Source organism: Pinus tabuliformis, chromosome 5_2 (genome assembly GCF_031772625.1).
Source record: "Pinus tabuliformis cultivar Carrire ecotype Pingquan chromosome 5_2, CPIR1, whole genome shotgun sequence".
Classification (NCBI taxonomy): Eukaryota; Viridiplantae; Streptophyta; class Pinopsida; order Pinales; family Pinaceae; genus Pinus; species Pinus tabuliformis.
In genome coordinates, this window is record NC_142306.1 from 724,237,400 (window position 1) to 724,298,347 (window position 60,948).

The 60,948-nt window shown below is 42.6% G+C and overlaps 1 protein-coding gene and 4 pseudogenes across 1 annotated transcript in view; all 5 read right to left on the reverse strand.

The window, feature by feature from the left end:
* Window positions 1-1,809, reverse strand: part of LOC149161238 (L-type lectin-domain containing receptor kinase IV.4-like) — a 1,889-nt gene extending 80 nt beyond the window's left edge. Inside the window, exons 1-2 of the mRNA XM_089434814.1 lie at window positions 1,536-1,809; window positions 1-85 (exon numbers count right to left, since the gene is read on the reverse strand). The exon at window positions 1-85 is cut by the window's left edge and continues 80 nt beyond it. Of these exons, the coding sequence (XP_089290940.1) occupies window positions 1-85; window positions 1,536-1,781 (331 nt within the window). The 5' untranslated portion in view covers window positions 1,782-1,809. The remainder of the gene's footprint in view (window positions 86-1,535) is intronic.
* Window positions 1,810-8,044: 6,235 nt separating this feature from the next.
* On the reverse strand, window positions 8,045-9,157 carry LOC149161239 (L-type lectin-domain containing receptor kinase IV.2 pseudogene; annotated as a pseudogene).
* A 23,218-nt stretch (window positions 9,158-32,375) lies between these two features.
* On the reverse strand, window positions 32,376-35,450 carry LOC149161240 (disease resistance protein RPS2-like; annotated as a pseudogene).
* A 5,051-nt stretch (window positions 35,451-40,501) lies between these two features.
* Window positions 40,502-41,329, reverse strand: LOC149161241 (L-type lectin-domain containing receptor kinase S.4 pseudogene; annotated as a pseudogene).
* A 24-nt stretch (window positions 41,330-41,353) lies between these two features.
* Window positions 41,354-42,196, reverse strand: LOC149161242 (L-type lectin-domain containing receptor kinase S.4 pseudogene; annotated as a pseudogene).
* Window positions 42,197-60,948: the final 18,752 nt, after the last annotated feature.

Sequence of the window (60,948 nt, forward strand, 5' to 3'; positions counted from 1 at the left end):
CAGGAGTGCCAGCACAGCTATTAATGCTAAACGAATCCATATGGACGTCAGGGACAGGAGCTTCACCTTCCAGTATTTGACACACCTGTTGTATACTCAACCTCCTGTCCTCCTCAGAAAACGTATAATGGTTAGGCAACGTCCCAGCAGAACGGCCATTAATCCTAAACGAATCCATATGGACATCAGGGAGAGGAGCAATGGTTAGGCAACGTCCCAGCAGAACGGCCATTAATCCTAAACGAATCCATATGGACGTCAGGGAGAGGAGCTTGGCAAGGGCTAACCAGCGATATATTGTGTATTAAATGCTGGGCCAGCTATGTATGTCAAACACGTCATGGAGGCGCATACATATCCATGGAACGGGACTCCGGCGACCACCTTCTGTTTCCGGTGACGAGCGCGGGACCCACCAACCGCGTTCCCCCGTCTCGAACTTGTTGTTGTCGACCTCCCCTCGCGCCAAAACGCGTTCGAAATCGGTCTATAGCGGCCTCTGCAACCCGGATTGACGCTGCACATTCCTGTTACATTCTATCGATTGAAATCTGGAACATGTTGCAGAAATTCAGCAGAAGTTGCAGCTCGAGAACATGTTGCAGGACCGGACTGAGGCTTCAAAGAGACATTCCGAAAAGATGTACCAACCAGAAATAATTTCTTTGAAATTTGAAATCTCATCTTGAAAAGGCATCTCAGAAAAGGGGCATCCTTGGAAGTACTAGAGATACGAGAACAGGAGACTGAAACTTTAATGAGTTAGCAGCTGAACATGCAGTTTTGGATGCCCAATTTTTTATTCCCCAAAGTTCAAATCTCTCTCCTGAAATTCATACTGGTCTATGTACTGCAGAAGGGAAGATTCAATATCTGTCTGCTATTATTGCAATAATAGCAGACAGATATTGAATCTTCCCTTCTGCAGTACATAGACCAGTATGAATTTCAGGAGAGAGATTTGAACTTTGGGGAATAAAAAATTGGGCATCCAAAACTGCATGTTCAGCTGCTAACTCATTAAAGTTTCAGTCTCCTGTTCTCGTATCTCTAGTACTTCCAAGGATGCCCCTTTTCTGAGATGCCTTTTCAAGATGAGATTTCAAATTTCAAAGAAATTATTTCTGGTTGGTACATCTTTTCGGAATGTCTCTTTGAAGCCTCAGTCCGGTCCTGCAACATGTTCTCGAGCTGCAACTTCTGCTGAATTTCTGCAACATGTTCCAGATTTCAATCGATAGAATGTAACAGGAATGTGCAGCGTCAATCCGGGTTGCAGAGGCCGCTATAGACCGATTCCGAACGCGTTTTGGCACGAGGGGAGGTTGACAACAGCAAGTTCGAGACGGGGGGCCGCGGTTGGTGGGTCCCGCGCTCGTCACCGGAAACAGAAGGTGGTCGCCGGAGTCCCGTTCCATGGATATGTATGCACCCCCATGACGTGTTTGACATACATAGCTGGTCCAGCGTTTAATACACAATATATGGCTGGTTAGCCCTTGCCGAGGAGCTTCACCTTCAAGTATTTGACACACCTGTCGTATCCCCGGCCTTAACGTCGGTTCTGTATTGGAGCACCATAATCCCACTTTCAACACCTTATCCATTTCGCTCTCCTCGTATTCATTTCCCAGCTTCGGATCTGCCGCTTCGATAAGACTCGCATGGCCGTACATCTCCCACACCCAGTCCACCAAAAACAGCCGTTCAACGCCCAAGCTTAGGTCCACGGCTTTCCTCCCGCACGCCACTTCCAACAAAAAAACACCAAAGCTGAACATATCCGAGCTCGGAGTGGCCTTTACCGTCTTTATGAGCTCCGACGCTATGTGTGACGCCTTGGCAACTTGGGCCGGGCGCGCACGACGATTGACACGGAGGTGGAATGGCTCGCGGGTGAACCAGGCGGGTAACCGTGCACGGTGACCGGGTGGATGGACAAACATAACATGATCGGGTGGCGAGCCGGGCAAGGGCGCGCCCACCCACCGGGGGGACGCACACGGAAGTCGGGTGGCAGGCGAGCTGGGCAGGAGCGCGCCCACCCGCCGGGCGAACGCACACGGACAGAAAGGTGAGCTGGGCAGAAGCGCGCCATGACAGTTGGGCGGCAAGCCGGGCAAAGGTGTGCCCACCGGGTGAACCAAACGCGTGAAGGTCGGGCGGCGAGCCGGGCAAAGGCGCGCCCGCCCGCCGGGCAGGCACACACAGAAGTAAGACGACGAGTTGGGCGAGGGAGCGCCCACCCGCCGGGCGAACTGACACGGGCACGAGCTGGGCGCGACGTGCGAAGGTAAACGACGAGCCGGTTGGAGAATCGGCGGGTCGACCCGAGGGCGACCCGCACCAAACGGGCGGGCGACCCAAGGGCGAACCCTGCCCAAGGCGCAAGTGACGAGATAAACGCGGGCGAGCAGATACGAGTTGGCAGGTGGACGCGGGTGAACGGACACGAGCTGACGAAGTAGAAACGGGCGAGCTGGGCGGAGGTCGGCACAAGGGCGCGGGCAGCAAGACAAAGGCACGAAAGTTAAGAAGTAAATGGACCGAAGTTTATAAGGTGTGGTCGGCCTTGCCTTAAAGCAAGGGCCGACCCACCCATCAAGAGAAATTCGGGGTTTCGTAGAATTAAAGCAAGGGCGTCGGCCAAAGTCATGGAAGCCCCTAGAGGATCGAGGGGAGACTATAAGAGGCGAGCTCATTGTGACGAAGAGGACACGAAGAAGTCTGAGCGTTCTCACTACACGCAAAGGACAGAGATAGGGATGCGCACTCTCTTGTAGTGCGAAGTCTTAAGGCGGAACGCAGGTTGGGTTGTCAAGGGAGGCCGAGCAGATTTGAACCGTGAGGACTGTTTAAGCCATCAGAGCAAACGTTCGAGCGTAGTAAACAGGGAGGCGGATCTTGGTGACAGCATCTTAGTTCGGGTGGCACGTTGATGTGCGCAGGTCGGGTGAGAGGTAGGACTCGGGCGAGTTACCTCGGGTGAAATCGGCGTGCAGAAGCGGACACCATAATACATAGCCGGGCGGCGAGTTGTGAGCTCGGGTGAGCCAACTCGGCCGCAGGTCAAACGCAACAGGCGGGCGGCCTGTTATATATTCAGAATAGCGAAGTGGAGGTTCGGGTGAAGTCTGCTGTGAGCAGAACTGTCGTAACCGGGTGGAGCTATTATGCAGAGGCCGAACTAGCGACGAGTTGGGCTCGGGTGAAGCCAACTCGGTTGTGGTTGCGGGCGCATCATCACATAGTGGTTAAGGGTTGAACGGACCGGCGAGTTAGTGGTTGGGTGAACCAACTCGGCCGCGTCGTGCAGCAGTAACCAGTCGTGCAGCAGTGAACGGTCGTGCAGCGGCGAACGGTCGTGCAGCGGTGAACGGTCGTGCAGCGGCAAACGGTCGTGCAGCGGCAAACGGTAGTGCAGCAGTAAACGGGCGTTTGCCCGAGTTACAGTTTGGAGAAACGACGGTCGGGGGTCTGCCCGACGTCCATTGTAATTTTGTCAAAGGGTGCGGCCAAGACTTTAGACCAGCGCACGGATTGTAATCTTTGTAAATTGGTTATAATACAAGTTTGGTTTGGCGAACTCTTGGGGAGTTGCCCCTCCCATAATTTGGTTGTGCGGATTTTTACTATTGTGGCATTGAGTTATGTTGAATGTTTATGTTCATGTTTAGCGAGGTTTAAATGCACGTGGTAATAATAATAAGTTAAGTTTATGTGTGAGGCGTAGTCCATGAACGTGCGGTCGGGAGATTGGGCGTTCGGTGGTGCCGCGCACCGCCCAATTAGAAAAAAAAAGATTGGGGGCGTGACAGGTGGTATCAGAGCTCGGTCAGCGAGCTGGTTCGAGATTTTAACTTAGACAGGGTTGTCTTGGTTAAAAGAAAAATTGAAGGTGAATCTGCATACAGGTGACTTGGAGAACGGTGGATGGTCGGGACAATGTCACGAAAGAAGATGGCTTCTGATTCTCACGCCGGGTCTAGTCACACAATGAAGGAACCTGCTAAGGATCCTCAGCAGGGGTTCATGGATAAGGTATTTTAAAGGATGGAGTCCTTAGAATCTGCCTGGAGCCAAGATGTAAGCTCGCTTGTTAAAGAGCGAGAGGCCATTCTGAAACTCAGGGAGGAATTGGTGGAACTCCGCGCACAGAATGAAGAACTCAAAAGGCAGTATGAGTTCACGGAGTTTATGTGCACTCAGCTGGAAGGAAGAGTTAAGGAAGTTGAAGAATCTAGAGACCAGGGTCTTGCAGAAATCACTAACTTGAAGGGAACTCTTGACAAGGTATGTAAGAGCCTCGAACAAGCTAATGATGAAATTGCCATTATTAAAAGAGCCATGAAGCATAACTCGGGTGGAGGAGTGCCTCATGTAAAGGCCAAGGAACCAGAATCCTATGACGGGACAAGGAGTGCAAAGACACTCGGGAACTTTTTATGGGACATGGAGCAGTACCTAGAACGGTTGGGTCTACCCGAGGGTGAGACTCAAGTCAAAGTAGCCGCTCAGTTTCTAACAAACGATGCCAAGATGTGGTGGCGCAGGAGGGTGGACCAAATCATCAATGGCAGTGCTGAAGAGGTCACTTCTTGGAATGACATGAAGAAGGCCTTGCAGACCCACTTCAGTCCACAAGACGAAACATGGGAAGCAAGGACAAAGATCAAGTTTATCAAACAAACCGGGAGTTTGCAGACATATCAACGGGAGTTCTCAAGTGCAGCTCTAGAACTTCCCGACATGGCCGAGAAGGACAAGGTGTTCAACTTTATTATTGGATTGAAGCCTTGGGCCCGCAATGAAGTAAAAAGGCAGAAGATCAGGACGCTTGAAGAAGCCTTTGCAGCAGTTGACAAACTGGTGGACCATTTTGATGAAACTTCTAATGAGAAAAAGAAGTTTGAAAAACCAAGAGAGAAGAAGAAAGAAGAATCTCCAAAGTTAGAAGATGGCGCAAAATTCAAAAAGCCTTTGAAGTGTTGGCTATGTGAAGGGCCGCACACGGTAAAGAATTGCCCATCTAAACCGAAGGTAGCCGCGGTGGCGCAACCTGTCGAGGAGGATGAACATGCTTCAGTAGGAATGATGCAGATCCTTGGAGCAGCAGCTACTACGGAAGTAGCCTCTAGAAGGGATCCTGAAAGAAATCAGCTGGAATATGTTCAGATGAAGATAGGTGGGACCGATGTTCTCACGATGGTCGATAGTGGAGCTTCACACAACTTCATGAGTGAAGACACGGCAAGGAGACTTGGGCTGAAGTTTGTACCTACCAAGGCACAAATGAAGACAGTAAACTCTCCCCCGACAGCAATCCTTGGGACGGCCGAAAAGATAGATGTCACACTTGGTGAATGGACCGGGAAGGTGGACTTCACCGTGGTGAGGATCGATGACTATGAAGCGGTCTTAGGGATGGAGTTTATGAAACAGTTTGAAGCCATGGTTGTGCCTCACTTGAGGAAGCTTTTCATTTACGACGGAAGGGAGGATGTCCCCATTGGTGTTCCAACCATTGGGGTGGACAAGACTAGTCGGAAATTGGGAGGCATGCAGGTGGAGGACCAGACAAAGGTGGATAAGAGGTTGACTACATTAGAAGCAAAATTTGAGGAACAAACAGTGGTCATACGCACACTTTCAGATAGCATCTCAGAGCTTTCGAGAAGACTAGAGATAGTGGAAGATGAAGATGATGATGATGAACTGTATGTAAGGACGGGTAACCAGAGGGAAGACCGGGAAGCATACCTCCAGAGAATGGAAATTGAGGACCCTGACAGATGGATCGAGTTGATCAACCAAGGAGAGCCTTCAAGCTCTCCCCGAACATCTTCTTGAAGAACGAAAGGGAGGTGGGCTCATTGTTGGCTGTTCAAGGCAATGAGCCCTCACTTGAAGATTGAGCAGGAGTAAGATCGTGCAGCAGGAAATGGGGAGGGTTCCCATAGATCTGGGCATGAGACAGAATGACATAGTGGAAGCGGACTCTGTGCAGGTTGATGAGCACCTTACAGGAGGAAGCCTACACCGTGGTGAACAAAACTTGGCAGCGGATGAGTTGTCGGGTCGACAACGTCTTCGGGTGGAGGAGAGTGTGACGCCCTGGCAACTTGGGCCGGGCGCGCACGACGGTTGACACGGAGGTGGAATGGCTCGCGGGTGAACCGGGCGGGTAACCGTGCACGGTGACCGGGCGGATAGGCAAACATAACATGATCGGGTGGCGAGCCGGGCGAGGGCGCGCCCACCCATCGGGCGGACGCACACGGGAGTCGGGTGGCAGGCGAGCTGGGCAGGAGCGCGCCCACCCGCCGGGCGAACGCACACGGACAGAAAGGCGAGCTGGGCAGAAGCGCGCCATGACAGTTGGGCGGCAAGCCGGGCGAAGGCGCGCCCACCGGGTGAACAAACGCGTGAAGGTCGGGCGGCGAGCCGGGCAAAGGCGCGCCAGCCCGCCGGGGAGGCACACACAGAAGTAAGACGACGAGTTGGGCGAGGGAGCGCCCACCCGCCGAGCGAACTGACACGGGCACGAGCTGGGCGCGACGTGCAAAGGTAAACGACGGGCCGGTTGGAGAATTGGCGGGTCGACCCGAGGGCGACCCGCACCAAATGGGCGGGCGACCCAAGGGTGAACCCTGCCCAAGGCGCAAGTGACGAGATAAACGCGGGCGAGCAAATGCGAGTTGGCAGGTGGACGCGGGTGAACGGACATGAGCTAACGAAGTAGAAACGGGCGAGCTGGGCGGAGGTCGGCACAAGGGCGCGGGCAGCAAGACAAAAGGCACGAAAGTTAAGAAGTAAATGGACCGAAGTTTATAAGGCGTGGTCGGCCTTGCCTTAAAGCAAGGGCCGACCCGCCCATCAAGAGAATTCGGGGTTTCGTAAAATTAAAGCAAGGGCGTCGGCCAAAGTTATGGAAGCCCCTAGAGGAGCAAGGGGAGACTATAAGAGGCGAGCTCATTGTGACGAAGAGGACAAGAAGAAGTCTGAGCGTTCTCACTACACGCAAAAGACAGAGATAGATATGCGCACTCTCTTGTAGTGCGAAGTCTTAAGGCGGAACGCAGGTTGGGTTGTCAAGGGAGGCCGAGCAGATTTGAACCGTGAGGACTGTTTAAGCCATCAGAGAAAACGTTCGAGCGTAGTAAACAGGGAGGCGGATCTTGGTGACAGCATCTTGGTTCGGGTGGCACGTTGATGTGCGCAGGTCGGGTGAGAGGTAGGACTCGGGCGAGTTACCTCAGGTGAAATCGGCGTGCAGAGGCGGACACCATAATACATAGCCGGGCGGCGAGTTGTGAGCTCGGGTGAGCCAACTCGGCCGCAGGTCAAACGCAACAGGCGGGCGGCCTGTCATATATTCAGGATAGCGAAACGGAGGTTCGGGTGAAGTCTGCCGTGAGCAGAACTGTCGTAACCGGGTGGAGCTATCGTGCAGAGGCCGAACCAGCGACGAGTTGGGCTCGGGTGAAGCCAACTCGGTTGTGGTTGCGGGCGCATCATTACATAGTGGTTAAGGGTTGAACGGACCGGCGAGTTAGTGGTTGGGCGAACCAACTCGGCCGCGTCGTGCAGCAGTAACCAGTCGTGCAGCAGTGAATGGTCGTGCAGCGGTGAACGGTCGTGCAGCGGCAAACGGTAGTGCAGCGGCAAACGGCAGTGCAGCAGTAAACGGGCGTTTGCCCGAGTTACAGTTTGGAGAAACGACGGTCGGGGGTCTGCCCGACGTCCATTGTAATTTTGTCAAAGGGTGCGGCCGAGACTTTAGACCGGCGCACGGATTGTAATCTTTGTAAATTGGTTATAATACAAGTTTGGTTGGGCGAACTCTTGGGGAGTTGCCCCTCCCATAATTTGGTTGTGCGGATTTTTACTATTGTGGCATTGAGTTATGTTGAATGTTTATGTTCATGTTTAACGAGGTTTAAATGCACGTGGTAATAATAATAAGTTAAGTTTATGTGTGAGGCGTAGTCCATGAACGTGCGGTCGGGAGATTGGGCGTTCGGTGGTGCCGTGCACCGCCCAATTAAAAAAAAAAAGATTGGGGGCGTGACACTATGTACCCCACCGTTCCCACCAATTGAGTTGTTCCAGGGTTCTCGCTGTGTTCATACAGCCGGGCGAGCCCGAAGTCCCCCAGCCTCCCGTTCAGCTCCGAATCCAGCAGCACGTTACTCGACTTGATGTCTCTGTGGATGACCTTCTTTTGCCAACCTTCGTGTAGATATGCCAGGCCCGCCGCAACGCCCTTCAAGATAGCGTATCGCCGCGGCCATGACAAGATGGTCATCGAGTTGCCGAATAGGAGTTTATCGAGGCTGCGGTTTGGCATGTAGTCATAAACGATGAATAGCTGCTTCTGCTTCCTGCACCACCCGAGGAGAGGAACCAGGTTCCTATGCTGCAGGCGCCCCATCGTCGAGATCTCTGCGACGAAACCCTTCATTCCCTCGTTTAACTCCTTCGTTATACATTTCACCGCCACTTCCAGGCCGCTTCCCGGGAGAACGCCCCTGTAAACTCTGCTGAAACCCCCCGCGCCCAAAATGTTTTCATCCCAGAATCCGTTTGTGGCGGTGTCGAGCTCCTTGTAACTGAATCTATGTGGCCAGAACTCATGCTCCCATTCTTCTATTATTTCTCTGTTCTTGTATTTTATGAAAAACACAGCCGCAACTATCAGCAAGAAGAGAACCAGAGCGGCCACTGTAACGCCGGTTATCCATCCCCGACTGGGACGCTTGGAATACATTTTAGCAAACGAAGGGAGACGCAAGATATCTAGGGGGTGCGCCATGCCTTCCGTGTTAAAGCTCCACGCGAGAATAAAATGGTCCTCGGCCAAAGTCCCAGTAGCCGCTGAAAAGCCAACGAACATCTTCTCTTGCAGAACGCTCTGCAGATCGATTTTCTGAGATATAAGCGGCGTCTGCGGTCTGGGCAAGCCGGCCAACGTTATGGTAACGTTGATCTGGCTTTGCAAATGGTTGTAATCGATCCAGGCCTGTATGTTGCGTCCGCTCTCGAGGCTGATTCTATGGAACTTCTGCGCGCCATTCCAATAGCCGGCAGTTTCGGTCTGCACTGAGATGAGGCTGTTAATGTTCACCCCCACGTGGTTGTCGTTGCGGTCATCCATATCCACACTTTGGACCGTATCGAACTCCACTGCGAGTAAGTGATTGTATTGTTGCCCGTTGCTAGTAATGTTGAGCAACCCCAGATACTCGGATGACAGACCGCTGCTAACAGTTGCGCGGGGCGTGATGACAAAGGTCAATCTGTTGAAATCTAATTTCAACGCTACCGTACGCTATCAACCAAAACCGCCTGCAAAACCACAAAACTGCCCAGAAACATATCGCACCGCTTTTCCGGAAAAGCAGTTTCTGTATTCGTTGCTCCGATGCGTTTTGGTGCAGGCACGTGGCTCTCGCCTCACGTAGGCAACTTTGACCCATCGGGAGGTAAAGCTCAGCAACAAGCTGCCTTCCGATATCAACCTTCGCCGTCCGATCTGGTTGCGTGTTCTCCACCGTCGATCTCCGAAGTTGCAGCCCGTCCACGTCAAGTCAGAATTTTTGCGTGGAGTGAGGACAAAGCTTGGTTGACTGCCGTCCTGTCTGCGATGGAAGAATTAATGGTCTTTAATGGTTGGTCGTAAGTTTTGGTGAGGCCCGTTTTAAATGGTTATGGGCACGTTAATGATTTTTATATATGCACGGTGGTATGGGCACACATATCATATGTGTTATGTTTTTAAAAGAAACGTTGACCATATGTGTTAAAGAAAACCCACGGTAGTTGAAGGTATTGAATTAAGTTTTTAATATGATGAGCCAAATACATATATGCTCATGGGTTGTAATATGCGTATCATTATTAATTTTTGTAATATGAGAGATTGTGGCAGCGTTAGAGTAGTTGCTGTGTGAGTTGTTTTTTTTTGTGATGCTCATTGAGGCTGTGTATGCGCAAGAGAGAGAAAGGGAAAAGAATGTAATGGAGTAGTGGCTGCGCAGAGCTCCAACAAGTTTTGTGTGGTATTGTATTGAATGCACAGCAGTGCATAAATGAAAAATGAGGGGAGCAGATTTTATTAATGAATTGGATTTGCATTGAGATGCAAAAAGAAAAGAACGCATAAGTTTTTATGTAATGTGAAAATCCAGGAATGTAAAAAAGGATTTCACTCAGATGTAAATGTAAAAATATTTTACAGCAGTATGTGTAAAATGTTTTTCACAGTAGTAATGTAAAAATGGGTTTTACAGCAGTAAACCCAGCACAGTGAACTCTCAGGTGGAGAGAAAAGACAGAGTTTTTGTTTTTGCTGAATGCAAGTTTTTGGTAGATCCCTCTGAGTGAAAGAGGATGAATGTGTATCAATGTTTTGTTTTAATGAATTGAAATGATTTTATGACTGTGTAATACTTTGTTCTGAGTTATTCTTTTTGAAAGAGGTTCTCTGCAAATGATTCTGGAACAGTGGAAACAGAGCATTGCCTCTGTGGTATTTGCTTGAATGGTTTTTGGTATTTTCCCATTAAAAAATATCCAACAGTGGTATCGGAGCTAGTCCAGGCTCCTTGATGGTGACAGAGCTAGTTCAGGCTCTTTAAAAGTGTCAAGGAAGCTGAAGGAAAGATTCTTGTTGCAGCAGAGAAAGCTTCTCCAGCAGTGTGAAGTTTCAGCCAAAGGGATTCAGGTATTTCTCAAGTTTTTGAGTTATTGTTGAAGGAACAGTCAGTTGTTTTAAAAAAAAACACAGTCAAGTAATTTGGAGTATAGTTAAGAATGGCAAGGTCAAAGAAGAAAGCCTCCAAGCCTGTTAAAAATGTGTCCTCCCCCTCTACTAAATCAGAAGGAAATCCATTAGAATACATTCTATTTGAAGTTCCAAAGTTTGATGGAAACTTTGAGGTATGGGAAATAAAGATGAGGGCTTTCCTAATGTTTGAAGGGATTGAAGTCTGGGAGTCAGTGATTGATGACAGCAAGATGGATAAAGAATCCATGGAATATGATGCACAGGCAGCAAAGACTATCTTGGATGGTCTCCCTGATTCAGTGAAGAGGAATCTAGGAAAATACACATCAGCAAAGGATATATGGGACAGACTGCATGATCTTCATGCAAAGGGAGCACTGACCATGACAATGAGTCAAGAAGAAAGTTATGAACCCATCATAGAAGCTGAGAATGAGAAGCTTGACCTCATCAAGCTTCAAGTAAAAGAAAGGGATGAAGAGCTTGCCAAGCTCAAGAAGGAGCTTGATCAATGCAAGAGGAAACAGCATGAAGAAGTCATATCAATGACAAATCAGCTGAATAGTGCAAAGAAGCAGGCAGATGCCTTGACAAGTCAACTTGAACAAAGGCACATGAGAGTGAATAAGCTTGTAGAAGAGATTGGACAGTACAAGGTAGAGGTCTCCTCTCTTAAGTCCGAACTACAAGAAGCCAAGAAGCAGGCACAAGGAGCTGAAAAGAAAATGAAGAGCAGTCAAGCAAAAGATGAAGAAATCTCCAAAATGAAGACAGAGATTATCTCCTTCAAAGTAGTAGCAGCTGAAGCTACTCGTAGCAAGGAAGAAATTGAGGGACAACTAGCAAAGAAAAATAATGAATGTGAAAAATTAGAAGAAGAGATTGTCCTCCTCAGGAAGAAGGTTGAAGGGATGAACAAGATGATGAAGAGCTCTCAAGCTTTGGATGACATGCTCAGCTATCAAAGATCTCCATTTGATAAATCAGGACTTGGGTATGTAGGCGAACCCTCAAACAAGGATGAGGATGCTTTAAGCAAAGGAGATGTGAAGAAGCCAGAAAGAAGGTATGATGCTCCTAGTTCCAGCAAAGGCAAGGAGAAAAATGAAGGCAGCAATAGAAGGAATCCTGCTCCAAGAAGAGAACCAGCTTCAAGAAGAAATGTAGCTGATGTCAAAGAGGCAAGAGGCAATGGTGATCATCAAAGGATCTCAAGGCAGCAAGGCTTCAGAAGTGCATCAAGAAAACCTCCATCTCCCAGGTACCAAAGTTCATTTTATGGTTATTGTTATGCTTGCTCAAACTTTGGTCATATGGCAAAAGACTGTAGAGCATTTCATAAAGATAAATGTTGTGGTCTCCGAAAACCTCCAAGAGACAATTTTAGAAGAAATCATGAAATGTCATTCATGAAAAATGTTGAATGTTTTAAATGTCATAACATTGGGCATATGGCACGTGACTGTAACTTGACATGGGCTCTTACACAAGCTAGACCCATGCAAAAGAAGAAAGTTACACAAGTATGGAGAAGAAAAGAAATACAGTGTGAAAGCCCCTTAAGCAACGCAGCTGATCTAAATTTGTTTTGACAAGAGTCTGCCAAAAGAAGACAAGCATACATTAAAGGGGAGCTTGTAATTTTTGTTTGCTGAACTGTATTAACAGTGATTTGTTGATGGAGGATGTATTGCAGCGCAGCAGTTGCAAATGAAATCTTTGTTAATCCCTCTAAAAGGTAATATGCAGCAGTGATGAAATCATCAATGTTTTTGCTTTGTGTTTATGCAATATGCACAGAAATGCATAAAGAAGAAAAGATGGCAGCGCTGAAATGTAAAGAGCAGCAGCGAGATAAGAGAAAAATGCAAAGCATGGAGACCCTCACAGCAGTGGGAAGATAGAACATAAGACAGCATTTTGGAAAATTTTTTTGAGCACATGGATTAGAATGAACAGCAGTTTTGAATTTTTGCATGGCAATGGAAGGTAGTTTCCTTCTATGTAATGTGAGAGAATATACTCACAGCAGAATGAGTGTAATGCACAGCAGATGAAATGTTTTGTATTGGGAATGAAAATGCAAAGCAATGAGAAGAAAATGAGAAGAAAATGAGAAGAAGGCAAAACGCAGCAGAGCGTAAATGCCTAGTGGCTGAGAATGCAATGAAATTTTTGTTACACAGCAGTAAAAAAAAATGTAATGTTTTTTTTGTATGCAATGCAACATGCAAAGAAATGCATAAAGAAAAACATGGACAACAGATTTTTAATGCACATGGGTGAATGATAATGTGTGGCAGCAGAAAGCCAAAGGAATTGCACAGCAGTGCATTATGAAAATAAAAAAAAAATGAAGATGAAGATTGTGTGAAGCAATGTAAAAAAAAGAAAAGGCAGCAGCCCGTGTTAATTTTTTTGTGTGGAGAATGAAATGCCAAGAGTATGGGCACAGCAGTATGATGAAACAAAAGGCAGCGACAGTGAAAATTGCAGAGGCAATGCAGCAGCAAGAAGTTATGGACAGCAGCATGATGGCAAGAAGGAGAAGCACACAGCAATGCAAATAAAAAAAAATGCAGCAGCAAGAAGTTTTGAACAGCAGCACATGCAAAAGAAATTTTCCTTACAGCAGTAAAGGTAAATGTAATGAATTTGTTGTTCATTTGAATTGAAATGCAACAGCAGTGAGTGTGTTGGTTGCATCTGAAATGCAAGTGAGACACAGCAGAAGTATGATTGTAATGAGTGAAGGGGAGCACGCAGCAGCGTGAAGAAAAGTTTTCCCATTGTGAAGAAGGGAAGCACGCATAAGTGCGCAAGTAAAGAATTCTCACACAACAGTGTGAATGTGAGAAAGGGAAGGCACAGCAATGCAGAGTTTGCAAAGAAATGTAAGTGAAGCGCAGCAACACAACAGCAAGTGTAGACACAGCAGTGTGGAGTAGACGCAGTAAAGAAGATGGCACAACAGTGCAGCAGAGAATATGCAGCAGCATAAAAGAACAATGTAATGAGTTTGCACACACAGCAGTGCAATGATTGTTTGTTTTTGAAACTGCATGTAAAGCAGTGTCTGTTTGTAATCCCTCTGTTAACGAGGAAGGTGCTTTTCAGCACATTGTCATTAGTGAATCCCTCTATCAAGAGGATGATGCTTTTCAGCATAGTCATTGGTGAATCCCTCTGTTCAGAGGAAGATGCTCTCTAGCATAGTTTGGTGAATCCCTCTGTCATGAGGAAGGTGCTCTTAAGCACAGTTTCAGGTGAATCCCTCTATTAAGAGGAAGACAACTTTGTTTGTTTATGAACTGCAGCAGAAGCAGTTAGTGAATCCCTCCATGTGAGGAAGTGCTTGGGTAAGATTGAAAGCCCAGCAGTTGAAATTAAAGGGGAGTGTTGAAATCTAATTTCAACGCTGCCGTACGCTATCAACCAAAACCGCCTGCAAAACCACAAAACTGCCCAGAAACATATCGCACCGCTTTTCCGGAAAAGCAGTTTCTGTATTCGTTGCTCCGATGCGTTTTGGTGCAGGCACGTGGCTCTCGCCTGACGTAGGCAACTTTGACCCATCGGGAGGTAAAGCTCAGCAACAAGCTGCCTTCCGATATCAACCTTCGCCGTCCGATCTGGTTGCGTGTTCTCCACCGTCGATCTCCGAAGTTGCAGCCCGTCCACGTCAAGTCAGAATTTTTGCGTGGAGTGAGGACAAAGCTTGGTTGACTGCCGTCCTGTCTGCGATGGAAGAATTAATGGTCTTTAATGGTTGGTCGTGTAAGTTTTGGTGAGGCCCGTTTTAAATGGTTATGGGCACGTTAATGATTTTTATATATGCACGGTGGTATGGGCACACATATCATATGTGTTATGTTTTTAAAAGAAACGTTGACCATATGTGTTAAAGAAAACCCACGGTAGTTGAAGGTATTGAATTAAGTTTTTAATATGATGAGCCAAATACATATATGCTCATGGGTTGTAATATGCGTATCATTATTAATTTTTGTAATATGAGAGATTGTGGCAGCGTTAGAGTAGTTGCTGTGTGAGTTGTTTTTTTTTGTGATGCTCATTGAGGCTGTGTATGCGCAAGAGAGAGCAAGGCAAAAGAATGTAATGGAGTAGTGGCTGCGCAGAGCTCCAGCAAGTTTTGTGTGGTATTGTATTGAATGCACAGCAGTGCATAAATGAAAAATGAGGGGAGCAGATTTTATTAATGAATTGGATTTGCATTGAGATGCAAAAAGAAAAGAACGCATAAGTTTTTATGTAATGTGAAAATCCAGGAATGTAAAAAAGGATTTCACTCAGATGTAAATGTAAAAATATTTTACAGCAGTATGTGTAAAATGTTTTTCACAGTAGTAATGTAAAAATGGGTTTTACAGCAGTAAACCCAGCACAGTGAACTCTCAGGTGGAGAGAAAAGACAGAGTTTTTGTTTTTGCTGAATGCAAGTTTTTGGTAGATCCCTCTGAGTGAAAGAGGATGAATGTGTATCAGTGTTTTGTTTTAATGAATTGAAATGATTTTATGACTGTGTAATACTCTGTTCTGAGTTATTCTTTTTGAAAGAGGTTCTCTGCAAATGATTCTGGAACAGTGGAAACAGAGCATTGCCTCTGTGGTATTTGCTTGAATGGTTTTTGGTATTTTCCCATTAAAAAATATCCAACACAATCCGTGCCCCCTTCGACAGAGGGGTGTTGCACGATGCAGAAAACGAAGGCAGTGCTGAAGGAGGAAAGCGTGTCGTTGCGTTTCATCGACACCGGAGTTGAATACAACGCCCTGTCGAGCACCCAGCGTGTTTGATCTGTGAGGGCTAAAACAGATTGAGAGGGGATAAGTGAAGCACCTGCCTCCAAAATCAAGTTGCTTCCATTGAATCCGTCGAAGACAAAATTTGTAGGCAAAACTGGTATGACAAGGAAGAAGAAGGCTATAAGAGTAAGGCTGCTCACACAGCATGTCGGAAAAACAGGAGAGACTATAACTCTCGCCATTTTCTGTGTTCTTTACATATATTATGAGCTCGCCATATTTTTATATATACACTTTGGACACAATCAACACACAACGATATCAACAACGCAGGGAGAAAGTCGACCACACAATCTCTTTTATCAGTTCCGTCAAGGCAGGGACACGCTCGCCATGTTATTCAAGCAGCCTGCGATAAGCAAAAGTCCCTCCCCACGTTTTTGAAAATAATCCCCGCATACTAACTTTCTAGAACCACAACATTGCGAATTCCGGAGACACCCTTGACAAGGGCGAGTTTAATTATTTGACCTAGACGAATTTTAATTATCTGACCTTGCTCATTTTCGTGGGATACTGGATACATTGGAAACAGTCAACCACACAATGATATAAGCAATCGGGAAAGGAAAGTCGGCCAAAACTCATTTTCCTGCAGAAAGGCACCTCATTATAATCAGATTTAATTGAAATAATGTCCAAGAGTAAGTTTGGTTTCATCCTATAATGATGAAAATAGCTTAATATCTTTCATTTATACCTATAAAAATTAAAATTAAAATTAAAACAAATAATAATCTACACATATTTAATAAAAGAAAATACTTTTTAACATACTAACACACATTTAATAAAAAAAAAATTGATTTTTTACATAATAACAAACTAAAAGAAAAATCATTTTACGAAAATAAAAATCCCGACAAGATAACATTGTACAGCTTTATGGATACATGCATAGAGTCAATGTAGTCACTAACACAGTGAGTTTGATGTGTAGGGTCTGAGATTGAAAGCCTTAATCAGACAGGGACAGCACGTAGAAAATGGAGGTAGTGATGAGGGAGGAATGTCATTGCTTTTCATCCGTACAAAAATCAAATACAACTCTTGACCAAGATTAAAACAAGTGTGAGTCGTGAGGGCGAAAATGGGAAGAGGGTAAGTGAAGCACGCGACCACAAGTTCGACTTAGTTCCATTGAATCTACAGAAGACAAAAGTGGTAGGAAAAGTCCGTTTGATAAGGAGAAGAAGCCTATGATTGTGAGGCTGCAGATGCATGGTCTTGGAAGAAAAACAAAAATGGTAGGCATAATCCGATATGATAAGGTTGAAGCATGGAATAATTGTGAGGTCACATATGCATGGTATAATTGTGAGGTTACAGATGCATGGTCATAGAAGACAAACCAGAGACACAATTTATATACATATATATGTTTTTAATTTTAATTTTTTTTTGCAATTGCCCCAAAAAGCCAGAGAAGTGGGCTATAAATTTTAAAAAAGGAAAAATCTGTATTTTAATTTTCATAATCTAGTAAATAATAATAATTAAGAAATAACAATTGATATATTAAATTTAAGTTTTTTTAGTATTTTTTTTAATTTTTATAGACTGTATTTTTGGTTTTAAATCTCTTCCCAATATTAGGATATAGCATATTAATGTTGAATTGAAGATGTTATCTTTTGACAATGTTTATTTACAACATCAAGTTGCCAAAAGATTTAATAAAGTTACTTGTGACCTGTATATATAAAAACAATAACTTCATATGTCCATTTTAGCTACTTTCACCACCATATCAAAATCTAGATAAATCCTATTGCAAAGATAAGACTCATACCAAACTTCATACCAAACTCGCTATGTAAAAGATTTGCATATATAATGAATAACATGAAAATATATAAAATGGATTTTATTCATATTTGTTTTGGGAAACTTTTTCTAAAACATTAAAATAGAATATTTATTAATTTATTCTCTTTAATCATTTAATGATTATATAAATTTGATTTTTTATTAAATTTTTGACTCTCTTATTTATATATATATAAACCGTTAATGTGAAATATAACTATATATATTCCCTTATATACATGTCTGATAAACAAACAAGTAATTAACAAGGATATATTGATCCATATCAATGTTTATGAAAAGCCTTTACTATTGGATTATTTCCATTAATTTCTAGATTAACTGATACCACTACACTTCAAGTCAATTACTAGAAGCATTTCTATACTAATAAATTATCTTATCCTTCTCCATATTGGACCCACAATCATAGCGAGTATGGGGTAGATCTCACGTAAACAAGTAAATGTAAACGTAATGTTTAACATTTAATATTTGAAAAATCAATCTAATTATTATTATGTATAAACACAATATAAATTTAAATATAAAGAAGTTTAGGAACACTAAAAAAAGAAATATTTAAAATATAAAGAGGTTTAGGAACACTAAAAAAAAGATATATTTAAAATATAAAAAGGTTTAGGAACACTAAAAAAAAGGTATGGCAAATAAATAAAGATATATATATATATATATTAACTTTTATATTTACTCCAGGGGTATGGTAAATAAGTAAAAATATAAATAAACTAGAGATATGGTAAATAAATCAGACCTCTTCTTATATTACTCCATAAAAAAAGGTTTTATTTAGGTGAAGCCTATGGGCCAGATACCATAGGTCAAATACCATATTTATAAAGAGGTATGGTAAATAAATAAAAATATATCAAATAGGATTAGAAATCAACATCTAATTATATACCAAACGTGTGGACCAATGCCATGGGCCAGATTGTTATTAATACCATGCAAAAAATATTATTAACCCTAATATTAATATTAAAAGATTAAAATTATTACTATTATTAAATCTAATATTCATATATATATATATATATATATATATATATATATATATATATATATATATATATTAACTTTAGATATATATAGGATGGAAGAACAAAGACATAGAGTGATACAGGTGGAGAGATAGGGGGAGTGGCAAGGGAGAGATGAAGATAAAATGAAGGAGAGTGGAGAGGAGGAATTAAGAGAGAGAGAGAGAGAGAGAGAGAGGGGTAGAGAAGGGTAAGAGAGGGAGAAGGAGTGTTTCCAGGAAAACTAATGTCTTTTCGATCTGCTAGCCCTCTAGGATTGGCAGCTATCCTAGAAACAAACAATCAAAGCAATTTGGGATTTCCTCTATGTATGATAGATAAGAAAGAGGCAAGGGAACCAACCTAGATCTTTTTCTTGACTCCTTGCTTAATATCTCCCCCCCTCGACAGAGCTTGCAACTCCTCTCCTACTTATCCCACTTAGAGAATACCTGTAGAGACAAAGTAACAAAACACCATCAAAGCACCTTGATCTATTATATCATAAGCATTTCAGAATGAAAAATACAATGAACATACAATGGCATTCACAAATAACAACATTCACAAATACACGATTGTATGGAGGAAAACTCAAAGAACTTTATTAAAATAGAAGGGAGAATTACAACCCAGTTGTCTAATCCAGCATCATCCTCCCAGCATCAAAGCCCTCTTCACCTCATGAAAAGCAAGATCACATAAACAATACAATGCCCTTTCTCCACCTCAAACTATCAGCACTTCCTTACAAATTACAAAATTCCAGCCTCAAGATCTCTCAAATGAGGGATCTATTTATAGATGTGTGTAAGGGTGTGAGTCATCTCTGGGTTTTTGATTAGTGTCATTCCACTTGTTGTTTTTGGTTCCACTTAGAGATTTCTTGGTTCTCTTACTCATCCCTGGGCGAATTTAGAGGGGCAAGTGTCATAAGAGAAGTTTCTAGAAGATTCCATGAGAATCCACTTAGCAAACTGTGTCGGACATTTCTCCAACCTCGCTCATCCCACTCTATAGAAGGCCTCTTCAGTATGCATCACACCTGGCTAGTGTAGGGGTCAGTATGCATTGCACCCTGACAGTGGAGCAGTCAGTATGGTCCTGTTTTGGCCAGTTCTGGATGGTTTTTCAGGTGGAACTTTTGGGGAATGATGTAATCAGTTGACCATGATCCTTTAGGTTATGAAATAACAATTTTAGGGTTTAAAGAGCCCTAGTTTATCGACATATAAGATTGGGGTTGAAATGCCCAAATATGTCTATAATAGTTGCCCCCCTAAAGCATGAAGTCGTAAATATTTTGATGTCGGGTGAAATGATTTATCATGAGGATCCGAGGTTTTCAAAACTGGAAGGTGACCTATATAAGATACAACACAATACATCATCATCATAATATAATCTTCATGATCTAGTTGAGGTGAGAATTCCCATGCTCAACTTTATAAATTCATTTACATGTACATAGGATAGATAATCATCTACAATTGCAGACTAGTGATTCTTTAGAGTCATCATCCCTGGCTCGGATGACTATCTGTGCAGCTTCTATGTACATTTGATGCCTTTATGTCCCTGAATATATCGCAGCCCAGATGGATAAAACTAGATACGGGGTCTTCAAACTCGTTCAATCTTTCCCTGATGTACAAGTCGATCCATGTGAAGAGAGGTTTTGAAATCGAACACGGAAAGACATCACCTGATTACCAGCCAATAATGTAAGTTGTTAACAGACGCGAGAGGAATCACCAATAATGATAATGACCCTCAAGGTACTATAGTACAATTCACGTGGTGTGAATATATGATCTGATGTCGAACACCATGCAAAATCATTCGGTCGAAGGCCATTGATGTCACCCTGTCACTGGAAATGAGAAACTTACCATTGAAGCATGCATGTTTCAAAGTACTAAAAGGGTTGTTCCTAAGTCAACTTCTTGGATAATGAGCTGATGTCAACAAGAGTGACCCGTCGTAGGAGGGCCTTAATGTATCCCACATCAACGACACGAAACAAAGAAAATGATTTTCTAGAGGTGAAAATGATCTGACGACACAAGGTTCATGAATGGCGGTCATGAAAAATGGAGGGTGAAGGTATTGCAGTGGATGAGGCATTAACTGGGTTGTGGTTTCTCAATTGAATGGCTTCTCTTGAACATATCGACGACACTGAGATGGATTGGTAGCGTTAACCCCAAAAGATGGATGGTGTGGAAGACCTATGGTGATATGACCGGTGAACGGAATAACCCAACTCGACTCAATCATGGTGATGGAGTGAAAGTGTCATGTTCAAGAGCGACCTGCTACCATAAAATTCTTCAAGTTTTCTTCCCTTTTTCCCTAGTCATTGCTGACCAATACCTCTTTATTTTTGTTAAGTTTGAGGAGGATAACATATACTTGTTCTATAATTTACCCTTCAGGCAAACCTGTCGCTATATTTTAGTGAGTCTAGCGACAATGAAATTCATTCTTGTCTAGGTGGAAAAGTTTGTCGCTATTGTTTTAACGAGTTTAACGACAAAGAAAACTCAGTCCTTTTCATGTTTAGAGAGTTTGAAAAAGATAAAAAGGAAACTCTAGCAGTTCTTTTTCATAGCATAATCCCTTAAGTTTGAAAAAGGATAAAATAATACAAAAGGGATGACTTTTCGATCACTTTAGCGAGCCGAAAAGACAAGCGCTCGAACTTTTTCGTGAGATAATCCCTCAAGTCCGAAAAAGATTAAAATATACAGGAGGGATGGCACTTCCCATTACTTTAACGAGCTGGAAAGGCCAATAGCTTAACAATATTTTCATATTTAACGAGTCTGAAAAGAGTTTAAAGGAGACTCGTTTTTTGAGGAATGAGTGGTGTTTAGGGTAGCAACTAGTTCCGGGTAAGCTTGGAACTTCTCAAAACAAGCTGATTTGAAGAGGGTGGCTAACAAGACCACTCGTAGCAGCTATTCCTCAAAAAGGTAAACAATCAAGCGGAAGCGTATGATTGGCCAAAAGGATGGAGGTGATGGCAAGAACACAACCAAGGCTCAAAAGGCTGATAGCATGGCAATCACAAGGGTTATTTACCGAAGGCAGGTTCATTTTTTAATGGGCTTGAATTGTGGGGGAACTATGCTCAGTGGTAGGTTTATTGTTTAACGAGCTTGAACCATCCAATAACTATGCTTCAGAGGTAGGTTTATTTTTTAACGAGCTTGAACCATGCGATATCATTGCTCAGGGGTAGGCTTATTTTTTAACGAGCTTGAACCATGTGATGACATTGCTCAGGGATAGGTTCATTTTTTAATGAGATTGAACCATACGATAACATATGCTCAGTTTTTAGTTTTCTTTTTATGTAACCTAGAAACGACCAAACTAAGAAGTTAAAAAAGCTAGAAAAACTAGAAAGCTAAGGAACTACTAAGGTTAGGTAGGATGGTTTCATCCACGGAGCAAACAAAACACTTCCTTTGCTTCGTCCACCAAATAGACAAAGGTGAATGGTGTGTCAGACCAATCACCTAACCTAAGAAGTTAAAAGCTAAAAAAACTAAAATGTTCATTTTTAGTTTGCATAAAAAGGTTTGCATGCCCGCAGGCATCGAGAAAAGGAGAGTCTCCAGTAACCACATGGAAATCACTATGGTTAAGCAGGATTCTTTTTGTCAGCGGTTAGACAAAATACTTCCTTGACTTTGTCCATCAAATAGACAAAGGTGAATGGTGTGAGATAACACTTCCAATCACATAATTTATAAGGAAACCTATCTTTTCAGCTAGGTTCGTCTGCCAAAGCAGACAAGGGTGTTACAGGGAAAAGTGTCTATGCAAAACTGCTAATCCCACTAAGGTGTGGTAGCTACCTTAGAAACAAACAAAGTAAAGCTACTTTCATTTTTCCTTTATGAAATATAGATGAGAGAAGAATAAAGGAGACCAACCTCTGTCTTGCGCTTGGTTCCTAGTTCGATTCCTCTCTCTTCTGATAGTCCTTTGCTACTTGCTTCCTTGTACGCCCAGCTTTACAGAGTACCTGTAGAATCAAAGTAGCATAACACTATACAAGAACATGGATCTATAATCATAAACGATCTAGGATCATATGTAAATTGATCATACAAATGCATAAAACATAAATGACACAAGCGTATGGAGGAAACCTTGAATAACTTTATTGATAATCAAGAAATAGCCAACAGAGTTACAACTAGTTGTTCTGACCCAACATCATCCTCTCAGCAAGTAAGCCCTTCTTCACCTCATGCAAAGCTTAGATCACCCAACACTAAGATGTTAACTCAAGAAACCAACAGAAATTCCTTACAAGATGCAAAATTCCAGCCTCTGGATCTCTGGGATGAGGGATCCATATATAGATATCTGTAAGGGAGATGAGTCAGCTTGTGATTTGATTAGTGTCTTCCCTCTGATAGTTGTTGCTTCCACTTGGAGATTGATGATCTCTTACTCATCCTTGGTCGAATTTAGAGAGGCAAGTGTCACAGGAGAAGTTTCTGGAAGATTCCATGCTTCTCCACCTCGCGGATTGACACTGCCATTTGTCACTTCTCACCCATCGCACCCCATAGAAGGGCTTTTTAAAATGCAACACACCCACAGAGTGTACTCAGGTGAGATGCAACGCACTATGCCTATAGAGCAGGTGAAATGATCTTGTTTTGACCAGTTCTGAGTGGTTTTTCATGGAGAACTTCTGGGAGAAGTTGTAATCAGTTGACCTTGTTCCTTTAGGGGTTAGAACAACACTTTTAGGGACTTAGGAGCCCTTGGTTTATGGACATTTTATGCTTGGGGTTGTAATGCCCAAAAATGTCTATAACAGTTGCCCCCTAAAGCATGAGGTCGTTAATCTTTTTTGATGTCGGGTGAAATGCTTTATCATGAGGATCCGAAGTTCTTTCAAGTTGGGAGGAGACCTGTAATAAGATACAATACAATACATTATCTTCATAATATTTTCATGATCTAGCTAAGGCGGGCATTCCCATGCTCAACTTTATAAATTCATTTTTATGTACATAGGATAGACAATCGTCTGAGTGTAGACTGATGATTCTGGTAGAGCCATCATCCCTTTGATTGGATGATTATCTGTACAACAATGATGTACATTTCATGTCTTTATTTCCCTGAATATATATCACAGCCCGGATGGATGAAACTAGATCCGGGGTCTTCAATCTCGTTCGATCTTCACTCGAACTACAAGTCGATCCATGTGAGAGATGTTCTGGAGTTGAACATGGAAAGACATCGCCTGATTACCATCCAATGATGTAAGCTATTAACAGGCACGAGAGGAATCACCGATAATGATAGTGACCCTCAAGGTACTGCAGTACAATTCATGTGGTGTGAATAAAGGACTTGGCGTCGAACACCACGCAAAATCTTTCGGTCGAAGGCCATTAATGTAAACCTGTCGTCGGAAGTGAGAAACTTGCCATTGAGGCACGCAAGCTTCAAAGTAGTGAAAGGGGTGTTCCTAGAACAACTTCTTGGATAATGAGCTAATGTCGACAAGAAGCGATCCTTCATAGGAGGGCCTTAATGAATCCCACATTAATGACACAGAACGGAGCAAATGATTTTAATGGAGTTGAAAACGATCTGGTGATATAAGATCCAGGGTGGCGGTCATGAAAGAATGGAGCGTAAATGTATTGTAGCGGGTGAGACATAGGTGAATTCTCTGAATGACTTCTCTTGAACATATCTGCGACACTGACGTGATGGATCGGTAGCATTAACCCCAAATGTGGATGGTGTGATGGGACCATGGTGATGTGACCGGTGAATGAAACAACCCAACCCGACTTGGATGCGGAGTGAAAGTGTCATGTTCAAGAGCGACTTGCTACCAACAAAGTTTCTTCAAGTTTTCTTCCCAATTTTTCCCCAGTCATTGCTGACCAGTACCTCTTTATATTTTTCAAGCTTGAGGAGAATAACATATGCTTGTTCTAAAATTTGCTCTTCGGGCAAACCCATCGCTATGTTTTAACGAGCCTAATGATAGTGAAACTCGTTCTTGTCTACTATGGACAAGTTTGTCGCTATCAGGTTTTAACGAGTTTAACGACAAAGATAACTCGGTCCTTTTCATTTTTAGAGAGTCTGAAAAGGGACATAAAGGAAACTCCAAAATTCCTTTTTCGTCATCTAATCCCTTAAGTCCGAAAAGGTATAAAAAAATATAGAAGGGATGAATTTTCGATAATTTTAACGAGCCGAACAAAACAAGCGCTCGATCTTTTTGTGTAATAGTCCCTCAGGTCCAAAGAGATTAAAATCTAAAGGAGGGATAGCACTTTCAGTCCTTTTAACGAGCTGGAGAGGCCAATGGCTCGACAATCTTTTCATATTTTATGAGTCAGTTGAAAAGATCTTAAAGGAGACTCCTCTTTTGAGGGGAACGAGTGATAAAATTGGGTAGCAGCTGATTCCAAGTAAGGGTTGGAATTTTCCAATCATGGCAGTGTTACAAGGATGGCTAGTGGGATTACTCTTCGCAGCTATTCCTCAAAAGGGGTAAAAAATCAAATGGAGGTTGAATGATCGGCCAATACAGAGTGGAGGTGATGATGAGAACAAGACCAAGGCTTTAAAGGCTGAAGTACTACATTCACGATGGTTATTTACCGGGAAATAGTTCATTTTTTAATGAGCTTAAACGCGAGGAGAAACATTTGCTCATGACTTATGTTTAATTTTTAACGAGCTTGAACTATGTGCTAAAATTGCTCAATTAATCCAGTTGTAAAATAAGAATGTCTCATATATGAAAACGACAATTTTTAGAGTTTTGCCCCACATCCTTTCTTTATGCAAGTTAGGAAATGACCAATCCAAAAAACAGATAAATAATCGCTCTTCGCTTGCGCGCCAAAAGGTTTGCATGCCCCGAGGTATAAAACAGAGTTTCAAGGTCACCTTTCAAATCTCCAACAAAACATTTGTTTTATCAGGAAAGGTCTACCTCTTTCAGGTTACCAAATATTGTTCTATTCACAACGCAAACAAAACACTTCTTCGGCGATGTCTATCGAAATAGATAAAGGTGAGACAATCCACTCACATAACTTTGACGAGGGAATATTATTCCAGTCTAACCCCCTTTTCCAATCACGGACAGGAGTACAGACTAGTCATATATCTCTCGCGGGAACCTACCCTATACCCGAAGTTTTCTTGCCGAAGCAGACCAGGGTGCATGCCCCCTGGGTTTCAGTCATGTCCCCCGAATCATTCGCGCTCATCAGGTGGAAAGAATGGGGATTGATGAGACATTCCTTGTGTGAAAAGACCATTCAGGGATGGTATATGACTATTTTCTATGTGTGATCCGGGAAATGAAAGTTGGTCTACGAGCTTGACCACTCTTCCTTCGTGCCGAAAACACATTACTCTAAAGAGTGATGAGACAATGGCTCCCATGCAATAAATATAGTCTCGTCCAAGGAGTAGATTATAATCCAGGGGTCCTTGGAATACCATTATGTTCATATGAACGGTTTTCCCTCTCAATGTTATGAACACATTGGGAAGGATCCCTAACGGTCTACTGGTTCCTTTGTCAAAACCTGTTAGATTTCTCATCTCAGGCAAAAGCGATGGCGAACCAAATGCTTTCCAAGCAGTCGAGGAAAGGATACTCACAGAAGCCCCTTCATCTATGATGGTACCAGCCATAACCATTCTATATATTTGAGCAATAATTCGGAATGGTACACTAGCCAGTAAAAGGGGTCTGCGTAGTTGATTCAAGTCGAAGGAAACAACTAGGTTGCTTGGAGGTGGGACCGAATAGAGGGCTGGGTACGACTCTAACGAACTTCCTTCCTGCGGTAAAGGAATGGGTAAATTGCCCCCATGTTCATCGGAGTCTGTGCTTATGAAAAGAATTTGGACGATGTCATCCTTATTCTCTTCTGTGACTGTATCATCTGAAGATGGAACCTATGAAGGCAAGACCGGGTCAATTGCCACCTCGACCTTTTGAATTTCGTCTGGTATGGGTTCAGATGGTTTGTCTTCAATGATAGATGCTTCGGCCGACCACCTAGGCGGGTCAGCCGGATTTTCAACTAGTGATGGACTCGGCAAGAGTTTTTTATATCCAAGAGGAAGTCGTAACGGTGAAACCGGATGATCATCCAAAACTCTTTTAGCCTCGTCTAAGAAGGGACAACAGTGGGTGGTATGATCGCCTTCGCATAGTTTACAAGGAAATCTATATTTTCCTTTTTGTCCTGGGGCTTCACTTTCACTAGTCGACGGTGTGCTTTCAACATGATCATTAAAGGTTGACGACGCTGGGTTGTGCAAACGAGGAGACCAGTCCCTTAAAATCCGAGGGATGCATGGACAATCTCTATGATAGTGATCTCCTTTGCAAATGACACATGGCGATTTAGGCCTGGTCGGTGCAGTGTGTGGATTTTCGCTAGACGATGCTTGGTTACCCCCTTTCGCTTTTGGCTCCTTCTTCCTTTTCTCTTTCTTCTTCTTTTCCTTCTTCTTCTCAGATACTTGATTTTTGGCTTTACCAACCCCATCAAGGGAAGAGGAAGGAGGAGAGGAAGAATTGGAGGAAGTAGAGGGTTGGGGGGTAACTCTAGATTCGTCTAGGTGCTGACTTGATTGTTCAGGAATTGCGGTGTTCTGAACGACAGAGGTTGAGAAGAGCCATACGGGCAAGCCGAGTGTCAATCCTAGAAGTGACAATGTGGCCATATGGGGTGCACCAACATCTCCCCAAGAGGAGAAGGGACTAGGATTTCCTCCAAGGGGAATTCCTTGGTTGGTGGATTCCATTTTCTCAACCTAAGATCAACGTAGGAAAGGGTGATGATTATTCCGTTTAAAATAAATTTTAGACGTTTTGACACAACTTTTTTTTCAATTTTTAAGAGTCGAGAAAAAACAAAATATGACTCTAGTCGCCTTCGATTTTTAATGAGCCTAAAGTGACAAGTGCTCAGATGAACCTTTTCCGTTAAGGAGTCTGAAAAGGAACGAAAGGGACTGCTCTGGAAATCTAGGTAGAGGGATTACCAAACCAATCACAAAACTGCAAAATACTTTTTACGGTACGACAGTCAATCTTCCCGAATGCTGTGTTCAGTGCATTGCGATCGATAGGGCAACAGACACGGCTTTCTATGGATAAAGGATTAAGCCTATTGTGGTCTCCCAAAATATACTCGACGGTACGTGGGAGCACAAGTTCGTACTGACACTTATCGTCTCAAAGTGGAGGAATCACCCAACCATTAGTGAGAACAACAGTTACCAGGCTTTACGACGCCGGAATAAATCTCTAGCCTAGACTTCTAGATGTTGTGCGTTAGGTTCCAAAGCGTTGTTAGATTCATTAAATTTATTTTATAGTTGATCTTGCTTAAGAAATTTTCCTTTCAGGTTCACCGCGTGATGTAGATGTACGATTCCTAAAATGCAATCTAAGATGATAAAAAATCTTTTATCTTCTTTGTGCAATGAAAATCCTAGCTACTAAGGAAAGAGAGACAATATTCTTTCACAAAGAGCAAAGAGCACACACTATATGCACTGTCTTAAATCAAACAAATCAAACAGCCTAAATGCAAATGCACATGTATGTATTTGTTTTCAGCCTTCTTAATATGTGAATGATAAAAAGAAAGCTAATGCACAAATCTGAATTACTTTTCAAGCGACAATTACTAACAAGTTTCTTTTCAAAATAAAAAATGAAGATAATGATAACACTTTGCGATTTGGAAATGAATACTTGCTTTCGACACTAGAAAAACTACAAATCCAGATCAAATACAATAGTAACAGGGTAATCGACTATCAAGAGAAATTAGACTCTCTTCTACGACTGAAAACGACACTTGCAACACTTTCAAATCAAGAAACGACAACACAATTACGTTATTTTTTTGCAAAGGAGAACTGAAAATGACTCAACAAATACACAAAAACATTTACAGTTCTTTGCACAATGGAGGCGGAATAACAGCAAGGAAAAGGGGTTTCAAACAGAGGTATACTGACTACAGGCAGCAAAATTCATGAATAGAACTGAAAAGAATGAACACAGAAACAAAAACTGAGGAACAATGCCTAGTCTGATCAGCGCACCTGTAACACAGTGAACTTGAAATGCAGCGCACCTACTACACTCGGGAAGTGCGCTGAATTTCAGATTCACAGAACAGAGACTGCGCTGGGCCAGAGATGAGACTTTGCTTGGGTTCCAGGTCACAGTTTGCAGTTCAGTTCAGGGATTTTGGCCGAGCAAGTGGTAATCAGTAAATCAACAACAGGGGTAGATCTAAGGAGGTTACTAGAGCCACCACAAAGGCAATTAGAGAGTTTGTAAATCAGTTGTTTAATTCATAAACAAAACCCGGAGATTGACTGAAGCGGCATTTATCTACTTTGCATTCGCATAGCAAATGCAGTTCGAAAGCTACCTGGCTCGACTTCAGGCTCCGTCTGTAAGTTTATAAAATAAACAACAAGGTAGATAAACAAACAACCTAGTCGCTCCCCAACGGAGTCGCCTTTTTGTTACAGGGAAAAGTGTCTACGCAGAACTGCTAATCCCACTAAGGTGTGGTGGCTACCTTAGAAACAAACAAAGTAAAGCTACTTTCATTTTTCCTTTATGAAATATAGATGAGAGAAGAATAAAGGAGACCAACCTCTGTCTTGCGCTTAGTTCCTAGTTCGATTCCTCTCTCTTCTGATAGTCCTTTGCTACTTGCTTCCTTGTACACCCAGCTTTACAGAGTACCTGTAGAATCAAAGTAGCATAACACTATACAAGAACATGGATCTATAATCATAAAAAATCTAGGATTAGATGTAAATTGATCATACAAATGCATAAAACATAAATGACACAAGAGTATGGAGGAAAACTTGAATAACTTTATTGATAATCAAGAAAGAGCCAAGAGAGTTACAGCCAGTTGTTCTGACCCAGCATCATCCTCTCAGCAGGTAAACCCTTCTTCACCTCATGCAAAGCTTAGATCACCCAACACTAAGATGTTGCCTCAAGAAACCAACAACAATTCCTTACAAGATGCAAAATTCCAGCCTCTGGATCTCTGGGATGAGGGATCCATATATAGATATCTGTAAGGGAGATGAGTCAGCTTGTGATTTGATTAGTGTCTTCCCTCTGATAGTTCTTGCTTCCACTTGGAGATTGATGATCTCTTACTCATCCTTGGTCGAATTCAGAGAGGCAAGTGTCACAGGAGAAGTTTCTGGAAGATTCCATGCTTCTCCACCTCGCGGATTGACACTGCCATTTGTCACTTCTCGCCCATCGCACCCCATAGAAGGGCTTTTTGAAATGCAACGCACCCACAAAGTGTACTTAGGTGAGATGCAACGCACTTTGCCTATGGAGCAGGTGAAATGATCTTGTTTTGACCAGTTCTGAGTGGTTTTTCATGGAGAACTTCTGGGAGAAGCTGTAATCAGTTGACCTTGTTCCTTTAGGGGTTAGAACAACACTTTTAGGGACTTAGGAGCCCTTGGTTTATGGACATTTTATGCTTGGGGTTGTAGTGCCCAAAAATATCTATAACAAAGGGTGCATGCCCCCTAAGCTTCGTTACATTCAGTAGACTACTCGCGGTAATTAGGTGGATGGAATGAAGGTTGAAGAGACATTCTCAACGCAAAAGGACCATTTAGAGATGATGTTTGACTTGAAGCTATGCTTGAATCAGGGAATGAAAGTTGGTAAACAGTGACAATTTTGCCTTCATGCGGGAAACACATCACTCGAAAGAGTGTTGAGACAATAGCTTCCATATTGTAAACATAGTCACGCCCAAGGAGTAGATTTTAATCTAACGGTCCTTGGACTACCATCACATTCAAGTGAATGGTTTTCCTTCTCAAAGTAATCGGTAACTTAGGAAGGATCCCTAACAGTAGACTGGTTCCTTTGTTAAAACCTGACAAATTCTGAGTAACAGGCACAAGCGATGGCGAACCAAGCACTTTCCAAGCAGTTGAGGAAAGGATACTCATTGATGCCCCTTCATCTATGATAGTGCCAGACATGATCATCTTGTAAACTTGTACTATGATCCGGAATGGTACATTAGACAGAAGGTGGGATCTTGCCAGCCGATTCCAATCGAAGGAAGTGACTAGACTACTTAGAGGGGGTATCGAATAAACGGTTGAAATAACCCCTTGAGTAGCGAGAACTGGGGTATTCTCTTCCTGTTGTGAAGGAATGCGTGGATTGCCCCCAAGTTCATCAGACTCTGAAGTAACAAAAAGAATTTGAACAGTATCGTTCTCACTCTATTTGGGAATGGTATCATTTGAAGGTGGATCTTCTGAAGGTAAAACTAGGTCAACTGCCATCTCGACCTGTTGACTTTGGTTCAGTATGGACTTAGAAGATTCACTTTCAGTGATAGGTGCTTCGATCGATGGTTGAGTTATGTCAGTCAAATTTTCAACTAGTAAAGGACTTGGGGAGAGTTTCCTGTATCCAGGTGGAAGTCGCTGCGGTGAAGCAGGATGGTTATGCAAGACTCTTTTGGCTTCATCCAAAAAAGGACAATGGGGAAGGGTATGGTCCCCTTCACATAAGCTACATGGAATTTTGACTCTTCCTTTCTGTCCACTATTACTAGTTGATGGTGTGCTGTCAACATGATCACCAGAGGTTGATGACACCTGTTGGTGTGAACAGGGGGACCATTCTCTCAAGATCCAAGGAATGCACGGACATTCTCGATGAAAATGGTCTCCTTTGAAAATTATGCATGGATGTCTAGGTTTGGAAATTTCAGTCTGTGGATTTTCACCGGATGCTGCATGGTTGCCCCCTTGCTTAACTGACTTCTTCTTCTTCTCCTTCCCTTTCTTCTTCTTCTTAGTCACCTGGTTACTAGCATCGCTACTTTCACCCAGTGAAGAGGAAGGAGGGGAGGGAGAAACAAATGAAGAAGAAGGCGAAGGGTTAACTTCAGTATCAACTGGTTGCTGATTTAATTGCTGAGGAATCACGGTATTTTGAACGACCAAGGTTGAGAATAGCCATACTAGCAGGCCAATTGTGGTTCTCGGAAGGGACAATGTGGCCATATATGGAGCACCAATATTTCCCCAAGAAGAAAGTGGACTAGGATTCCCCTCAAAAGGGATTCCTTGATTGGTGGAGTCCATTATCTCAACCTAAGATCAACGAAGGAACATGGATGTTATTCCGAATTTAATAAATTTTAATGACGATTTGACACAACTTTGTTTTTTCAATATTTAAGAGTTGAGAAAAAGCTAAAGATGACTCTAGTCCCCTACAATTTTTAATGAGCCTGAAGTGACAAGTGCTTAGATGGACCTTTTCTTTTAAGAAGCCGAAAAGGAACGAAAGTGACTACTCTGGAAATCGAGACAGAGAGATTACCAAACCAATCACAAAACTGCAATATACACCTTGGTGATAAATTAAAGAGAAATTACCAAGGACTTATGTACGGCAGCCAATCTTATTCATATTTGTTTTGGAATTTTTTTTTCTAAAACATTGAAATAGAGTATTTATTAATTTATTCTCTTTTAATCATTTAATAATTATATAAATTTGATTTTTTTATTAAATTTTTGACTCATATATAAATAAAGCCTTATTGTGAAATATAATTATATATATTCCCTTTATATACATATCTGATAAACAAACAAGTAATTAACAAGGATATATTGCTATAAATTTTAATGAAAATATAAAGAGATCAAATTTTTGATAACACAATTTTTTTTTGTAATTACATTATGTCAACTTTACATTAAAACCATATATCAACTTTACATTAAACATATAAAATTTCCAACCCTCTTTTATATTAAATTTTAAAATACACCGCAGCATCCCAATACAATTAATAATCTAGTGTAGAGAAAAAAAAAAGTTGAGAAAGTTGAGCTTTCATTTCATCATTTTCCCAAACGATGCTTTCCCACCAAACTGATTCTCCTCTCATTTGTTTTAAATTACATAGTTTCTCTATTCCTACTGGCAATTTCCTTAATAACGGACACCCCGTTATCGTCAATGTTTGAAGGTTGTGCAACGTTCCTTCATTCCATATATTTGAAGGCCCCGCTATACTCTCTAACATGGTTAGGTTGCGCAATGTCAATTCCCTCAGCATTGGAAAACTCCTACTACCAAAGTCCCTTTCCTTCGACTCATCACAATTAGATATATCCACTTCCATTAAATTGGGCAGCTTCCCCATTGAAGATAGCAGTGTCTCAGCAAATCGGCAATTATATATCTTCAAGTCTTTAAGATTGGGCATTGTTCTTTCATTGCACACATTAGATGGTCCTGCGAGACTCTCCAACTCGTATAGGCGATACAAAGTCAACTGCTCTAGCGCTGGAAAGCTAGCATCTGCACTCCCAATCTCCATGGCCGGAAACTCCCTTAATTGGTGACATCTGTGCAAATATAAGACCTTCAAGTTTCGGAAATCACAAATACAATTCGGTAAAGACAAGCCTCGATAATCAAATAGGCTTAATTCCTCCAATTTCCACATGTGCTTCATGGTCTCCGGAAGAACATCCTCTGCGACACCGAAGTCATCATCATCATGCATGTAGTTTAATTCCAAAATCCTCATGTCCGACCAGGGACCCAGTCTGCCTACTTCAATTCCTGCCTTTACCGATGCCCGTAGCGCCACCAGATTTGAGAAATTTGTGAGATCCTTTGCTCTAACCGTACAACTTGATTGCAGGCACAATGTGTTCAATGAAGTGAGTTGAAAAATACCATCTGGAATTGTCACTAAGCTGCCACACCCTTCTAATTTGAGATGCTTAAGCCTTTTAAGCACTCTTATTCCACTTGGCAATGAATGCAGGCTGCTACACCATTGAAGATTCAAAGTTTGAAGACGAGACAAATTGCATATGCTATCAGGCAAATCCCTCAAGTCGCGGCAGCCTCGCAAGCTAAGAAACTCAAGCTCTCCAAGTTGCCCCACTGATGATGGCAGCGAACTTATTTGACTGTGTGACAGTACAAGAACCCTGAGACACGGAAGGTTTAAAAGAAAGCCTTCGGGAACCTTTGACAAACTAATGTTCTCCATTAACCACAAACTCACAAGATTTGGGCAATTGAAATCCATTGGTAGATCACGAGCATCACTCCCAAAAATTGATATTCTTTTGCAGTCCTTAGTCTCTTCTTCAATAGGGAAACTCTGTACATGTGGACCTGCTGAAAATAACCAGTTCTCCTCCTTTTGGCCGATATATATTGCCGTGTCGCGAAGAACATCATGAACCTTTAAATATCCCGTCCTCCTAACTTCATAAGGATTGAACACTTCAAAATGCTCTACCAAACCCCTGCTTACCAGTACATCTATGTACTGACGCCCAATATCCATAAAGTAACTTGTCCCTGTAAGCAACCCTTCAGCGCGCCACATTACCACGAGCCACTCTACAGGAATGTGGTAGTCCTCAGGAAACACAGCACAGCATAGAAAACAAATCTTTAAATAAGGATCTGGCAAATCATTATAAGTCCATTTTAACTTTTGATACAGCTCTGCATCAATAGTCTCGTGAGTGATTGGAAAGGCGGGATCCGCATTTTTCATCATCATCAAAGCACGACTCCACTCATCATTCGTCTTTTTGGATCTCATCGCTGCAGCTACTACATTTATTGCCAACGGCAATCCGTTGCACTCATCGGCAATCTCTCTGGCTACTTCCTCCTCTATATTACTCCCAGTAACAACCCCATTCGTAAAAGCACTACTTGTAAATAACTCCCAGCCTTCCTCTCTGGACAAGGGATGTATGTTCACTGAGTACTCAAGCGCCCCCATTCTTGCAATGACATTTCTGTTGCGACTGGACATTATGATTTTGCTCGGATTATCATCGCCAAATCCGACGCCCACCTCTTCCTGTAGATCGATTGAACTCCAGAAGTCGTCCAATACGATCAGAAATTTCTTGTTACTCTTTCGGAGAGATGCATACAATCTCATCTTCCTTTCTTCAACATTAGAAGTTTCCTCCAGATTTAATCCCACTTCCTTAGCCATGGAAGCCTGCAATTCCTTAATCTGGAAGTCCTGAGAAACAGTAAACCAAAGAACGACATGAAAGATACCACTGACCTGCTTCTTGTAGGTGTTGTAGATGACTTTCAACAACGATGTCTTGCCAACTCCCCCCATGCCGTACACGCCAATCACGCGAGATTGGCAATGAGGGTCGGTGAGCCATGTCTGCAGCTGATCCTGAGCAGTTCGAATGCCGGACCCTTTGAAACCCGAGTCTGGCACAATTTGGAGCAGCAGGTCTGTCTGAGGTGCTGCAGTGGACACAAGCTGCGGAATCGAGGCATGTATTGAGCAGAACTTAGTGAACTCTTCAATGAGGGCATCATATGCATCCTTCCAAGCTCTAACTTGCGTGGGGAGGTTGAGGTTCCAGAGGAGGCAACAACAACGCTGATACCACGCTCTCTGTCCAGTGTCTATGTCGATTGGCCCGATTGATCAGATCTTCAGCCTCTCCAAGGGCTTTCTCCATCTTTGTTAACCATTTTTTCAATGGCTCCTCCAACATCTTCTGCTGAGCTTCAAACTGGTTGCGAATATTATTCAACATGTCCTGCACAGTGCTAAAGTCGGTTTCCAGAATTTCCCTGTTTCTCTCCAACCTTCTAACATCTTCCAACTTCTGGAAAATCGCAGCAAAAATGTTGCCTGTGACGTTGGTCGCCACTCCCCCAATAAAATTTCCTGCTATACCTGATAGAGGGACTGCCATAGCTGATACCAAAAGAATAACTAGCTGATACCAAAGGAAGAACCGGAATGGGAATTACTGGAAGGAAGGAAAGCGCTGAAAAAAATTGAAGGACGTGGAGCAAAGTTAATCCCCGTAAGTTTGACGTATTGTTATTGTATTTATTGTCATTTAATTGACTTTAATGAATATAAATAAAAAATGACAATAATTAAATTAGTCCATCCATTTTGATAGAGTTGCAAAAGTAATCTACGTCTACGGAATAAAATTTAATAGAGTTGCAAAAGTAATCCACGTCTACGGAATAAAATTTAGTGGTCATTAGTGGTAGCCCCTTCGCAATTCTCACAAAAGAGAGTTGGTTGTCATTTTTACTTTGAAGTAGATGAGAAACGGATGGGTGTGGACAAACGACAACGAAATATATTACGGTCGATTTTGATAAGATTATCCATCTACTCGTTTAGGTTGACCAAAACTTAAATCTATTCATTTTTATTTAATCATTAATTGTTTTTAATTAAAATTATTTTGTTTTTCTGAATTAAAAAATATTATTTTCTAATTAAATTTTTTAAATTTATAAAAATTTATATGATATTAAGTGTAATGTTTTTAAATAGAATCTAGAGAATGTGAAGGTGAATTGCATAATAGATATGTAGGACGAGGTAATTGTTGAATTATTTCCCTGTTTTAATTTCTAATAAATCATTATCTCTTCTTTTTTTAGCATGTAAAAAGCTATATTTGTATTAATTAGATGGGCCATGTATATCATATTAGCATACATTTACAAGAATCGTCATAATACCCAGATAATCTTGGTTGTATGTTTAGTCAGTTCCAAAAAAAACCTTATACAAGCGTGTACATTACAATGTGAAGAAATCAAATAAGAGTTGCATATGGGAATAAGTGTATAAGAGATAAGAAATCAAATAAGAGTTGCATATGGGAATAAGTGTATAAGAGATAAATTAAACCAGATAATTCCATTAGAAAAGTTAGTGATGAAACCATATCAACCCATATTCATAGTGATTCTTATAAAAGTTTCTATTTCTCCCTTTATTGCGATTTTTCTTGTAATATACAAAAAACAAAATTGTTACACAAAAAAATAGATTATAGACAATTTGCATATACCATCCATGAAACGTGAATGACACTGCCCCTATACTCTTATCTTCCATAACTATATCCATCTGCACTTCTCCCATGTTTCCTTATAGGCCTTTTTTTGAGATCTCGTCCGCAATCTGATTGTGTTCTCTGCTAGTATGATTGATTGTGTTCTATGCCAGTATGATTGATTGTAGGTCTCCCTAGCTGAGTCTAGAGACATTCAATTCTCTTTAACCAACCAAGAAGAGCTGATTGTTTGATTGGAGCCTTACCTTTTACATGGTCCAAAATAATCTTTAAATCCCCATATATATGGATCTCAGGGATATTGAGAAATTTTGCAAGCCATAATATGTCCCAAAGAGCCATAGCCTCAGCCTTGTTATTTGATCCCAGGCCAGCATTCCAATGTGCTTTGTATTGTGAATCCTTTGACATTGCTATCCAGAATCCATAGCCGCCCCACATACATTATTTTGTGTCGGGCCATGTTTTATTTCAATAAATCAAATTTTATATAAAGTCAATCATCATCCTTATTTTACTTTACATAAAAATTCAAAATACCAAATTAAATAAACGAATAATCACTTTTTACACATATTAATTACTTAGAGTTGTTTTATGAAGTGTGATACTCGTGATTTAAGAAATGATATTTTTCCTTTATAAATACACATAACCTTCCTAGTTGTTTTGACATTGACAACTTTTTCTTCAGATAAATTGAAAAACATATATTAATTTGTATCATATCTAAATTGAACAATATATATTAATGAAACTTATATTTAATATTGCCCAAGCAGACTCTCTTATCCAAGATCTAGAGCATAGGAGAATTCTGGCATCCTTCTTGCCTGACCAACTAAGATGGGGAAAGAACACCGAAGGTAACTTTAACCTCAAAGAAGGTAAACAGGCAGTAACATGATTTAACTATCTAAATCCTGATCAATTTTGCAAGAAACTGTGGCAAAGCCCCCACTGGATGAAAATAAATTTATTCATCTCGCTAGTGCATCAAAGGAAAATCTTAATTTGGGAGAATCTCCTAAAAAATGGCTTCACTGGACCATCCAAATGTTACCTTTGTGGCTCAGAAGAGGAGACGATGGATCATCTTCTCAACCTCTGCCCTTTCACCTCCATCGTGTGGGAATGGGTGGCCTCAATCTTTAGACAAATAGATAGGGACAGACTCAGCATCTCCAACACTTTGAAGAATTGGAGGAAAAACTTCTCAGGGAATGAAATCATTAATGAAGCGTGGACTCTAGTTCCAGGCTTTGTCATCTGGAATGTTTGGAAAGAGCGCAATAGTCGAATCTTCAAGAAAAAAGCAAGCAAGCCCCAACACATAATTGACCAAATTTTAAGGCAACTCAAAGACACAGTCAAAAGCCTGTTAAGGACACTTCCTTAGGACCCTCCTCTACCCCAAGATGTGAGTATTCTACTACAATTGGGTCTCCAATCCATAAGCCCACAGGGCATAATCAAGGGAGTGAGCCAAATAAATGCAGATATAAACATTTGGAAGCCTCCTCCTTATGGTTTCCTAAAGTTCAATATAGACAGAGCATCTAAGGGCAACCCAGGGTTAGCTGGCTTTGGGGGTGTTATCAGAGATGAACAGGGTCAAATAAAGAAGATCTTTCATGGCCACTTGGGGAAGGCCACTAATAACATGGCGGAGCTCATGGCCCTAGAGCGATGCTTGGAAATCTTGGTAGATTCAAATTCGCATAATGTAATCGTTGAAGCAGATTCAGAGTTGATTATCAGAGCGGCCAAGAAAATATGCAATGGCATAGCACCAGATAGAGTGTCGAAGCATTCAACACATATTTCATTAAAATTGGAAATATTTTATTACAAGGACATTATCAGAATTTAGCTTTTTGGTTATTTTGAAATTCTAAATCCAATATTTAATTCCAAATATAATTAAGTATGTGTTATTGGAGGCTTTCACAAGTCTTTCATCGTATCTACTCCCACCTACAAACCTTAAAAACTGTAAGCTTTGTCCATGTAAAAAGAAAAGCTAACATGTTAGCGGATTGTTTGGCGAATGAAGGAGTAATCAATAAGGAAAGGGATACTCGGCATGCTTGGGAATTGTTAACCCCAGGCAAATTGTTAGAGGATTGTCTCTGTCAGGCGGGAAAAGACATGGAGCTATGGATTGATAGGATGGATCGAAGAGGATTAGGGGACAGGCGAGAGGATAGGGAAACCTCAATTGTCCCCCTTTTTTGGCTGCAGTTCGAAGATGGTACTGGCCGTGGTCCAAAGATCATTATTCCATCAGATTTATGGAGAAGGTTGAGATCAGCGGAGGAAAACCAAGGATGCAATGGCGTGAGGACCGACTCTGGAAGTGCTGCAGGTTGGATCGTCCTTTGACACATCGATTAAACGGAGTATGGAAGAGAAACTAGGAGGAAGGAACGAGAACCGTCTGATGGGTTTGATCAATGGTCATCGCTTGGCAGAAGAGCGTGCAAGTTAATTCGTGAGGGGATAGTTTCTCAAACCACAAGTTGTATTTTGGGCAGATCTAAGTGGTATCTAATATTTCGAGGAAGGCCCTCGATTCCACTCCTCAAGCGACACGTAGCAGCGGGGAGGAAAGAGGAAACCGCTTTATCGAGTGGGTAATCCTCAAGCTACTTGCCCAACCGATATCGGCGTGGACCGTTGGATCCACGACGGGTTGATCAACAGTGGAGGTTGATCATGCATGTGGTGTTCAGCGATTCGGACCCAAAAAAGTTTAGAGAGATGACCTAAGGTTCTCTTCAGGTCTGTAAGAAAGGTTAATGTGTGGGATTGATGGTGGCGCGAAGGAAGCATGTGACCCTTGGATCTTGGAAGGTCGGGTCGCATGGTCTTTGAGCCAACAAGTTTAATGAAGATTAAGGTTGGTCTTTGGTTGCAGTTTTGGGGGCCTATGACGGGTCACATCTGGCAGTATTGTGGGCCCCGGATTTGAGGTGTTCAGGTCTTCTTCTGTTTCACGACAGCACGACTAGCAGGTTTCCTGCTCGCTATATGTCCAAAGTGACTGGTATCAACTCCTCGATTGTCTTGTTCAGGTTTTTCATGGTTTCAGATGTTAGGTTCGAAATTCGGCTTGCCCAGCTGCGTGATGAACTCTCATAGAGCTGGTGCGACTCCATGTAAATTATGTGAACTCTCACAGAGCTAGTGCGGCTCCATGTAAATTATGTATCTTGGCTAGATTAATAGAAGGTCCCACTCTTACTTAGCAAAAAAAAAAAGAAACTTATATTTAATATTAAAAACAAAAAGTTAAGAAATATAAGAAGATGTGTTAGTTTTATGAATAATCATGTGAGTTACATAAACATCAAAATAATGTTATTGTGATCACGCTCATTATTGTTATTGAGAGGTCTATTATTATTATTGCAGTCTTTACACAATACAATATAAATCTACCAATTTTTTTTCTTTTAAACCAATAATATAATTATCAAAAATTTTATTTAAAAAATTATTTTTTTATAAATGAAATAAAAAACAGAAATCATTTTGACATGTGAATAAGTAAATATAAACAATTTTTAATTACTATATAAGTATTTTCATGTAATTATTCTGCTATCAAATACGTTTTCCATAAAAAGCAAGTACTAAACAGGCCCTACCTACCTATTACACTTGTTATTGTTATTAAAATCAGATATTTTTTATTAAAAAAATATATCATAGGAATTGAACATAAAAGTTGTATTCCACCCTGCAGACGCATTTAGAAAAAGGAATTAATAATATAAATTATGAATTCATTTGGAAAAGAGCAAATAATAATATGAATTATGAATTTTTACTCCTACTAAAGGATTCACGGTTTAGGAATATGCACATTATGATATGCATGCACACATTAGATACATAGATTAAATTCATTTTTCATGTGGTAGGATTGAGAATTCTAAACTGCATGTTTACTTATTTGGTTCAATTGGACTTCTAAACTAGAATTGGACTTGTAGTTGAGAATTCTAAACTACAGAGGTCGAACTGAGCCATCCGGATTGGGAGTGCCAGCACAGCTATTAACCCTAAACGAATCCATATGGACGTCAGGGATGTCAGGGATAGGAGCTTCACCTTCCAGTGTTTGACGCACCTGCTGTATACTCAGCCTCCTGTCCTCCTCGGAAAACGTATAATGGTTAGGCAACGTCCCAGCAGAACGGCTATTAATCTTAAACGAATCCATATGGACGTCAGTGAGAGGAGCTTCACCTTCCAGTATTTGACACACCTGTCGTATCCCCGGCCTTAACGTCGGTTCCGTATTGGAACACAATAATCCCACTTTCAACACCTTATCCATTTCGAGCTCCTCGAATTCATTTCCCAGCTTTAGATCTACCGCTTGGATAAGACTCGCATGGCCGTACATCTCCCACACCCAGTCAACCAAAAACAACCGTTCAATGCCCAAGGTCAGGTCCATGGCTTTCCTCCCGTACACCACTTCCAAAAAAAGAAAACCAAAGCTGAACATATCCGAGCTCGGAGTGGCCTTTGCCGTCTTTATGAGCTCCGGCACTATGTACCCCACCGTTCCCACCAACTGAGTTGTTCCAGGGTTCTCGCTGTGTTCATACAGCCGGGCGAGCCTGAAGTCCCCCAGCTTCCCATTGAGCTCCGAATCCAACAGCACCTTACTCGACTTGATGTCTCTGTGGATGACCTTCTTTTGCCAACCTTCGTGTAGATATGCCAGGCCCGCCGCAGCACCCTTCAAGATAGCGTATCGCCGAGGCCATGGCAAGATGGTCCTTGGGTTGCCAAATAGGAGTTTATCGAGGCTACAGTTTGGCATGTAGTCGTAAACAATGAATAGCTGTTACTGCTTCCTGCACCACTCGAACCACCCGAGGAGAGGAACCAGGTTCCTATGCTGCAGGCATCCCATCGTCGAGATCTCTGCGACGAAACACTTCATTCCCTCGTTTAACTCCTTCGTTATACATTTCACCGCCACTTCCAGGCCGCTTCCCGTGAGAACGCCCCTGTAAACTCTGCCGAAACCCCGCGCGCCCAAAATGTTTTCATCCCAGAATCCATTTGTGGCGGTGTCGAGCTCCTTGTAACTGAATCTATGTGGCCAGAACTCATGCTCCCATTCTTCTATTATTTCTCTGTTCTTGTATTTTATGAAAAACACGGCCGCAACTATCAGCAAGAAGAGAACAACGGCCACTCTAACGCCAGCTATCCATCCTCGACTGGGACGCTTGGAATACATTTTAGCAAAGGAAGGGAGACACAAGATATCTAGGGGGTGCGCCATGCCTTCTGTGTTAAAGCTCCACGCGAGAATGTAATGGTCCTCAGCCAAAGTCCCCGTAGCCGTGGAAAAGCCAACGAACATCTTCTCTTGCAGAACGCTCTGCAGATCGATTTTCTGAGATATAAGCGGCGTCTGCGGTCTGGGCAAGCCGTCCAACGTTATGGTAACGTTGATCTGGCTTTGCAAATGGTCGTAATCGATCCAGGCCTGTATGTTGCGTCCGCTCTTGAGGCTGATTCTATGGAACTTCTGCGCGCCATTCCAATAGCCGGCAGTCTCGGTTTGCAGTGAGATGAGGCTGTTAATGTTCACCCCCACGTGGTTGTCGCTTGGGTCATCCATATCCACACTTTGGACCGTATCTGTAATGCCTCGCAGGTTCGTGCGAAGGCGCATGCCCCTCTCACTTGAAAAACGACTAAGTCATGAAAGTGCGGTGGCTCGAACTTGCGAAGGCGCAGTCACATATGCGCGCGGAGATAGGAGAGCGCCCGCACGGTTATAGGGCGACTGGATAGCTCGCCCCACACACAAGCCGACCGAAGGGTGGATTGAGCAAAGCCGACGGCATAAAGGCTTGAAGACACAATGGTTGGGCGATAAAGGGGTCGGCCATGGAGATGGTCGCCACATGGAATGATGGTATAAACTCTTGATTGAGCACACTCATTTGACAACAACAACTTCACATTCTCTTCGCACATCTCAAGTGCGCACAAGAGGATGGCGCAGGTCTATCAACCACTCGCACTAAGGAAATGAGCCCGCCAAGCCGGGTGTAGGGTTGTAAGTGCACGGTGATAGGTTTGGAGGTTGCGGTGGTGTGCACGGGCACCCACACTGGTATACGCTTACATTGGGTTGAGGTTTGGGCATGGGTTGCGCATGGTTGTGCCCGCCCTGTTACACTAAAAAATGTCACCATGACTATTTACAGTTAGTATGGCTCAATCAACAGTCATGCTACCCTCTTAGGCAAGTCTTATGCCTCTGCTCTCCATGTCAAACTCCAAAAAGAGAGAAAGTCTTGTATAAATGTATCTATCTCTGGGGACGCAGGTTCTCTCAACCTTACCTGCGGGGACGCTCCCAATGTTCACAAAAATTGCGTCTTTGGACGCTCTGTATGTAAAGGGGCAGGTGCGTCCCCCTGTAAAGGTTAGAATGCGCAAGTTTCATCTTTAAAAAGTTACTTGTGGTCATGTCTAGAGCATTCTAGAAGGTTGTTCGACGTGTATTGAGCGCCTCCAGATGGCTCATGCACTCCTACCAAAGAGGAACTTATCCCATCAATAAGGGAGCTATCCCACCCAAAGAGGGGATTATCCCATTGATGGTGGACCTGATTAACCTCCTCTTGAGCACTATAAATACAGGCATTGGGCGAGAAGGAGGAGAGGTTAGAAGCTATACATTTCTAAGGGTAAATGCTGCAGGAATTAGGACTCCCATTTAGAAGCTTGTGAGGAGAGATTGCCATCTTTGCTTGTTCTATTTGGAAGTGGGTGTGCTTTGTCAAAGTAAAGGAGAACTCTTGATGGACCCTGGGAAGGACTTGCACAACACCAAGGCTCAGGTTGTATTTGTTCCTTTTGTTACCTATTAATGCAAATGAGTCCATTCTTCTCAATAACTTGTTATTTATGAGTTATTTCATGTACTCCTTGGTCTATGTGTTAAATATGTTTTATTTTATGAGATTATCAAGTGCTATTTAATCGTTTGATTGTTAGTGTATGCAGGTTTCAAAGTGAAGGAGGAGCTCATCCAGATCAGAGGAGCTGGACTGCTACAACAGCGTTGGATTACAGGTAGGATCTAAACATTTGATTTCCCATATAGTAAATGCATGTTTAGAGAAGGATTGCTCTTGTTTGTCTTGTTTGTCACTAGAGAGTCTTAGGCTCCTAGGGAGGTTGGTTGTGTCCGCACAATCGACTCTTTCCGCCTGACAAATTGGCGACTCCACTGGGGATTCCATTAATGTGAAAGTCTTTTCCTTTGTATGAACTTTGCTCTGAGAAAATTGGTTTATTTTTCTGGTTTTTGGCTCGGTGACTTTGTTTTTGGGTGGGTTAGCTTAGAGTTAGATTCCTTTTAGTTTTTCTTGAGTTTTTCAGTAGGAGGCACTCTCTGAGTGTTGCACAGTGCGTCCCTGGACGCACTGTTGCTGTGTGCACAGAGCGGGCCCGCACCTGTTCTAACGGGTTGCCTGCGTCCCCTGCTAAAATTTGAGAAAACTCCATTTTTTGCTTTTTTACTCTTAGATTTTGTTTTTTCTTAGTTTTTACTGCCCAGATTCATTAGTCCCTTGTCAAAGATCTTCACCTGAACTTGTTTCGATAGCATTGAGTGTTTTAGTGGATTTCAAAGAAGTTTAAGCCCTAGGGTTTGATTTTTGAGTAGGTCTTGTAGTGACTTTGGCGGTAGAAGTTGTCAAGCCTTAGATCTCTCTGGTTTTGTCAACATTCTTAGAAGTCAGACCTGTCATAAAGTCTACCTGTGTGAGCAACTTACCATTGAGTTGTCTCGTTGGCAAATTTCGAAGTGCTTATTGATTAAGTCTTGAATTCCATTTTACAAAAAGAACAAAAAGATTTGAGTTTTGTTTTGACTAGTCTTTTGATTCTGCATTAGCTAGTCCTTGATTTGATTTTGGTCAAGTAAAACAACCTAGAATAATCTTTGTGAGCTTTTGCCTTGTTAGGTTTGCTTAGAGTAATTTCCTTTTTGATTTGCTTGTGAGTCAAGTTTTCATAGTTTTTATAGCTTTTAAAATTGATTTTCGTTACAATAGATTTATATGCTTTATTAAAAAGAGAAAATACAAAAATATCTCCTTTGAAAAGTTTTGTTTCAAGTAGCTTTGAAAAGTTTTGAAAGAAAAAGAGTTTTTTCGTGCACGTAAGGAGTGGTCATGTTTGTATGCTTGAAAAGATAAAGAGAATTGTTTCTTTGATTGTCTTTATTAAGAAAGTTGTTTTCTATAAAATTTGCATTCTCTCAACTCTCTTAGTTAAGAATTTCATTGAAAAAGGAAAAGTAGCGTAAATCATCTTAGGTGCATCTTTGTAGTGGTTTGAGTCGAGTCTACACACCATTGGTTTCACTTCCGCTACCTTTTGTCTTTAAGAAAAAACCATAAAATTAATGCTTAAAGTAAAATCGACGTAGTAATTTTTATTTACTAGGGCTCTGAAACACCAATTTAGATCAGGCTAGTGTCTTGGAGTAGGTGAGTAATTAACTCTCCAAGACAACAAAACCAAACAAGTAGCTTATCTTGTGATAGATTAAATCCAATTGTCTCATTTGTACTCTGGGAAAGCTCCTCTTAAAGGAGAAGCACGAGCTCGTGTCTGAATCAGTGAGGGGATCAATCCCCCCTCGTTGGGAACGACGCCAGACACGCACGTATTACAAACGTTAAACCTTAGATTAACCATTGTCGAGGAGCGGTCACTTGTTGGTAAACCTTGGATTATTGTCAAGGAGCCGGCAAGGGGATTGAGCTTGATACTCTGCCCTTGCGTGCTGTCGGAGTTTAGACTGTTCCCCCAGGTGCATTTGTTGCGGTTGGTAACCTTAGTGACCATTATCTTTAGGATTCTACCGAGGTGACGGTGGAGGGAAGATCCCACTGTACCTGGAGCAGACGTCGGCTAGACTCACTTGGATTTTCTGGGGGGTTCACTTCACTCGAGACGGTTAAAGTGGAGGAACTTGGTCCAGTCTATTCATTAAGCAGGTTGCCGGGGTAACTGTTCCACCCGCTACTTCTGTATTGAATCCGGCGATGTTGGGTTTCATCACCAACTAGCGCTTTCGGTCTGGAAGGCTACTGTTTGTGCTTGGTTTGAAGCCCTAGATTCTTCAGGCGTGTGATTCAAATTTGTTTGGTTCTTTAGAGACTTTAGGTGGTTTGATTTGAAATTTTATTTTGTTTTCGTGTGTAGTAGTTAAAAGTTTTTAGCTGTGGCGGAATTACCGAGACAGTCCCGTAGACTTCGGGGCAAGTCTCCTGAGATTGTTACCGGAATAGATTTGTTAAGAAAACTTCGTAAATCGCGGAGTGAATCTCCTGAAGACATTCCGGGTCAGTACGAAGGGTTGAAGGTCCTTGTAACTCCTCCTAGTGGCAGTAGAGTAGGTTCGCCTGAAGAAGGAGAATCTTCCTTGGTAGTCCATCCAGATTACCAAAGTTTAGAGACAGGTTATAATCCCGAAGCTGTTTCAGTTTCTGAGCTTGTTGGTAGTTTTTCGTCTGCTAGTGATACAGGCGAAGAACCTGAAATATCCGAACCTGTTACTCCGACTTCTAGTGTTCCAGATTCACCGAGAATAAAAGGGTTATCACCGAAAATCTTCCTACTGGTTTGATTGCTATAGAAGAACTTGCTCCAGAGGAGTAAATAGGTGTCTCTAACCTTGAAGGTCAACTTACTATTGATCTAAGGGAGCGTGAATCCATCTTTTACAGTCCTCCTAGAAGTACTTCTTGGTACCTTGCGTTAACCAATTTTTTAGACAACTCAGGGGTAGGTTTTTCTACACCTCGTACTCCTTTTCCACCTGGAGGTATTTATACTCCTGTAAATATGTCTGGTCAGTCGTCCGTGTTTACTCAAAGTCCTGAATCTTTCTTACACGGCGGTCCTTCTGTTCCCACTGGGTATCAATCACTTTCTGGTACCTTTGCGGGGGCATCTCCTCAACCCGTTGATCATGGGTTATTAGCTGGAAACAGTGGTAATATACCATTGGGTGTAGGAGACATTTACATGATGTCAGGTTCAGTTCCCGTTTCCCAACCTCAAGGTGGCCAATTACCGCCTGGGGGGCAACCTCAAGGTACACAAATCGTGTCTGGGGGGCAACCTCAAAGTCAGTATGTACCTATGGTGCAATACGTGCCTCAAGGTCAACCCCAGCCTCAATATGTACCCCAGGGTCAACCTCAGTATCAATATCAACCTCAAGGATGACAACCTCAAGGGTATCAACCCCAAGGTTATCAACCTCAAGGGTACCAACCTCAAGGTCAAAGTCAACCCCAGTATCAGTATTTACCTCAAGGTTATCAACCTCAAGGTCAATACTCGAGTCAAGGTTATCAACCGCCTCAAGGTTAGTCATATGTTCCAAGTATGGGAACTGCACCTTACAATTATCAATCCTACCCTCAATCTGGTTATGGATCTCAGTATCCTCAACCTGTTACGGGTCAATACCCTGGAATGTTAGTGTGGGATCCATCGCAGGGTCAACAGGTGTTGCAGCCAAGTATACAGTTGGTTCCTCAAGCTGGACAACCCGTAGTTTCTGGTCCACCCTAGCAACCGCAACCTGTCCAGTCAAATGTTCAAGCTTCTGTAACTTCGGTAGTTACTCAGCCGCCAATTGCACCTAGTACTCCATCTCAAACGGCTGCTGCAACTACCGCTACATCTACCATACTTACTTCTGGAGTATCGACGGCTCCAGTTTCTACTGTCCCTGTTACCACCCCTCAGACATCTTCACCGTTGTCTGGATTTACGATTCAAACCACGGTCCAGATGCCTGTAGGTCAGCCTGGTATAAGTACGGTTGTCACTACTCAACCTCAATTTGTTCAACCTTCGTACCAGGGACAGTACCAACATGGGCAAGTTGTCCAACAGCCGGTTTACCAGTATCAACCGTATCCTGGGTACACTTATCAACAACCTCAACAACCCCAGTACGGTCCGGTTAATCCTGGTTTTCCAGGAGGATATAATATCCCAAATGCGACTCCTATTCCTAGTTATCCTGGATATCCTCCTCCTGGGGCTGGTATTGTGACCCAGAGTTTTAGAGATCCTAACTGGCAGTTACCGTTTATCGCAACTTTGGATTTACCAGACTTGACGCGCCTAACGAACGATCCAATTCAATATCTTCAGTTCTGGCCGCCAATGCCAAATAAGTTACCCAGCAATATACCCAAGTTCGAAGGTAAGTCTGGAGAGGATCCGTCCAATCACGTGATGACTTACCACCTCTGGTGTGCTTCAAATTCTATCTCGGATGATTCGATCCGCTTACGTCTTTTCCAGCGTACACTCATTGGTCTCGCGGCCAAGTGGTACATTGAGTTGCCACGAGCCTCTTTTTACAATTTTAGCCAGTTAGCTACCTCGTTCTTAACTCACTTTCAGTTGCCGGTCAGATACGATAACGGCACGGAGTTATTAACTTCACTAAAACAATCGACGTCCACGTATATTTCTGATCACATTCATGAGTGGAGACGTCGAAGAAGGTTAGTGAAAGTTTTTATCCCGGACCAAATCTTAGCTGAATGGTTTGTTAAATCATTATTACCGAAGATTACTGAAGATGTAGCTAAGGCCGGAGTAGTTACTGAGGAGCAAGTCATTGCTCAGGCGCAATACCTTGACTTAGTTTACACTCAGTCGGGTACGTTACACGAGAAGATTCCGGATCTTCCAAAGTCGAATCAAATCGCTGCTGCTCCTTCGGGATCTCATGCCGCTGATGGTATGATTGGTATCGTGAATACGAAGAGCAAGAAGAAGTCTTCCAAGGCTTCAACTACTCCAATTATCACTTTGCCTGATTCTCCGACAGGAGAGTCTTCTCCTGAACTTACCGCCGATATTCACGCTGTAGAGACATCTACGGCAAAATCAAAAAACAGTGCAAAGAAGAAAGGAAAGAAGAAGGCTAAAGCAGACAAGGCTCCAAAGGAGAAAACGGAAAAGTCGGAAACCAATGACGAAAAGCACAAACCTCGATATCCTTGTCTTATTTGTGAAGAGGATCATTTTACGAGAGATTGCCCTCATCAGGCCGAGGTTGTGAAAATAGTCAAAGGTTCTCCCACTCCTGCTGTGTTAAAAAATCCATTTCCGGAGCAGGAGAATAAGATGATAGGTTCTTCTTCGAATGCCAGTGAAGAACCCATTTTGATGATGTCTCATGTGAGGATTGCGACTCGATCGCAAGATTATGGTAGTAAGGCTCCTGTTGATGGTAAGGAAGCAGAATCTTCTCATTCTAACCCATCAACCTCAGCTCCTGGTTCCGATCCACTACAGATCGAAAAACCTAACCCGGACTTAGTAATTAAACCACCCGCCAAGGGTGTACTTCGAAGGTCTGCTTTCAATCCACATGCGAGAGCATCCCAGAATTACAACATTGTTGAGGACTTAGCTGTTTCACCCTCAGCAATGTCGGCATTAGAAGTGCTGCAATCATGCCCAGCACAACGAAAATTACTTTTGTCGGCTATCGGAGCTGTTGATGTTCAGGACCCGAACCTGATAATCTTCGATCTAGAAAATAGTACACCGCGTCTCCCCCATCAAATGGCTTTCCAAATTCCAGTGATAGTCAAAAACAGGCCTATTCATCGGATTGTGATTGATGAGGGAGCTTCTACGTGTATTATGTCGATTCAATGTTGGAGATCTCTTGGTTCTCCTTCGTTGAACCAATCCCCCACCATCCTTAAGGCCTTTGATGGCCGTGGGTTCCGTCCGTTTGGTATTCTACAGGAATTGCCTATAGGGGTAGAAGGTAAAACCGTTAGTCTGGATGTGGAAGTGGTTGATGCCCCTCTAGACTACAACCTTCTTTTGGGTCGAAGTTGGTCATATGCTATGACAGCGGTCGTTTCATCGGTCTTCAGAGTAATCAAGTTTCCATACAACGGTAAGATCGTGACTATTGATCAGCTGACATACTTTTCATCCGACCCAGCCTCTTCAGAGAGTATCCAGCATGTCGGTAAGACGACAATCCCTTATAGGGACGTTGGCGTAGGTTTAGTTAAAGATTCCGGTTTACTGGGAACTTTTCCTTTCCCTCCAATCAACGTAGACTCTTCATTTGCAACAATTCACATGATTACATCAGAAAACATTATTTACGATGATCCTTGGATTATCCCATCTGAATCTGAGATAGACTCATTCGGTGATGCTATGCCTTTGAGTCCATATGAAATTGCTTATGAAGCCGTCATGTCTTTTAACGACTCGCGTTCAACCGAAATCGACCAAATGAATGTGGTCAGTGAAGAATCACTTTTCACCTCAACCTTAGAACGGATAGCGTTTCCTGAAGTCGTGTCATCTGACGAACAACTTCGCGAAATCCTAAGCGTAGACGATCTACCATGGGAGGATATCCATCACAGATCTTCGTTTTTACCTAAGGATGATGCATTTGAAAATGATTTTTCATCTATCTTTACCGCTAAATATGTCAAAGATGCTCAGGATCCAACGAAACATTCTGATTCAGAGTTGAATTTAGGGAATATTTCTCGTACTATTCCCATTGATATTTCAGTAAAGCGCGGAATTGAGGAGAACATTCATATAGGTGCCGCTTGTACAGAAGATGAAATCCAAACTTACAAGGCCCTATTCCAAGAATTCCATGATGTGTTTGCCTGGTCTTACGAGGAAATGCCGGGAATCGATCCTGCCATCGTTGTTCATGAAATAAAGACCTACCCGGATGCTAAACCCGTCCGGCAATGGTTGCATCAGATTCACCCTCGGAAAGCGGCTGCTATTAAAGCAGAAGTCGAAAAGCTGTTGAAAGCAGGTTTCATATATCCAATCCCGTTAACGGATTGGGTATCGAATATTGTTCCGGTCAACAAGAAACAAGGAACAATAAGAATCTGTATCGATTATAGGGATATAAACAAGGAAAATTTTAAGGATGGAAAATTTTCTTGAAGTTTAAAACATTGGCGAATCTCACTAATCCCTAATATGCAAATTATAAATGTTTATTGATATATTTGTAAAATTATTCAAATTTATAATTATTTTATATATAGTCTCTATATAATGTTGGCGATTTTTAAGGTAAAATAATTTTATATTCTAAAATTTGGGCGAATCGTCTTTTATAAAATTGGAAATTGGCGAATCTTTTTTGTGGAAAAATCATGGAAAATTAGCCCACTGGGCGAACATTAGCCCCTAAAATTTTCCATGGATATAAATCGAGCTTGTCCAAAAGACAACTATCCTACGCCTTATATCGATCAAATTATTGATGATTGTGCCGGAAGTGAAATGTTTTCCTTTATGGATGGTTTTTTGGGCTATAATCAAATCAATATTCTACCTGCCAACCAACCAAAAATGACATTCATTTGTCCATGGGGGACATTTGCTTATTGCAAATTACCTTTTGGGCTTAAGAATGCCGGAGCCACTTTTCAACGGGCGATGTCTTATGCATTTCATGACATCAAGCACATTGTGCAACCGTACCTCGATGATTTGCCTCCTCATTCTTTACATTGAGCTGATCACCTTGTCCACCTACAAGAAATCTTTATGAGGTGTAGGCATTATCGAATTCGGTTGAATCCCCACAAGTGTGTTTTCTGTATAGAAACAGGTCGATTGCTGGGATTTGTTGTTTCAAAATCCGGCATTTGCATCGATCCCTCGAAGGTCGAAGCTATCATCAAATTGCCTCCTCCTTCGAGTTTGCGCCAACTCCAAAGTTTGCAAGGGAAAGCGAACTTTTTACGCCGATTCATCCCAAACTACGCCGAGGTCACTAAATGTTTTACACGGTTGTTGAAACAAAGCGCACAATTCTTTTGGGACGAGATTGCCCAGCAATATTTTGATGCACTTAAACACGCGTTGACCCATGCACCATTGTTGCATCCTCCCAACTACAACCAGGACTACTTCTTATACCTCGCAGCTTCGCATTCCACCATCGGAATGGTGTTAGTTCAAGAAGATGAATTCGGAGCGGAACATGTGATATATTATCTTAGTCGGACCTTAAATCCCACTGAGTTAAAATATTCGCATGTGGAGAAATTGGCCCTGGCAGCCGTTCAAGATGTTCAGCGTTTTCGTCACTACATTCTTCTCTGTAAAACTACAGTTATTTCGGATTGCAACCCTATGATTTATATTTTGACAAAACAACTGCTAGGGGGCAAGTACTCTAAATGGATCATTATCCTGCAAGAGTTCGACTTGGAGTTCGAGAAGTCCAAGTCTAAGAAATCCTTAGTTTTTGCGGAATTGATGTGTTACTTCCCGCATGCTGACACAGAGACTGTGGCAGAGGAGTCCATTGCGGACGAATCTTTGTTTCTTATCAGTACTGTCGATCCGTGGTATGGGGATATAATCATCTATCTCCAAACCCAAACCTTTCGGCCTGAAGCTTCCAAGGCAGAACGTCAAAAAATTCGGTTTCAATCCCAGCAATACAAAATTATTGGAGATACACTTTATCGCCGGGGGGCAGACTTAGTTTTTCGACGTTGTTTAACTCACGAAGAGGCTGAGAAGGTTTTGAATGATTGTCACTCTGGAGCATGTGGCGGTCATATGTCTGGGTATGCCACAGCTCAGAAGGTGTTGCGCGCTGGCTATTTCTGGCCGTCTATGTTTAAAGATTGTATCATTGCAGTCCGGAAGTGCCACAACTGTCAAGTGTTTGATCGCAAGATGCGCGCACCACCTGCTCCTCTCCACCCTATAATTGCTGTTGGTCCATTCGCCAAATGGGGTATCGACTTTATTACTTGTAACCCTCACTCGGCCGGGAGGCATGCGTATATCATCCTCGCGGTTGATTATTTTACTAAATGGGCCGAGGCGATGCCTACATTCGACGCAAGCGGCAAAACAGCTGCAGTTTTCGTATTCAATCATATCATAACTAGGTTTGGTGTCCCACAAGCAATCATTACTGACCATGGGAGCCATTTTCGAAACATCATGATGACTGAGCTTACAAGCCAGCTTGGTTTGCGCCACGATAGCTCTACTCCTTATTATTCGCAAGCCAACGGTTTGGTTGAGTCTATCAACAAAGTTCTAGTTATCATGATCCGACGAACCATTGGTATTCATCGGTCGAATTGGCACAACATGTTATTTTCAGCGCTATGGGCATACCGAACCTCAGTGAAAACTTCAACAGGGTTCACTCCTTTCCAGCTAGTTTATGGCTTGGAAGCTATGTTACCCATTGAATGCGAAATCCCATCACTTCAAATGGCTGTCGAATTACTTCCAGCTACTTCCGAAGAGGAGAAACGTTTATTGTACTTAGCTAAATTAGATGAGACTCGACGTGACGCTACATTGGCAATCGAGACTCACGCGAAGCGAATGAAAGCTCAGTATGATAGAAATGTGACCCCTCGAAGTTTTTCGGAGGGAGACCTAGTGCTATTATATGATCAAGCTAACGATAAGCTAGGTGCTGGAAAATTCGTTCCTATGTGGCATGGACCCTACATTGTAAAGCGAAAGCTAGCAAAAGGGGCTTATGAGCTGGTTGATTTTGATGGGGACTCTTTTGGTAAACCTAGAAATGGACTTTACTTAAAGAGGTATTATGCTTAAATGGTGGGTATGGAGAATTTTTAGTTAGGTTAGATTTTCTTTCTAGCTAGCGTTTTTGTTAGTTTAGTCAGTGTGCTTAGCTTAGAGAGTGTGTTTTTCGTCGTTATTCTGGCTTATCTTGGTTTTACTCTTGATATTGCAGATGTCGACGCCTCTCCAAACATACATTGGATTTGCTGATGGTGCTTGTCGTAGTACACGGAATATCTCTTCCGCAGCTTGGGTTATCTATTCACCCTCTGACAAGTTAGTTTCTATGCATGGGGTAAGCCTCGGTCAAACAAGGAACAACATTGCAGAATACAGTGCAGTGGTTGAATTATTATCCGAATCTATTTCATTTGGAATTCGACGTTTGATAGTGAGGTTAGATTATGAACTTGTTGTATTACAGCTTAATAGAGTTTATGCCATTAGAAATCCTGTGTTATTAAGGTTGTTTTTGAGAGTGCGTCTCTTGGAACGTGAATTTGATTACATTGAATATCAGCATATTCCAAGGTCTTTAAATACATTAGCAGATGCAATTGCTTCTCGAATGTTGGACAGACATTTACGATAAATCATGCAAGTAAATTTAAAAACATTTCATCACATATGTTAAACAAGATAAGCCGGTAATAGTGATATATATATAGATAGGAGTGTGTCAAAAAATATACATCGTCTTCGATCATAGGTTGAAAAACACCTTATGATCGGCAAAAATGATAAGTACAAAAAGCCAAAATGTCACATGTGTCTACAAAAGTGACTAGTCAATCACTGGTGGTGCTCCCTATACGACACCACCACACGGGCTACCTTACGCAAAAATCTCCTAAACGGTCCAGGGACTGCGACTACATAGCGCTGAAGTCTGATAGGAATATCATCCATAGTAGTCTCAGGCATATCCGCCGTCAGACGCTCTAGATCATGCTCCAACTCAGCTAGTACCTCTGCAGCCGCGTCCTGTGGGGCCGGTACTGGTGCAACTGGATGTCTCCTCTCAAAAGGCCGGAGGTTGGCTGGGCGCTGTGGACCAACATCTGCATTTTGAAAATTGTTTATTGTCATTTTTGAGACGATATATATAAAAAACAAAAAAAATACATAATTTGAAAACTTATGAAAAATAAAGTACCTCTGTCATCCCATTGTTCTCCCTGTGGAAGAACCATGTCCGGATCATGTCGAAAATCTACTCCGGCATACGGAAAGTCCTGGATCGAAAAAACCTGGTCCTCTAACCAGTGAAAATAACTATCAGTGAATCGAACAACCGCCGCGCCCTTGTCAGGATGCCGGGCCATCACCGCAACCCATCGTACCAGCTTTGGCTCCCGAGGACCCAAGATATCAACAGTGAGTTGCTGAGGGATCAGCATCGGAACTCTCTCTAAGGCAAAGCTCACGACTAAAGGCCCATATCCAAAAGTTTTCAGTCGTCCGTTCTTTGCCTCAGTCAGTTGGCTCTTCATATTAGCCGACACAGCATCACACCAGTTGAAAATGGTGCCTTGGTAACAGTCAATTGCCATCCGCATTTGGGACCCAGAAGCAATGTGTAAAGCGGCCGCGCCGCAAATTCTGGTAACCGTGAAAGCTATAACTTTGAGTTCACGCAGAGAGATGTGTTTGATTTCCACGCCTTTCGCATGGTGTGCATTGGGTGTGCACCAATCTTCCCGGAGACTAACAAGGGATTGGCCACCCGGCCTAGTCCCGGCTAGATTGAGTTGCTCACCTCTATTTGGCAAGTCAGTGAGAAAGTATACATCAGAGGGCTCCATCTCGAGCTGGTGCCCTCCGATGTAAAAGCATTGTTCTTGAACGTTCCATCTCTCAACCAGCCATTCCAAGAATCTTACCTGAGCCCTCATGCCCGGTATGGCCCAGTATTTATATAACCCGCATGCTTTTAGGGCATCCAGGGAAGGTTGGTGTTCGATTGCAGCTTCATCAACCTCCTCGTGCTCTCTTTCTCTCCAATCCAACATGGTGAGTGCCCTACACACCAAGAAATAATGATTAGAATTAATTTGGGGAAATTTGAATGGTTGTTTGTGAGGATTGGGGTTTCAAATTCCGCGTTCCACGGAGGACGCACCCTGCGTTTGGAACACAGGGCATCGGGACGCAGCTTGCCTGAAGGTGGGCTGTGTCCCCCGACCATTTTCTTGTACAGGAAAAAGTCGGGGGACGCAGGTCACCCGAAGGGCACCTGCGTCCACCGAGGAGCGCATTTTGAAACCTAAACCCTCCCAAAAAACAAAACTAAAACCTAAAATACAATTTTAATCGGATAGAAATGAAGAGTAGGATATTGTAAAATACCTGGAAGAGACGGCGTTCGATTCTGACGGTCGGATTTTCCGCAGCGACCACGGGAAGTTTCTTTCCAAAAGCCCTTTTTTCAACCTCAACAGTAAAATGGTAAAAATGACATGGTAAAAAGTCTTTTTATAGGTTTTTTGGATGAATTTGTTCATTTTTCACCATGAAAGGATGTTTTTCGATGTATTTTTGCCTATCTTAAACAAGGTATGAGTAATGTGTTGCTTTTGTGCAGGACAAAGGGATTTAGAGGGAAAATTGTCATTTTTCACGAACCAAAATATCAGAGTCATCTTTTAAGCCCTTTTCTGACTCCTAAAATATGAAAAGATTGCCGAGCGTTTCTTTTACACTCGTTAAAACGGAATTAAAAGACGGTCCTCTTATAGCTCTTTTCTGACTGTAAAATCAGGAAAATATTGCTGGGTTTTTGTCGTTTCAAACTCGATACGGAAATAAAACGACGTGTCCTTGATCGCTTTTTACTTTTCAGGTCAGTGGCACTAATTATGAAAGTACTCCTTGGTCGCAAGATCAAGCGGTTCCCCCAGGTATTATTTTATACTTTTTCGGGCTTGAGGGACACAAATCTACGAAAAAGTTCAACTTGGAGTCTTCTTAAGTTTTTCAGACTCTCTAAAATTGAAAAACACCGAGTTTCTCCTATACTGGGCTCGTTAAACATTTCACAGTAAAGGACCTGTTCAATTACAAACAGGAACGAACCACTCCTTCCTAGGGTTCGAATCAAAACTAGGTTGGACTCATCCGAAGGATGAGCTTATAATCAAGCATATGTTATCCTCCTCAAGCTTGTTAAAAATAAAGAGGTACTTCCAGAAATGGTGGGGGAAAAGAGAGAAGAATGAGCCTATTTGTTACCTTTTGTCTCAGAAGAAACTTTATTACCACTCTTGAACACGACACTTTTCATTCACCTGGGTTGGGAAATCTGTTATCTCACAGTCGATCAAACCACTTTGAAAGTCTTCAGCCGGGTTCCGGGGATTAACTTTGAGTTATTCGTCACCAAGCCATCTGTCATGTCGTTATGTGTTCAAGAGGTCTGCAAGCAAAACTTTCATCTGCAAAATACTTGTCATCCATTTGACCATCCCTGAGTCAGTCCTTACAGCAACATTTCTTCAACTTGAGCAATGATTTCGTGTTGTGGGCTTGCCTGCAACGGGTCGCTTTCTATCGACATCAGCACATTATCTAGAGAGATGACTTAGAAAGCGTCAGTACCTTGAAGTCTGCATGCATCAATGGCAGGTTTCTCGCCTTTGACGTCAGTTTACATCATTGACTTTTGATCGAAGGATTCCGTGAAATGTTCGACATCAACTCATGCATTCACATCTCATGGATTGTACTGGGTACTTTGAGAACCATTGACATTACTGGTGGTCTCTCTCACGCTTGTTAACAGTTTACATCATCGACTGGTAATCAAGTGGTTTCTACCATGTTCGACATCAATTCATTTATTCGCATGGCTAGAATCGTACCAATTCGGGAAGTAGAAATGAAGACCCTGGATCTAGTTTCCACCATCCAGGCTGCGAGGAGTTTTGTATTCATTATCTAAGTAGACTAATCATAAACAGATGGCTGCGCCCATACTGTGTCTACAAAAGTCTATGATTGTGATGTACTGCAAGATCATTCCTGTATCAGAGTAGTTAGTTTGTTAGTTAAAGTTTTTGTCTGAGTATGGGAATGCCTACCTCAGTGATGATATAAATCTTATACATGTATTTTGTGTTGAAAATTGCAGGTTCTGACCAGGCTCTCCATGAGATAATCCTTGAAATGATAAAGCGCTTCACCCTTCCTAGATAATACAAACCCTAATCTATTACAGGCTTCGCACTTTAGGGGGCAATCTGTTACACTAAAAAATGTCACCATGACTATTTACAGTTAGTATGGCTCAATCAACAGTCATGCTACCCTCTTAGGCAAGTCTTATGTCTCTGCTCTCCATGTCAAACTCCAAAAAGAGAGAAAGTCTTGTATAAATGTATCTATCTCTGGGGACGCAGGTTCTCTCAACCTTACCTGCGGGGACGCTCCCAATGTTCACAAAAACTGCGTCTTTGGACGCTCTGTATGTAAAGGGGCAGGTGCGTCCCCCTGTAAAGGTTAGAATGCGCAAGTTTCATCTTTAAAAAGTTACTTGTGGTCATTTCTAGAGCATTCTAGAAGGTTGTTCGACGTGTATTGAGCGCCTCCAGATGGTTCATGCACTCCTACCAAAGAGGAACTTATCCCATCAATAAGGGAGCTATCCCACCCAAAGAGGGGATTATCCCATTGATGGTGGACCTGATTAACCTCCTCTTGAGCACTATAAATACAGGCATTGGGCCAGAAGGAGGAGAGGTTAGAAGCTATACATTTCTAAGGGTAAATGCTGCAGGAATTAGGACTCCCATTTAGAAGCTTGTGAGGAGAGATTGCCATCTTTGCTTGTTCTATTTGGAAGTGGGTGTGCTTTGTCAAAGTAAAGGAGAACTCTTGATGGACCCTGGGAAGGACTTGCACAACACCAAGGCTCGGGTTGTATTTGTTCCTTTTGTTACCTATTAATGCAAATGAGTCCATTCTTCTCAATAACTTGTTATTTATGAGTTATTTCATGTACTCCTTGGTCTATGTGTTAAATATGTTTTATTTTATGAGATTATCAAGTGCTATTTAATCGTTTGATTGTTAGTGTATGCAGGTTTCAAAGTGAAGGAGGAGCTCATCCGGATCAGAGGAGCTGGACTGCTACAACAGCGTTGGATTACAGGTAGGATCTAAACACTTGATTTCCCATATAGTAAATGCATGTTTAGAGAAGGATTGCTCTTGTTTGTCTTGTTTGTCACTAGAGAGTCTTAGGCTCCTAGGGAGCTTGGTTGTGTCCGCACAATCGACTCTTTCCGCCTGACACGCCCGCCCAATGCCAAGATTGTGTATGTATATTTGTATTACGGTGGATTATTGTGGCAGACCGTCGTGCACTCTTGCACGGGCGGGCGCCCTCTCATTTTATTAACGCCGGTGGAGCGCGGCTCCCGGTCATTGTAAACTCTCATTATATAATAAAAGATCTCTTCTTTTATATTATTGTCGAGTTGTTATTATTCTTATATTGTTGATGGTTTCCGCACATTAATAATATGAATTCATGTTTATTATGAATTGTTGAAGGCGTAGTTCACAAAGTCAATTAACGGTGAACAAGTTATTAACTTAGGCGGTGCCGCACCCGCTCAATTAAACGAAAAAAGAATTGGGGGCGTGACAGTTGGTATCGGAGCAGCCGATTCGGGCATTGAAGGTTGAAGCTGCTACACAACTTCACTGAAGTGAAGTTGGTATCAGAGCTAGTCTAAAGGCTTGGAGAAGTCTTGCAGGAAGCTGGGTGAAGCAGGTGTATATACACTTGACAGTTGATATTTGAGCAAGGTTGCTCGTGACAGTGGAAGTAGGTATTTGCAGGTGAAGGAAGCTAGTTTCACATACCAGTGGAACAAGGGCTGGTTCATGGTTGCAGGGAACTTGGTGAAGCTGGTAAAGGTTGGAACCGGGTGTCGTAGAATTAGGCATGCGGTACTACGTGCTGGTCATACGATTTGGGCACTTGTCAGGTGGGCAAGTGGGACTGCGTGTGGGAAGGTATACATGGTTTGGGCGTCTGTGGACCAAACGAAGTACGAACCAGGGAAGACGAAGTACCAGGCATGGCAAGTTTGGGAGAAGGTGAAGGGAAGCTCTTGCTTACCTTATACAGGTTGAAGAGGTTGAAGGAAGAGAATCCTCGGATCCGAGATAAGCTTGAAGTCTTGGAAAAGAATGTTGAAGGAGAGCTTCTTCAACTTGGTTGGACAATGGAACAAGGTGAAGTTGCAGATTGTGCTATCAAGGAAGAGGAAGTGATGATGATTGAAGATGTTGCAGACATGACCATGATGGAGGATGAACTTGAGATTGATCAAGTTGGACCAGGATCGTGCAGTTTGCCAGCATGGATGGATGAGGATACTCATATGGAGGAACCTCATGACAATGATGATGAAGTAAGTATTGATACTTGTGTTTCATTTGGGCATTTGGTAGATGAACCGTATGCAGGGAAGGGCAAAGCCAGTTTGCTAATACTAAGGAGGATCTTACCATGGATGTCTATGATGGGACCTTGTATGGAGAGGCAAGGATTGTCGATTGTTGCAAGACTTGTTGGGGTTGCTTGTGACCTTGTGATGAAAGGTGCAAGGGCCCGTGACAAGGGAGGAACATGATGATCGTTGTGGAGGATTGGGTCATGCTTTAGCCACTTTGGCTAAGTGCCCGGCATGACTCATGGATAGGTTGAGGAGGGCACACATTTGATGATGCTTGGGTGGACTTCTCATGGCTGAGACCAAGAGATAGTCTTGGTGGAACCTTCAGTGGGGAAGCTATGATGGAAGGGACTTATGATGATGATATGGTTAGGTGACCGAGTTCACTAGACCGAAGATTGCAGACTTGGATGAGGGTGACCGATTGTTGTGATGGGTCTACTTGGTTGGACTACATGGGCAACTTAGTCATGGACATCAGGTTGGAAACATGGAGCATGGTAGTCTTATGCAGGGACATTGTGCAGGAACACTTGTAGAGGTGTCACTTATGGACATCCAATGAGGAGTGCCAAGGCAGGATGTTGTGCAGATGGATTTGCTGATGTGACATGGAGACTTATTACTTATGAGCCGATGGAGAGGTTGTACACTCTTGTGCAACAAGACCATGGACTTGGATGGAGTTGTGAGCAGACTATGGAGCATTCCTACTACATGGAGAGCTGAGGCATCTTGCAGAGACCTTTGGGCCGAGACTTGTATGCTTGCTAGAGTGTTGGTTGGGGATGACTTATGGAGCTCATGATGACATGAGGTTGTTGTGACTTTTGGGGACTCCATATATGGTGGAGAATCTGATGCATTGAGGAGCTGAGGTCAGGGACTTTGATGCAGGTGCATACTTTCAAGTACATGAATGGGTGTGACTTGGAAGAGTGACTTGATGTAGAGGATCGATATGAGGCACTTTGAAGTGATGGAGTTACGATGATGATGATGCCTTGGTGGCAACACTTGGGCATGAGTTGAGCCGAGACTCAACTACCTTTTGACACATGGGAGCTGATTGATCTATGATCATGGGCAGCACATGGATAGATGAGGTAGGTGTATACTTGTTTCTATGGAGACTTGAGGGTTGACACATTGCAAATGTGATGGAGGTAGCTTCATGAACTTGGATGTGGCATACCGAGAGTTGGAGTTTGATGAGATGGTCTCTTCATATGGAGGAGGCACACATATGGATGATGTTGGGATAGATGTGGCTGATTTCATGTAGCACATTGACACCAAACAT